The sequence below is a fragment of the Lolium rigidum genome, chromosome 4, assembly GCF_022539505.1.
Source record: "Lolium rigidum isolate FL_2022 chromosome 4, APGP_CSIRO_Lrig_0.1, whole genome shotgun sequence".
In the NCBI taxonomy this organism is placed as follows: domain Eukaryota; kingdom Viridiplantae; phylum Streptophyta; class Magnoliopsida; order Poales; family Poaceae; genus Lolium; species Lolium rigidum.
The window spans coordinates 172,904,860-172,976,102 of record NC_061511.1 but is presented as its reverse complement, the minus strand read 5'-3'; the positions used below and the strand labels follow the sequence as shown (position 1 = coordinate 172,976,102).

General features: G+C 42.6%; 3 protein-coding genes across 3 annotated transcripts; 2 read left to right on the top strand and 1 right to left on the bottom strand.

The window, feature by feature from the left end:
- The first annotated feature begins 27,310 nt into the window (after positions 1 to 27,310).
- On the top strand, positions 27,311 to 27,974 carry LOC124647809 (LOB domain-containing protein 12-like). Its single transcript, XM_047187679.1, has 2 exons — positions 27,311 to 27,469; positions 27,567 to 27,974. Exons 1-2 carry the CDS (start codon positions 27,314 to 27,316, stop codon positions 27,972 to 27,974), a joined length of 564 nt encoding a protein of 187 aa, XP_047043635.1. The 5' UTR covers positions 27,311 to 27,313.
- A 22,411-nt stretch (positions 27,975 to 50,385) lies between these two features.
- On the top strand, positions 50,386 to 54,941 carry LOC124708990 (cytosolic endo-beta-N-acetylglucosaminidase 1-like). Its single transcript, XM_047240622.1, has 11 exons — positions 50,386 to 50,805; positions 50,902 to 51,039; positions 51,320 to 51,429; positions 51,522 to 51,633; positions 51,712 to 51,819; positions 52,214 to 52,326; positions 52,396 to 52,477; positions 52,786 to 52,866; positions 53,219 to 53,274; positions 53,636 to 53,771; positions 54,067 to 54,941. The coding sequence occupies exons 1-11, from the start codon at positions 50,386 to 50,388 to the stop codon at positions 54,808 to 54,810; spliced, it is 2,100 nt and encodes a 699-aa protein (XP_047096578.1). The 3' UTR covers positions 54,811 to 54,941.
- A 313-nt stretch (positions 54,942 to 55,254) lies between these two features.
- LOC124706344 (uncharacterized protein At5g01610-like) lies at positions 55,255 to 59,548 on the bottom strand. The gene is made up of 3 exons (XM_047238004.1): positions 59,316 to 59,548; positions 57,230 to 57,284; positions 55,255 to 55,875 (listed from the first exon to the last, which is right to left on the bottom strand). Exons 1-3 carry the CDS (start codon positions 59,400 to 59,402, stop codon positions 55,505 to 55,507), a joined length of 513 nt encoding a protein of 170 aa, XP_047093960.1. The 5' UTR covers positions 59,403 to 59,548; the 3' UTR covers positions 55,255 to 55,504.
- Between the last annotated feature and the right edge of the window lie 11,695 nt (positions 59,549 to 71,243).

Below are 71,243 nucleotides of genomic sequence, written 5' to 3'. Positions count from 1 at the left end.
GTTCATGTAATCCTACACAATTAGTGGTGTTCATCATCCAACAAGAGGGTGTAGAGTAGTCCTATTATGTGATCATTGTTGAGAGTGTCCACTAGTGAAAGCGGGATCCCTAGGCCTTGCTTCCAAGCATCGAATCTCCGTTTGTTTACTGTTTTGTTGCATGTTTACTCGCTGTCATATTTTATTCAGATTGCTATTACCACTCATACTCATCCATATTACTTGCATCTCACTATCTCTTCGCCGAACTAGTGCACCTATACATCTGACAAGTGTATTAGGTGTGTTGGGGACACAAGAGACTTCTTGCTTTGTGGTTGCAGGGTTGCATGAGAGGGATATCTTTGACCTCTTCCTCCCTGAGTTCGATAAACCTTGGGTGATCCACTTAAGGGAAACTTGTTGCTGTTCTACAAACCTCTGCTCTTGGAGGCCCAACACTGTCTACAAGAATAGAAGCACCCGTAGACATCAATAGTCTTGCCTCTGATGTCGATCTTTTAAAATTGAAAGTTATGCCTAATAGGGATATTGATAATAATATTGTTACTACAACAAATGCCATCCAAGTTCGAATTAATGAGAATATTAGATTGATGGCTGAATTGCATGCTAGGTGGGAAAGAGAAGAAAATGAAAAACTTGCTAAAGAGAATAATGTAGCTAAAGTTTGGACTATTACCACCACTAGTAATGTTAATGATTCACATGTTGCTACACCTCCTTCTATCAATGGTAAAATAATTGGTGTTGGCAATGTTACTAGTCCTAGTGCAAAGCGTGCAAAATTGCCTGAAACTGCTAAAACTGCTGAAATTGATAAAACTCATTGAAATTTTTCAAAATATTGGGGACAATGATCCCATTGCTGTAGATCATAATGGTTTAGACTTTGATGATTGTCGCATCTCTGAAGTTATAAAGTTCTTACAAAAGCTTGCTAAAAGTCCCAACGCTAGTGTTATAAATTTTGCCTTTACAAAACATATTACAAATGATCTCATAAAAGCTAGAGAGGAGAAACTAAAACTTGAAACTTCTATTCCTAGAAAGTTAGAAGATGGTTGGGAGCCCGTCATTAACATTAGGGTCAATGATTTTGATTGTAATGCTTTATGTGATCTTGGTGCAAGTATTTATGTTATGCCTAAGAAAATTTATGATATGCTTGACTTGCCACCATTGAAAAATTGTTATTTGGATGTTAATCTTGTTGATAATGCTATAAAGAAACCTTTGGGGAGGATTGATAATGTTCGTATTATGGTTAACAATAACCTTGTCCCCGTTGATTTTGTTGTCTTGGATATTTAATGCAATGCATCTTGTCCCATTATATTGGGAAGACCTTTTCTTCGAACTGTTGGTGCTACCATTGATATGAAGGAAGGTAATATTAAATATCAATTTCCTCTCAAGAAAGGTATGGAACACTTCCCTAGAAAGAGAATGAAGTTACCTTATGATTCTATTATTAGAACAAATTATGATGTTGATGCTTCGTCTCTTGATGTTACTTGATACACTCTTTCGCGCCTAGCTGAAAGGCGTTAAAGAAAAGCGCTTATGGGAGACAACCCATTATTTTACTTCTGCACTTTCTTTTATATTTGAGTCTTGGAAGTTGTTTACTACTGTAGCAACCTCTCCTTATCTTTATTTTATTGCATTGTTGTGCCAAGTAAAGTCTTTGATAGTAAAGCCAATACTAGATTTGGATTGCTTGTGCGAAACAGATTTCTTGCTGTCACGAATTTCGACCTGCCTCTCGTAGGTAGCTCACAAAAATCTGCCAATTTACGTGCGTGATCCTCGGATATGTACGCAACTTTCATTCAATTTGGGAATTTTTCATCCGAGCAAGTCCGGTGCCACTTTAAAATTCGTCTTTACGAACCGTTCCGTTTTGACAGATTCTCGCCTTTTATTTCGCATTGCCTCGTTTTGCTATGTTAGATGGATTTCTTTGTTCCATTAACTTTCAGTAGCTTTGTGCAATGTCCGGAAGTGTTAAGAATGATTATGTCACCTCTGAATATATGAATTATGCACTGACCCTCTAATGAGTTTGTTTCGAGTTTGGTGTGGAGGAAGTTTTCAAGGGTCAAGAGAGGAGGATGATACAATATGATCAAGAAGAGTGAAAAGTCAAAGCTTGGGGATGCCCCCGTGGTTCATTCCTGCATATTTTAAGAAGACTCAAGCATCTAAGTTTGGGGATGCCCAAGGCATCCCTTCTTCATTGACAACTTATCAGGTTCCTCTAGTGAAACTATATTTTTATTCCGTCACATCTTATGTGCTTTATTTGGAGCGTCTGTTTGTTTTTGTTTTTGTTTTTGTTTGAATAAAATCGGATCCTAGAATTCTATGTTTGGGAGAGAGACACGCTCCGCTGTTTCGTATGAACACATGTGTTCTTAGCTTCATCTTTAATGTTCATTGCGAAAGTTGGACTATTTCATTCATTGTTATATGGTTGGAAACGGAAAATGCCGCATGTGGTAAATGGTTTAATTTCTTGAATAATGTTATACTTGGCAATTGTTGTGCTCATATAGATCTTGTTTAAGCTCTTGCATCATGTACCTTGTACTCATTAATGAATAACTACATAGGGCTTGTTAAAATTTGGTTTGCATGATTGATCTCTAGAGTCTAGATATTTTCTGGTTGAGGTGTTTGAACAACAAGGAGACGATGTAAAGTCTTATAATAGTTACAATATGTTCATATGTGAGCTTTGCTGCACCTTTAATACTTGAGTTTGCTTCAAACAACCTTGCTATCCTAGCCTTGTATTGAGAGGAATTCTTCTCGTGCATCCAAATCCTTGAGCCAATAACCATGCCATTTGTGTCCACCATACCTACCTACTACATGGTATTTCTCCGCCATTCCAAAGTAAATTACTTGAGTGCTACCTTTAAAATTTCTATTCTTTACCTTTGCAATATATAGCTCATGGGACAAAATAGCTTAAAAACTATCGTGGTGAAGAATATGTACTTATGTGTCTTATTTCTTAGTAAGTTGCTTGTTGAGCGGTAACCATGTTTTCTCGGGGACGCCATCAACTCTTTTACCTTTGTTGAATATCATGTGAGTTGCTATGCATGTTCGTCTTGTCTGAAGTAAGGGCGGTTTTCACAATCAAATGGTTTGAGTATGCATACTCGTTAGAGAAGAACATTGGGCCGCTAACTAAAGCCATGATTCATGGTGGAAGTTTCGAGTGTGGACAGCTAATCCTCAATCTCTTATGAGAATAATAACCGTTGTTGAATGCTTATGCATTAAAGAGGATTCCATTATCTGTTGTCTATGTTGTCCCGATATGGATGTCTAAGTTGAGAATAATCAAAAGCGAGAAATCCAATGCGAGCTTTCTCCTTAGACCTTTGTACAGGCGGCATAGAGGTACCCAAGCTAATTAGGACAAGGTCCGAGCACTATTAGTATACTATGCATGAGGCTTGCAACTTATAAGATGTCTTATACATAACTCATATGCTTTATTACTACCGTTGACAAAATTGTTTCTTGTTTTCAAAATGAAAAGCTCTAGCACAAATATAGTAATCAATGCTTCCTCTGCGAAGGGCCTATCTTCTACTTTATTGTTGAGTCGGCTTGCCTATTCTTTCTATCTTAGAAGCAAACACTTGTATCAATCGTGTGCATTGATTCTTACATGTTTACTTATTGCACCTGTTATATTGCTTTGTGTTGACAATTATCCATGAGATATACATGTTGAAGTTGAAAGCAACCGCTGAAACTTTATCTTCCTTTGTGTTGCTTCAATGCTTTTACTTTGAATCTATTGCTTTATGAGTAACTCTTATGCAAGTCTTATTGATGCTTGTCTTGAAAGTATTATTCATGAAAAGTCTTTGCTATATGATTCATTAGTTTACTCATTATCTTCATCATTGCTTCGAATCGCTGCATTCATCTCATATGCTTTACAATAGTATGATCAAGATTATGATAGCATGTCACTTCAGAAATTATCTTTGTTATCGTTTACCTACTCGAGGGCGAGTAGGAACTAAGCTTGGGGATGCTTGATACGTCCCAAACGTATCTATAATTTCTTATGTTCCATGCTACTTTTATGATGATACTCACATATTTTATACACATTATATGTCATTATTATGCATTTTCCGGCACTAACCTATTGACGAGATGCCGAAGAGCCAGTTTGTTGTTTTCTGCTGTTTTTGGTTTCGTAAATCCTAGTAAGGAAATATTCTCGGAATTGGACGAAATCAACGCCCGTGGGCCTATTTTTCCACGAAGCTTCCCGAAGACCGGAGGACTTACGAAGTGGGGCCACGAGGCGCCGCCACAACAGGGCGGCGCGGCCCAGGTGCTGGCCGCGCGGCCCTAGCGTGTGGGGCCCTCGTGTGGCCTCCTGACCTGCCCTTCCGCCTACATATAGTCTTCGTCGCGAAACCCCCAGTACCGAGAGCCACGATACGGAAAACCTTACAGAGACGCCGCCGCCGCCAATCCCATCTCGGGGGATTCAGGAGATCGCCTCCGGCACCCCGCCGGAGAGGGGAATCATCTCCCGGAGGTCTCTTCATCGCCATGATCGCCTCCGGATCGATGTGTGAGTAGTTCACCCCTGGACTATGGGTCCATAGCAGTAGCTAGATGGTCGTCTTCTCCCCATTGTGCTATCATGTTAGATCTTGTGATCTGCCTATCATGATCAAGATCATCTATTTGTAATCCTTCATGTTGTGTTTGTTGGGATCCGATGAATATTGAATACTATGTCAAGTTGATTATCAATCTATCATATATGTTATTTATGTTCTTGCATGCTCTCCGTTGCTAGTAGAGGCTCGGCCAAGTTGATACTTGTGACTCCAAGAGGGAGTATTTATGCTCGATAGTGGGTTCATGCCTCCATTAAATCTGGGACAGTGACAGAAAGTTCTAAGGTTGTGGATGTGCTGTTGCCACTAGGGATAAAACATCGATGCTTTGTCTAAGGATACTAGATGATTCCCCGCGCCTTGCTGCGGGATGTTTGGTGAATGAATTTCAAAGAAATGGGATGTTTGGTGAATGAATTTCAAAGAAAAATGTCAACTTTTTTATGGTTTGCATCACCTAGTACTCCGTATATTCCAAGAATCCATAGATGGCTTCTATATTTTTTTAATCCTAAAGATAAATCAAGGAACACAATGGAACGATTCCCTCAAATTATTACATAATAAATATATCGGTTTTAAGGAAAATGACCAAATGCTTTGATATCATTTGTTTTTGGTGAGAAAAGAATGCTTGTTAAGTTGTTATCTAGAAATATGACCAAATGCTCTGATACCATAGTGTTAGATAGAAATATGCATCTTTTTCCCCTTAAAACATGTTAAGAGGCAATATGTGTGACACGGAACTTTTGGTAATATTAAAATATTAGAGGTGGATACTAAAATATTAGAAATGATTAAAAAAATATACTTTATAATATGTTATTAATTCTATAATTGTAGCCGTTAGGTTTTCCACCTTAAGTTAATATTCTTAGGACCCATATATGAAGTGCTAGCAAAAAAAAACTTGGTGAACCCTCTGATCTTCAAGGTTAAAATGGGTTCATTCTGCTCAACTGTAAGCATTTGTATTACATATTTATGTGCTGGAAGACAGGTATAATGCATGAAGAAACTCGGTAGACCATTCTGGTAGTATAGTTCACTTTTAGCTAGTACCTGCAATACAGAACAACAAAATGAGAATTGAAAGCAATCTTCGGTATGGAGATGAAATAAACAACCGGTAGCAGAAGTACTCTGTAACCACCAACAAAAAAAATGCTTCAACAGCTACTTACCCACTTCTTGTGAAATTATAATTTGGTTACTACCTGATAGGATCTGAACTTTCTCTGAACACTGTACTATCCAAGTATCCCGCACGTGGAAAAGGACATGAACATACCTGTCCATGTCTGACAGTCAAAGGCTGCTTTATTGCATCTGACTGCTTAACACACATATCAACAAACATATCATAGTTCCAGGAACCCTGTAATTTGAGAGCAAACATGTATCCTTTAGACGGCAAGATTGCGAGGAGGAAGTAAATCGAGAGGGGTTGGAGGTGGACTGGAGGACGGAAACGGAGAAGTTAACGATATAACAATGAAAAGATAAAGAAATCTGGTGGGATATATAGAGGAGAGAATGCAAAAGGTCCAACTGGGCAGCAGACTGCCATTGACTCACCGTCTGGCATGTCCGTGAGCCACTGAAATCATTCATTCAATGAAAGTGGAGGCTGACGTTTCTAGAATTTGAGCCACACGAATCATTGTTTAGCGGAAGTGGACTCAGAAAATAATACAAAGTAGGATGATGTGGAAATGCATGACATGGAACTTTTAGGATGTCTTGCATGTTAAGAGGCCCACCTGATGACTTGGATAGCTTGCATGTTGAGAGAATTTCTTTAGTGGGTTGCTCCAATTTAGATATTATAGATTTGTGTTGATTACATTACGCACCATACTTAATGCAATTGTCTGTTGTTTGCAACTTAATACTGGAGGGGGTTCGGATGATAACCTGAAGGTGGACTTTTTAGGCATAGATGCATGCTGGATAGCGGTCTATGTACTTTGTCGTAATGCCCCGATTAAATCTCATAGTACTCATCATGATATATGTATGTGCATTGTTATGCCTTCTTTATTTGTCAATTGCCCAACCGTAATTTGTTCACCCAACATCTCGCTATCTTATGGGAGAGACACCGCTAGTGATCTCGTGGACCCCGGTCCTATTCTTTACATCTGAAATACAATCTGCTGCAATTGTTCTTTATCGTTCTTCGCAAACAACCATCATCATCCACACTATACATCTAATCCTTTGTTTACGAGCAAGCCGGTGAGATTGACAACCTCGCCGTTACGTTGGGACAAAGTTCCGTGATTGTGTTGTGCGGGTTCCACGTTGGCGCCGGAATCCCTGGTGTTGCGCCGCACTACACTCCTCCGCCATCAACCTTCAACGTGCTTCTTGGCTCCTACTGGTTCGATAACCTTGGTTTCTTACCGAGGGAAAACTTGCTGCTGTGCGCATCATACCTTCCTCTTGGGGTTCCCAATGGACGTGTTAATTACGCGCAATCACCGCTCTCAAGAGCGCGTAGAAGATCTTGACGGTGCCGCAATCGGGCAGCACCTCCGCACTCGGCCACACGTACGGTTTCGATGAAGACGTATTTATCCTTGTTCTAGTGGGCAGCGGAAGTAGTAGATCCTCCTCGGAATCCCGGCAGCACAACGGTGTGGTGACGGTGGTGGTGAAGAACTCCGGCAGGGCTTTGCTGTAGCCGTGCGGGAGATAGGTGGAGGAGGGTGTCGCTCGGATTTGGAGAGAGGGGCTGGGGCACCGGCTTGGAGCCCTTGATGTGGTGCGTCCAAGGTGCCGGCCCCTCCCCTCCTCTCCCCATTAAATAGGTGGAAAACCCTAGGGTTCAATCAAAATCCTCATAGGAGTCCAATTGCAAAACCTACCATAATGGGAAACCTAGTCAAGGTGGGATTCCTCCCTTTCCTTGTGGTGTGGACGGCCATGGAGGTGGAGTCCACCATGGACTCCACCTTCCCACTTGGTGGATCGGCTAGGGCTGGTGGAGTCCCCTGCCATAGTGAAATATTCCAGATGATTCTACAACCTTCTAGAACCTTCCATAAATTCACCGGACCATTCCCAAACATGGAATTTGGCTTCCCATATATGAATCTTATTCTTTGGACTATTCCGGAACTCCTCGTGATATCCTAGATCCCATCCGAGATTTCGAACAATATTCGAACTCCATTCCATATTCCATATCTACTTCAAACAACATCGAACCTTAAGTGTGTCACCCTACGGTTCGTCAAATATGCAGACATGATCGAGACACTTCTCCGATCAATAACCAATAGCGTGACTTTGAGATCCATAATGGCTCCTACATATTCAATGACTTCGTGATCGAAAGAACCATTAACATATGAACCGATTCCCTTTGTCGCGCGATATTTTACTTATCCGAGGTTTGATCGTCGGTATCTCCATACCTAGTTCAACCTCGTTACCGATAAGTACTCTTTACTCGTACCGTGATATGGCATCCCTTCTAAGCCAGTCACATTCTTGCAAGCTAACTGAATGACATTCCACCAAGAGGGCCTAGAGTATATCTATCCATCATTTGGATGGACAAATTCCACTATTGATCCACGTGCTTCGACCTATACTTTTCGAACACTTAATACCACCTAAGTACCCATTTACGAAGTAGTGTTTGATGTCATCAAAGCATCCATCCGGCGCAGGTGATTAACATGATCTCATGGTTGAAGGATTAGGTTACTATGTATCTTAAAGCTTGTAGCAAAATGAACTTAATGATTGATCATATGCTACGCTTACTATGGGTGTGTGTCCATCACATCATTCACCTAATGATATGATCTTGATATTAATAACATCCAATGTTCATGATCAGAAAACCATGATCATCTATTAATCAACAAGCTAGTTTAACAAGAGGCTTACTAGGGACACTTTTATGGTTACAAAGCACACAAGCATTAATGTTTCCGATTAATACAATTATAGAATGGGATGCAAATATTTATCATGAACACTAAGATATAACAATAAACACTTATATTATTACCTCTTGGGCATATCTCCAACAGTAGTATCTGATAGTGTACCAGGATACCTAAATATCTAATAGGAAATTATCCTTGCTCGTAACACAACATCTCATCATACAAACTTGTCTTGGGCCTCGTCAAAATAAAACTATCATTCTTATAGAACTTTATTTTGAGTCCCGAAAGTTGCTCAAAGGGTGGTGAAATTAATTTCAGATTTCTTGCCTTTTCGAGATCACGTTTCGTGAAGAGGATTGTTTTGTCTGCGTATTGAACGATAGAGAGACCAACATCTACTCTATGTGCAATCACCCCCTTAATTTGGCCATCATTTTTGGTGTGTTTAATCATGGTAGCTAATATATTTACCACTATATTAAACAACATTGGCAATAATGGGTTACCTTGTTTAACTCTTTTTTCGTTTGCAACTATTTGCCAGGAGGTGGTAGCCATTCTTATTGAGAAAGATAAAGAAAGCCGCGTCGTTCCCTTGTTTACTGAACTTTTTTCGGGAGATAGGCGAAACCCTGCATCATATTCCGGTTTTTCCAACACTTGATCAGGAACCGGGCGCCGAAAATAAAGTACGAAAAAAGGCTAAAGTGCATAAAATGAGCTAAATCCAACGTCATCAGTGACTTGGACGGCCGCACTACCTCTAATCACGAACTTATGGATTAAAGTATGCCACTCTTTAGAAATAACTTTCATTCTGAGAGTCAGTTCAAAGAAATACCACTTGAATTTATCATCATCTTCTTAGAAGTCAATTTTTAATTATATCCACATTTCATTTTTTCTGATGTAGTCTATGAACCGTTTCAGGTAGGATTGCTACCCGTTTAGGATGTTTCTTCCTTGTTTTAATACAGTTTTGTGGTCAGCTGGCGTATTCTACCTAATTATTGCGATTTTAAAGATTTTAAAAGCTAACATTAAGAAGAAAAAGAGGCATGTTTTGTTGCATCCTTTCTGCTTTATTAACTTTAGGCAATAAAAATATCTCGATAACAAAAGAACATGCCCCCCGACCCTCTACGAAGATACATAATTTGTGGCATGACCAGGTGAGACCCCACCAAAAACATGCTTAAATGTAGCGTTTGAGGTCGACATGTCATGCGTAGATAAAACCAGTGGCACCCCAAAATATATTGCCGCTATTAAATTGGATTATCCATTCAAATAAGATAAGGAAACAAAAAATACAACAATTTTTTTAAATAAATTTAAACCATTGATTTTATTCAAATATATGATATATTACATACATGTGAACAAAATTTTGGGATATGTACAAATTTGAACTAAACTAAAACAAATTGGAAGGTGCGCCTCTGCCATGCCTTCACGGTCGTCATTGATGAGGTCAAGAACTAACGCCTTTCCCTTCTAATAGCTCTACCTCGCCTCATCCTCTCATCTCTTACTCGATGCCTCTATTGCTCCGTGTTCCCAACATGTTCCCTTCACACTGGCAAGGCAAGCAGTATCTCTCGATGCGGCATCTACAACCCTCTTTGCTTACAGCTCTGCCCAGGCCTGTCACTCGGAGGCCATGAGCCTTCTTGTTGGGTGCATCTCTTTCTGCGAATATGCGAGAGATCTCACCGATTCGATGGCCTCGTTCATCTCCTAGAGGGTGATGGTGTGCATCCTCTCATTACGCACCATTTAGAAGGGAGGGGAGGGTGGTCTGCACTGGATCCCACTAAGCCACCTCCTCCTCCTCCTTTTCATCGATGTCCTCCTCCATGTCCTCCAGCTCCGCACTGTTTGACATGGGTACACCATATCGGGTCCTAGGCTTTGCTATACCTGGTACAAAGCCCAGGAAGGAATAGAGGAAAGCCCACGAAGAATTCCGGAGGAATCCGAAGATATATCATTAGGAAAGCTAAGCTCATATCGGGTGAACCGACATGTATTGTAACTTGACATCGAGGTGGACTCTGAGACCTAGCCCGCTATATAAGGGCTGGGAGGAGCCACCGAGGGGGGCAGATTCAGTCAAAGAAAACACACTTGTAACCCTAGTTCCACATATTGTAATCTCAACGATTCGCCCTTGATAGTAATACTCGTTGGCTGCCTAAGTTTGGCTGACCGGTTTGTTGATTCGCCAGTATTCTCCTTCCTCAAACCCAAGTCCATCATTATTGGCATTGACGAAGTTAACCCTTTGTCATTGGTGCCGTCTATGGGAAGCTTGGATGCTGGAAACATGAACTCGACGACCTCTTCTTCAAGCAAAAACTTGACTAGATCGAGGAATCAGGTGTGCTTCGAATTGACAATTTTTCGTCCGCACCGACCCACCCTTCTCCCGGATTCTAGCGACTTTAGCTTAGGGAGGGATCTGACGACCTGAAGCTACATCGGAACGCAATGAAATTTTGGCCGGTCAAAACCGATTTGTTCGGAGTCGATGGTAGAAGCATCAGCATCAAGATCTTCATCAACATCATCCATCGGATCCACGGGCGGCAAACGCTCGGACGAGATGGCAAGGAGCAATGTAGGATCTGCGGCAAGCTTGGGAGATATCATCGAGTTACTGAAAGGTGCATTTTGCAGCATCATTATTGCTCCATATAGGGTTAGTTTTCATTGTTATTTTCCTTCATACATTGTTATTTCTGCATTTTTAGATGATTTTCGGGACTTTCCTACAAAGTACCCTTCTTTGGTATTTAATTCTTGGGAGGCAGAAAACCTCCTTTTTCGTATTTATTTGTTTCGGGACTTTCTGGATCGCAAAAATTCAAGGGAAAATATCTGATCAGTTTTTCACCTGAAGAAAGGCCGTGAATGAAAGAACCACGCGAGAGGGGCTACAAGATGTGAACGGCACCAGGTGCTGCCGCCAAACAGGGAGGTCGCGCCACCCACGCCCGTTCGCTCCTCGAGCGTTGCCTCGGGCCCCTTTTTATTTTAGAAGCTCCGTTTTGCCCAAAGACCTAAGTCATATTTTTCCCGAGATTTATTGAGGTGGCGCTGGAGGCGAAAGTCCTCTCCTACTTCGGGAGAGGGCAGATCCTGCTGCACCGGTCCCTCCGATGAAGGGAAAATCAACGCCATCGATATCCCCACTCCTCCTTGGCTTGGGACGAGGCATCGCCATCAACATCTGCACCAGCACCATCATCACCACCATCTCCATCTACGAGATCGACGTCATCCCCCTCATAGTTTGTGTTGAATTGAACCCCGGATATTATTTTTAGTGCTGTTGCATGTTCGTGATTGGTACTTTATCATTATTTGGTGAGGGATTATATATTCATATTGTGTTGTACTTTGTCATCTACGAGGTCCATATCATGTTTAACACTTGTGAGTAGTTCCCCACGTTCCTGGGGGCATATAATGATATGGCTATGATTCTATATGATGTGCAATGAGTATTTGGTCAAGTTTTCTATCTTTTATGTTGTTCTATGATGGCTTTATGTGAACGTCGACTACATATTACTTCACATATATAAGCTCATATGGCTACACTTTGATGTAATGCATTAGTGTTGGAGGGGTCGGAATGACAGAAACCGTCTTCCAACACTATGGGTTGCATTAGAGGGGTTTATGTCGGGGACCCTAAATATTATGGCTATGATGGGATATTTATGTCTTAATGATTCCTATACTTGCACATGAAAATGGCTCTAGGACCCATCATAAGGGGTGTATTTGCACATGCTTATGACTACACCTAACTAAGGCTCCGCCCCTAATTGAATAAAGCTTGACAAGATACTTACCATGTTGTTTAGAACTCAGATACTAGTAAATCCATGCCGCCCTCGGGAAGTTTAATCTCATATAAGCGCACACACTTGAGCTTGTCCTATTGTTGCATAGAGGATTGGGATTTTCTCTCCTCGAGAGTATTTTCTTATTTGCTATTTACTTTCTGCACTTTATTTTTATTGCAAACTATATACCCAAAAACACCAAAACCGTTACTTCATTATTAGTGCTTTCTTGTCGTTTCTACTAACCAATACCTTCAGCTGCTCGTGGGTTCGACAAACTTTCTATTTGAAAATTGATCTCCTGCACTTGGGCGCCATCAGTTACTCGACGGGGTATCCTTCAGATCGGTATCGACAACCAGCAGCAATGTGTCAGCTCGGGTGTCTCACCACCCGATGACCGAGAGCATCAACAACGCGGGCAACAACACCGGAGACAGCACAGACTCCGGAATCAGGAAAGCTTCTTCATATCCGAATTTTTGCGCTAACAAAGACTACTTAGCACATTATCAGGTCTGCATGGTGGAGTTAAGGTGGATCGACGGCGAACTGGAGGACATATCTGATGAAGAAGAGTGGGATGAGTACGGAAACCCGAAGTTTGATCCTACTTGCCTTAATCAGGAAAGGCATGCCACACGTCAAGCGAGCAGCGGACACCACCCGATCATGCCAACAGAACCAACACTGATGGCAGAGCCAACATTGGCAACGGAGCCAATGGAGGTGCAACCGCCACTCTAGATGTTGATGCGGCACACAGGCGTGCGAGCCTCTAGTAGAACTTTCACTGAAAGCATGGGACAAGGCAAAAGCTGCTATTGCACGTGGAGGTTTAATGGATGAAGATGCAACTCGAGAAGAATTGTTGGTATACAGATACCTGCTTTACAAGGAGAAAAGGGAGCTAAGGAGATTGATACTAGAACTCGATGTGAGGAAGGAAAGAGCCGATGCATCTAGCCATCGATGTGGAGAGTTAAGTTCCACAAGGAACGAAAGTGTGGGAGGATCCGCAAGGGCCGCAAGAGCAGCAGCGGGAAATAAGAACCTACGAACCTCCTCCCGGTTAAACATGATAACAGAAGACGAACAACGTCGGTTGACCAGAGAATTTGACGCATCGTTTATGACCTACGACTCACAAGGAAATCTACACATGACAACGCCGGAAGTAGCGATCGTGGCAGCTAAAACGTTCTTCATGACAACCCAGCCACAAGGTGGTCCGCAAGCACAGGTGCATAGAACCTTGATCGCATGACTAAACATTGTCGGGCAGCACCTGGATAATACCCCACGCCGTCACGAAAGTCCTCGGCGGGAAGGACCGTTAGGTCGAAGTAATGTTGCAGGGCATCACGCCAACTGGTCCTGCGCATCAAGTGACACCAACATGAGGTCGTAACAGTTCTCGGCAAGATATAGAACTTGGCGATCAAGCTCTCCATGACAGCATCGAGCAACTGCCAAAAATCATGGCGAAATGCCAGGAACGATGTCACACAGAGTCGAGTCGAGAAGGCTCGTGCCGAGAGGAGAAGTAGACGAAGACGTGAGGAATATGAATACGATGATGATTTAGAGGACGAAGACGACAATGAACTTAGCGGAGCAATATGCTTTTCCCGTCGTATTCCCAAAATTGACACTCCAAAGGGATTCAAGCTCCCTACCCACAAGATAAAGTACGAAGGGGACCACGAACCCGAGGCATGGCTTGATGACTACCTGGAAACCATCAAAGTGCATGGAGGCACTAAGGCAACTGCAATGCGAAGTTCTTTGCTTTTTTTAGCGGACCCGCAAGATCTTGGCTTCGGAAGTTACCATGAGGGTCCATAGAGAGTTGGGATGAATTGTGCAATCAGTTTATCCGAAATTTGAGGTCCACTTTCAAAAAACCAGCTTCAATCGAAGAGTTGAGGAAGTGTGTGTGCAGAAAGCAATAGAATCAATGCGCTCTTATCTTCATAGATTGAGCACGATCCAAAATTCAGCCAAAAACATCTTCGATGAACGGGCAATCGACGCGTTTAACAAATGGTTGCATCACACAGAACTGTGAAAGAGTTGGGAAGAGCACGGCCAAGGACAGTAGGAGAACTAATGGATTCGGCAAACAAGTGGGAAAACGGAGAGGACGCAGCCAGTAATAAAAGGGCAAGGTAACCCGAAGAAGATCGAGCAAGGCGGAGAAACGATCGCAGGTGATGGGTACGAAACTACAGCGACTACGATCAACCTACGCAAATAGCGTCCGACTTCACAAGCAAAGTGACAGAAGAATTGATTACCGCAATAGCGGGTATCAAGGAGGCAATCGGGAAGAGCCAAGTTCTAGTAGGCAGGCATATAAACCAAGGTCCAGGTTCGAGCCGCGGCTTGAGATGACATAAGAGCAAATGCTTAACGCACCATGCACTATGCACTACTATATCGACAACGAAGGACGCAGGCAGTCGAATCATATGTTGAAGGATTGCAGGACTTTCCAGAAGATGCTCCCAGTCAATGGAAGATCAAATCAGAATGCTCCAGGGCGAGGTCTTGATGGGGCGCCTGGGTCTGTGGCTTTCAATGAACCCCCTCCGCCACCACTACCTCCACAAAATCCGTTGCTAGCGATACAATCCGCACCAACAAATAATAACAACCCACCCAATGAGCACACCGGTTCCAGAGGAGCAGTCAACATGATCCAGAAAAGCAGGCCAAACAATAGACAACAGAAGCTAATCACTCAACAAGTCAACCTTGCAATCCAAGCGCCACCATCCGCGCCGGAGTATCTTGCTTGGTCTGACTAGTACACCGGGTTCAGTAGGGACGATCACCCTTACAAGATACCTCAACCAGGTCATTCACCATTGGTACTTGATGCTCAGATTGGCGGGTATGACTGTAGTAGAATATTCCTCGATGCATGGAGCGACCTTAATTTGATATACGCCAAGACATTGTGAGCAATGAACATCCCTCTCACCAGTTTGAAACCCTCAGATACTGGGTTCCATGGCATAATTCTGGGAAAACCAGAGATTCCCTTGGGAAAGACTCGGGAAAGATTTGGCTGACATAGTATTCGGGACCAGGGAAAAATTTCGAAGAGAAAAGCTGGAGTTTAAAGTAGTGCATTTTCTGTCACAATATCACGTGATACTAGGCAGGCCCGCATATGTTCGGTTCATGGCGGTCTCTCATCACACATATCTCCTCTTGAAGATGCCAGAAACCAACAGAGTTATCACGGTCAAAGGAATCTTCGCTCGTTCTGACGCGTGCAACAGGGAGTTCCATAAAATATCACAAACATTTGGGATGCGCGTAGAATTCTTACAAATTCAGAGCACAGTCAATCATGAGGTATCCCCAGGCGTACATCGGGCTTTACCATATCAAACGTTCGACACAGACAAAGACAAGAAGAAAGTTCAAATCCACCCTTCTGATTCGATGAAGACAACGTTCGTGGCCACAAGCCTCGATGCCGCAGGGCACTCGTCGAGTTCCTCCGTGAGCACTGGAAAACGTTCGCTTGGCGTCCGGCAGACATGACATGCATCCCCAAGGAGCTTTCTGAGCATGCACTAAACATTTATCCTGGAGCAAGGCTAGTCACGCAGTCACTTCGGCGTTTCTCAGAGCAAAAACGCAAGTCAATACTGAAAGAACTTCATCGCCTGCAGCATGCCAAGTTCATCCGTGAGATTGTGGATACAACTTGGGTAGCTAACCTAGTGCTGGTGCTGAAGAAAAATACTGATGAAGAGCTCATGTGCGTCGATTTCACATATCGCAATAAACAATTCCCAAAGGATCACTTTCCCACCCCGCAAATCGACCAGATAATCGATGCAACAGCCGGGTGCGATTCTCTTTCCTTTTTGGATGCATACTCCGGGTATCATGAGATTAGACTAAAGGAAGAAGATCAGGACAAAACATCGTTCATCACACCTTATGGTCTATACTGCTACTAGACAATGCCCTTTGGGTTGAAAAATGTGGGTGCTAGCTACCTACCAGCGGATGATGCAGAAGTGTCTGGGAGAGCAGATCGAGAAAACATACAAGTATACATCGACGACGTGGTCATCAGCAGACGACAACGAGCTTCACTAGTCGATGATCTACGCGAAACATTCGACAACCTCGACAGGTTCCGCCTTAAACTCAACCCAAACAAGTGTTCCTTTGGTGTCCCAGCAGGGCAACTCCTCGAATTCTTGGTATCGGCTCGAGGAATTGAAGAAAATCCTCAACAGAGTCAAACTATACTCACAATGAAGAAGCCAACAAATTTAAGGAACATCCAGCAGTTGGCTGGAAGATTCGCGGCCTTGAGTCGATTCATAGCTCGGTTGGGTGAGAAGGCGTTGCCGTTTTATACTCTGATGAAGAAGTCTTAAAATTCAAGTGGATCGACGAGGCAGACCAAGCTTTTGAAGATCTAAAGCAAGTACTCTCTACGCCACCATTCCTGGTTGCACCCAAGGATGAAGAGACACTATATCTTTACATCGCGGCCACACACGAGGTGGTGAGTACAACCCTGGTAGTCGAACGACCAGAGGAAGGAAAACTTAATGGGGTCCAACGACCGGTATACTTCCTGAGCGAGGTTATGTCGCCCTCATTGCAGCAGTACTCACCAGTACCAGAAGATAGTGTACGGAGTATTCATGACAGCAAGGAAGTTGGGCCACTACTTTTCGGAGCATCCAATCGTCGTGGTCAACGATGCATCTTTGTCAAACATACTGAATAATCTAGAAGCGATAGGACGTGTCTCCCTTTGGGGAATCGAACTTTCCCCTCGGGACATCACATACGAGAAGCGCAAGGCCATCAAATCACAAGTACTACCGGACTTCACGGAAGAATGGATGGAACTCCAAAGCACAGGACCACCAGATTTATCGAGTGCTTGGATAATGTACTTCGACGGATCGAAAGGTTTGGAAGGCGCATGAGCTAGTGTGGTGTTGATATCACTGCAAGGGGACAAGATGCGATACGCTTTACGGATGAGCTTTGCAAACGCATCTAACAATGAAGCAGAATACGAGGCCTTGTTGCATGACATGCGTATGGCAAAAGCGTGCAGTGCGACTCGTCACAAAATTTTCGGCAACTCCAGTATCGCAGTCAAACAAGTTATGAATCAATGTGATGCCATAAATGATAATATGATAGCATACCCAAATATGTACAACAATCTCGAAGGATCGTTTGATGGCTGTGAAGCCTCACACATCAGTAGATCAAGCAACGAGGAAGCTGATATGCTTGCAAACATAAGATCACACTGTTTACAAGTTCCACACGGAGTATTTTGGGAAGAAATTAAGGAGTGCTCTATCAAGGAAAAGAAACCATCAGAGGCAGAGAAGTCTATAGTTGAAAAGGTGAAAGGGAAAAAGAACTCGTGGGCTACGGCTGCACCCGACGATAAGGAAGTTGATACAACCGCAACAGAAGCGACAAAGGACGTCATGATGGTGGAAGTTACATGGATGCAGCCATACTTAGCATATCTGCTAAATAAGGAGTTGCCAGACAACCAAGTGGAAGCACGACGGATTGCCCGACGCTCTAAAGATTTTCAGCTTGTGAAAGGTGAATTATATAAAAGGAGCATCACGAGCGTCCTTAAGTGGTGCGCCACACCCATGGAAGGGCAAGCTATCCTCAAGGACATAAAATAAGTGATTTGTGGTCATCATGCGAGTTATCGAGCAATAACAACCAAGGCTTTTAGAGCAGGGTTCTATTGGTTAACTTATGTGGAAGAGGCCAATGAGATTGTCAAAACCTGCGAGGGATGCTAGATGTTTGCCAAGAAACCTCAAGCACCGGCGGAAGAGATGATGTCGATACCTCTAGCATGGCATTTCGCTGAGTGGGGTTTAGATATGGTTGGAAAATTACACAAGTCTTCGCCTGGAGGACATGTTTATATGCTCGTTGCAGTCGACAAGTTTACAAAGTGGATAGAGGCAAAACCAATTACAACAGCCGAGGCAACGACAGCAGTGAAATTTGTGGAGTCAATTTTTTTTTCGCTTTGGCGTGCCCCATGGTATCATCATGAACAATGGCTCTAACTTTACTTCAGGAGAGTTCAAGGAGTTTTGTGGTACACCCGCAAACAAATGGACAAGTTGAAAAAGCTAATGGGGTCATATGCAGTGGCATTAAGAAGCGATTACTGACACCATTGAAGAGGGCTAAGGGCGCTTGGGTCAAAGAACTCCCCTCCGTCCTGTGGATTTTACGAACAACTCCAAACACATCCACGCAAGAAACTCCGTTCTTCATGGTCCATGGCACCGAAGCTGTGCTTACAGTCGAGATTACACACGATGCTCCACGAGTCACAAAATATGAAGAGGTTGCATCGACCAAAGCACTTGAAGATGAAATGGACATACTGGATGAATCTCGCAATGTGGCACTGGCCCGGGTGACATCATATCAGTAGAATCTGAGAAATTACCATAGTCGACGACTAAGACCTCGATCGTTTGAGGTCGGTGACTTAGTCCTTCGACTAAAGCAAGAAAAGCATCGAAAGCTTGAGTCTCCCGGGATCGGGCCCTTATCGTCACAGAAGTCATCCCCGGAGGAGCATACCGGATTAAGGATAAGAAAATGGGTTAGATGGAACCAAACCCGTGGAACGTCTAGCATTTATGTCACTTCTACGCTTAAGTACTTAGCTTTCGTATTGAAGAATAAGGCCCATGGCCAGGCTTCTTAGCCAAGCAGTTTACATTACTTACAAATAAGGCTTCTTAGCCATAACATGGAGTCCGTCGCCCTAAGGGCCTTCGGTTGAGTCCAATAGATCATAATGTATCTTTGCATTTCATCATTAATAAAAATAAGTTCTTCTATCATGTTGTTATTTATATTGCTTTACACCCGATACTCGGGGGGCTTCGATTCAATGCTTCACTAATAAAACACACTCAAACAACTGGGGGCTGGAAATACTTTTTCAAGAGCGTCTTGGCCTGAGTAGTAAACATCGATTTAAGCGAAAAGACATCGATATAAAAGATGAAAAGGCCTCACGCATCGACAAAAAAATTGCAAATAACAAATTTTCATTCATAAAATTATGTTGTACATTACAAAATACGCAATCACGGAACTATATCACTTACAAAGTTATGGCGCGGTTGTTTTGCATCATTCTCATCGAAAACGCAAAGCACGAGCTTATCGACGAAATTTCTCGAACAAGTCTTTTTGAGCCTATGTTCGAGTATTGATACTCGACCATAGCCTCGGTGGCTACTCCCATCGGGAGCGCTGAACGTGCACTCGATGAAATTGCGAGCATCCAGGAGGAACAAGTAAGTCTTTCATATGTATCATAGTTACCTTTGTGTGCAGGACTTCGAGCCTATGCTCGACTACAAGTACTCGACCATAGCCTCAGGGGATACTCTCATCGGGAGCGCTGGCCGCGCACCCGATGAAAACTTCTAGCTATATGAATATGAACATACTTCGAGCCTATACTCGACTACAAGTACTCGAGTATAGCCTCGGGGGTTACTCCCATCGGGAACGCGCACCCGATAGAAAACAAGAAGAGTTAAAATCAAGCAGCAGTCACGCGTAAAACCTCAAATACATGTTCAAGTGGTAAACACTTAATGAACATTCAAGTCGAGCAGAAGTCGGGCATAAAGCTTCAAATACATGTTCAAGTGGTAAACACTTAACGAACATTCAAGTCAAGCAGAAGTCAGGCGTAGCTTCGATTACATGTTCAAGTGGTAAACACTTAACGAACATTACTTCGTCATTTACTCCCATCGGGAGTGCATGCATCTAGAATAAGTTCAACTCGACAATTTCGGCTAATCTAATAGCCAAACTTGTCAACTGATAAATAAATAAATACAAAAGCCTGGGTCGCATCATCGTGATCCTCCAGATGCCATGCTAGAGCATGAAGGTAAGACCATCGCGATCATGTCTTGTGAGGCCTAGCATCATCACAGACTACGCTCTGCTAGAAATATCCGCATTGTCAACAATGTGATGAAAAATCCTGACGGAACTCTTATGCTGGAAATCGGAACTAGATAAGTCCTCCGCGGACCGAGCTGAGATACGCCAAGTTTCCGAATTCATGTCCGGGGACATGAGTTTGAAGTAGGTTCCCCGCATTTGCTCATGCGATTAACTGATTTCCGATCCGTTTGGATGCATCAGGCTGGTTTGCCAATATCCCTATGATTATAATATGTATTCATATAGGAAATAATGAAATATTGTTTTACGATCAATGAAGGAATCAAAGGTTTTGAGATTCCACCCGAGTCTGTGACTCGAGTATAATCTCGGGGGCTACTGATATGGGTATGCCATATCGGATCCTAGGCATTACTATCCCTGGTACAAAGCCCAGGAAGGAATAGAGGAAAGCCCACGAAGAAGTTCAGAGGAATCTGAAGATATCTCATTAGGAAAGCTAAGCTCATATCGGGTGAACCGACATGTACTGTAACTCGACCTCGAGGTGGACTCAGACCTAGCCCGCTATATAAGGGCTGGGAGGAGCCACCAAGGGGGCAAACACCCCGGTAACCCTAGTTTCACATATTGTAATCTCATCGATTCGCCCTTGATAGCTCATCGGCTGCCTAAGTTTAGCTAATCGGTTGTTGATTCCTGGGAGGATCCACCGAGGGTGGACAGATTCAATCAGAGCAAACACCCCGGTAACCCTAGTTTCACATATTGTAATCTCATCGATTCGCCCTTGATAGCTCATCGGCTGCCTAAGTTTAGCTAACCGGTTGTTGATTCGCCAGTGTCCTCCTTCCCGAAACCCAAGTCCATCATCATGGGCATTGATGAATTTAGCCCTTTGTCATTGTTGCCATCATTAAACGGTGGAGGTTTTGGCTTCTAGCGACGGTGTCGCGGCGGCTTGTTTATATAGTGGCACCAACGAGAGGGCACATCTTGTAATTAGTCGCTAGCATCAGGAGACAAGTCACCAGTTGTGTTGGGGAAGCAACATAGTCAACAACGAGGGGAGTCGTCTTAGTCAGATGTGTCATCGCATGGAGGTGGTGGCAGCGCTAGCCTCGGTTCCCATGCTTTTCCGGATCGCTTCGAGACCCTGGCAGGACAAGCACCGCAGGAGCGTTGGTCAGCATTTTTAAATATCTATCGGTTCCCAGGTGGTCACCAGGCTTTCCCACGGGTGACGCGACCAATCATGCGATACACAATAGTGGAGCCGCTGGTGGCCACGTGCTCGCCACTAGTTATGTCAGAATTAATGGCATGTATGCGTGCCACACCACCACTAGTTGTGTACACGTGGTGTGCACTACTGTACAACGCCGCTGTGAAAGTCTGATCGGATGTGGGACCCACGTAATAGTGGTGTGACAGAGGAAGCTGAACGCCACTAGTGGTTCCTTAGTGGTGGCGTTCCACTTTCTGCGACGCCCCTGATATTACGAGCGGCATGATTCAAAGTTGGTGCGTCACCAATATGACGTCCCATACAAGCATATCTCTACTGATGATGAACCTTTAACCACACGATATGTCTGCACCATGGGTACCTCGGGCAAGATCGCTGCGATTACCAAGATATTGCTGTTTGATATTATGGTGGTTGTGTTTAAAGAGGAAAAAAAGCAACCCAGTGGACAGAGAGAAGATGGTGTTTCATGCTTGTTATGCAAAATTTGGTTTCGCTTGTGTGGCGATATCCTCGTCAAAACCATGAGTGTGGCGAAGGTGTGTCGGGTGATCGTCCTTGCTTTGCAGCAGTATCTTTGCAAGCCGGGGCGACAACATATGTTGCCTTCGTTTTAGGTGGTGTTCTTCGAGCATTGTGTCTTGATCTCTGGGGTGAAAATTTTATGTTTAGCCTTTATTTGTTTTATCTTGCCTCAACTTCTGGCCGTGTTACTTGTTGAAAGCATTCGTTTGGAACTTATTTCAGGATAAAAACCTATGATCTGCATTCCGTTTTAATTGATTGACTCCAACAACTGACGTGTGTAATGCGTTAGACCCTTCCAAGTTGTAACTAATGGCACCGGGGACGGCAAAGAAAATGAAGTACTCCGTAAGTACTACGTCAACAACATTAGCTCCGCTGATTAGGTCCCGGCAAATTGATGTTTTATTTCTATATCTATATGGATGTTTTATCTTGTGCAGTGCTAAATTTTGATGTTAACACACAAGCGATATTCCCGGCAAATTAGCAACACCGTTCTACCTGTTGGGGGCATTGTTTTTGGAGCAGACAACGGATGGTGGTGGTGCTGAGGTGGAGCGGTGTGCTTTTGGTGTGTCGGTGTCGTCGAGTCGCCGCGGCATGGTGCAGTGGTGGCTAGGAGACGGATGCAGTGTGATGGACGTGCGCAGGATGGTGGAGGTGTCTGACGCCGTGGCGGCATCGATGGCAGGCTTAGCATGGTCAATGCGATGATCTCTCTTGAAGATGGAGTTGAGGAAGACGGCGGTAGCAACTTCTATGGCGTGTGCGTTGACCTGCGCTGAGAGTTTTCTTGACTGGATGTGCTTCTCATCTTCTATTGAACGGTCTGGGAAGGCATTTGGTTTTTTTGGATGATGTGAGTTGGTGAATCCCTCTATAGGTTTAACGAGGTGGCTTCGAGTTTAATCTTTTATATTGCTCTTATAAGGTGTTGTGAATAATCTAATAAAAAGAACCGTGTGCATCCATTAGATGCAGATGCTGAGTGACGGTTCTATAAAGGCCTGTAAACTAGCTAGCTTGCTGCGTTGTTTGCAACAACTTGCAGCTTGTATGTTTTTTTTTTTTTTTACCGTGCACTAGCTCTGCTGAAATCATTTAATTGCATTGGCTTAACTTGATGCCCTCCTGCAACTTGTACTTAGTCCCTCTTAACGGGCTTACTATTGGCAAAAGGCATCGTGGGAAATATGTACAACTACTAAGTTAAATAAAGGGATTTTTGTCCATGCCAGCTTTGCTAGATCGAAATGCTTATCTTCAGTTAAATTTCAACCAGTAAGGAAAAGAGTTTCATTCATTTCCAATTGGTTTTTCAGCAAATGAACGCTGGATTGCCCAAATAAAGAGGACAATTCTTGCCAAACAAAAATCTTTGACAAAGTGCACTTTGTCAATGCACCGCTGTAAATAAGAAGTACTCTAATATCCACAATAACACGATCTCAAGAGCCTGATAAGACATCAAGAATGCACACACAACAAAAAATATTTACCGCCAAGAGGAGAAAAACATGACAAACTATTCTCATGTGGCTTCATAGAACATCAACACATATCATCGAACTTCAACTTTTGCATGTCTTTTTGGAAAAAACATGGAAATTGAGAACGGTCCATGCCAGCTTTGCTAGGTTTTCATCAAAGGGACGATCCACATACATGACCATTTCAGGTCCAACACCTTGTCAATACCGTGGACCTTTCTTTTTTAGAGGTAAGGCTCAAAGAGCCCGGTTTTGAATTAACAAAGCCATCAACCGGCTAGGATTACAGTGGAACGACTGAAGGAAAAAACAGGAAAGCTGTGGATGCCAACTTGAGATACAAGCACATGGTGTGGGCATCTAAAGGCATAAAAAAAACAAGCAGAGCAAGGCTAGGCTCCTGTCTACCCGTCACAAGCAAAAGCTCTAGACTTCAACTCCGCACTGGCAACTCCACCTGAACTTCAAGCAAAGAGACGCCACACCGAGGAACTACACCAAATGAGACTAGCATATATGAAGTGCTTGGATAGCAAAGGACCACCAACACCTAGGACACCGCCTGACTACACCATTGACAAGACGAAACTCCAGGTTCAAAGGGGGGAGCTTCATGGCAACGCCTCCAAGAAGGGTAACGACGCTCATCAGTGTCGTCATTGTCAGCACAGACAGAGCTGTGCAGGGCTTTCGCCGAAGCTCCAGCGCCCACCCCAAGCGCCACCTATGGCTGGCACGTCCACCAAGCTAGCCACTAGCTAGTGAAAAACATCAATATCTCCCCGTGGCAAGGCACCAACTCCGACTATCCCCTAGGCTAAAGAGCAACCACACAAACCAGAAAGCACATCGGATAGAAGAAGCCGAACCAACTTGATATCATGCAAAGACATAGAGAGGTCCAGGGAGGAACTCGGAGACAGCGCCCGTCAATGGGCAGCCAACCGCGCGTAGGAAGCAGGAAATCAGCATGAGATGGGCATCATGGCCACGCCTCCAAGGAGGAGAACGGCATCCATGGATGTCATCATCGCTGGCAATGGGCAGAGCCTTGCGTTGCTTTCGCAGACACGCCATCCTACTGATGTCCCAGCTAGCCGCGGCACAACAGAGGAAGCTAAACCAAATTTTGCTACTAGCGCCCCCGCAGAGCATTGACAGCCGACCGTTCCCAGGCAGAGCGAGATCTGGACGAACTTCCCCAACAATCTTCAGATCTGGCTAAAGAGGAACGAAACCCAATCTCCTCTCAGCCATGGACCCCTGGCTAGCACCAGATTGAGGCACGCTGCCGGATCTAGAATCGCACCTCCTGCTCTCCCTTGGGGACGGAGAGAGAAGAAAGGGGACCGCCTACACGTCATCAACATCAATCCACCACCGCACCCAGGAGCACCCGACTCCCTGAGGCCGCGCCGACCCTAGCTGCCCGCGTTGGCCGGCCCCAACAAGCGACACAGAAATGATGAGATGACCGAGGGAAGCCTCTGCCATACCTGGAGCGTGGAGGAGAACCATTGGCGCACATACCCGACAACGAAGGGCCACAGCGTGAAACGCCCCGCCGCCACCGTCGGCCGCACGGGCTTTGCCCAGCGGGGTCCTCCGACGGCGACGAGGAGGGAAGAGGGGGTGGCGACAGCTAGGGTTCAGGTCGCCGCCCAAGTCATTCTCGCGAGAGCGACGTGGGGGTGTTCCCTGTAGTCAATGGCATAAGACTGCATGTTGTGGACCCTTCTAGGCATGACCGAGCGATACAATGTTTATGTTATTGAAGGAGCGAGGGTGCGTTGACTAGAGACACGATTTAGAAGCTATTGTAGCTCTAACGAGCTCGCTCTACTTATTGTCGTGCCTCATCGGGTGAGAGTGGAGCAAATGGGAGGAAGTAGGCTTTGTTCAATTTTGTTGGACTTGAATTGGATTGAAAGAGGTTAAGGGGAACTAAAAATATATATGTTTAACCTCTCTAGTGTCCTGTCTTCGTAATAACTTGTAATATTGTAATTATCTTTAGGTGGCTTATCCATATTAAAACTTTAAGTGACCCATAATTTGCAATACTATTTTGCTTAATAGTTTAATAAAGAGTCGTATGTCTCGATTGATGCAGAGACTGGAACGCCCGGTTTCGATAAAAGTGTCCCGTCTTCATCTTCATGTATACAAGACACTGGAGAGGTTAAACATTTTACTTTTGTGCGACTAGTGTACTCCCTCCGTCCTCAAATAAGTGGACATCTAGCCTCTAAACTTTGTCCACAAAAGAGTGTACTCCTATCTTCCCAATGCAATTTAATTGCTTCTCTCTCATCGCACGGAAATCAAACCCAATAATATTGAGCACATATTCTTCTTGCTTTTTACATGCAATTAGCTTATTGAATGTGAAAGAATTAAAGAGGAGAGATGCATGTTCCCAATGTACTTTTCACTCCACCTCATAATTTATCTTGAAAACCCCGCAGGTACACTTATTTGTGGACGGAGGGAGTAGTAGAGAATTGGAGGCTTGGAGCCACAATAGATAAGGAAAAACATGTCCTCGAGACAAGGGAATTCTGGATGGAGGATTCTTGCCACAGCAGCTAGCTAGCTAGGTGCGCCGTCGGTTTTACGCGATGGAAGGAGTAAACTCTACACTGCTGGATGGATTCTTTGCTTCAGGTCCACGATCTCTCATCTGCACGCCCACATCGCATCTATCCCTAACATTTTCTTATATCGACTGTTTGGCGATAGCTTACCACACACATGACATGTAATTTTTTTTTATCCCGTGTAGTCAACAGGTAACTATATACTACTTCCATACATAGTGTAAGCTGCATCATTTGGTTTCTTTTTTTTTAACAGGGAAATTAAGGTCCCGAAGGACCCAGATTTTGCAATAACTATTTCGTACACGTACACATACTTCCTCCGCCCATAAAAGATGTCACAACTTTATCTAAATTTGGAGTTATCTACACACTAAAACACTTCTAGATACCACATTTTTATGAAGTTGAGACATCTTTTTTATAAATAGATGTGGTATATGCAATAGCACGAGTAGATCCGACCATCACATGCATGCACGTCTATATGGCAGCGACCCAATCGATCTGACATTCTGACAGAATTAATTGCATGGTTGAGTTGTCCTAACTAAGATTCCTTATTGCTAAATAACGGTGACTTTGATACCCTCGTGTCCAATGGAAGCATAACCTCTGTCAACTCACCTCCATGAGAAATTATGTCCTGTGTCGATTACTACCCTTTCTTTCTTCTCAAGTGGTCTACTAGCTCAGGGGCAGGGCATCTCTTGAGAAACTAGCCTACAGAGCAGTACTAGTAATTACCCTTGTCTCTCTCGGGATGTGTAGTCTCTACAGCACACACATGCGTCGTCGTCTTTCGTCGCCCGATATAAATATCTGCACACTCCGGTCGCCATCTTTCGTCTTGCTTATACCTTGCTTCCGTAGCTCTAACAGCTCTCAAGCTGGCAGGCTCAAGTGATCTAGCTCCTAACAGATACTACGGTAGAGATCTCCGGCCGGCCTCCGGCGGCGAAGGTACGCTGCAGGCACACACGACGCTCGCGCACATGGGTAGCGGGACGCCGTGCGCGTCGTGCAAGCTGCTCCGGCGGCGGTGCACCAAGGACTGCATCTTCGCGCCCTTCTTCCCCGCCGACGACCCCCACAAGTTTGCCATCGTCCACAAGGTCTTCGGCGCCAGTAACGTCAGCAAGATGCTCCTGGTACGTAATATGGACGTAGATAAATAATACTCGTGCAACAGTCATGCAATGAATGAAGCAGATACTGATGTACGCCATGCCATGCCATCAATTTCAGGAGCTACCGGTGCAGCAGCGCGGGGACGCGGTGAGCAGCCTGGTGTACGAGGCGAACGCGCGGGTGCGGGACCCGGTGTACGGCTGCGTGGGGGCCATCTCCTTCCTGCAGAACCAGGTGTCGCAGCTGCAGATGCAGCTCGCCGTCGCACAGGCCGAGATCCTCTGCATCCAGATGCAGCAGCGAGACGCCTCCCAGTCCCAGCTGAACGACGACGCAGACCACAGCATGGGGGCGATGCAGCAGATGGTCGTCGACGACGCGGCAGCGGCGGAGGCATTCCTGATGCAGAACGGCGGGGGCGGCTTCCCGCAGCAGCTGATGAGCAGCTACGGCGGCGGCGCGCCGGCCTCCAACGTGCATCTCTACGCTCAGGACCACCTCAAGAGGGAGTCGCTCTGGACGTAGCTATTAGTCAAAGTCAATTTGTGTAGGACTTAGCTCGTCGCTAGCTATGCACGTTTGTAGGGTTTTAGGTTCATTGTGTTAGCATGACTCTCTCTCTCTCTCCCCCTCTCTCCCTCACTTTCTCTCTCTAGATCTTTCCTGTTGTTGTACCTGATCCAGAATTAGTAGTTGTGATCATTGTCATGTTCTTGCTCATTAGTTTCCTATTTTCCCTCCTGCCTAACATCTGAGTATCTTTCGGCAGCACTTCTAAGGAGCATGAACGGGATTGGTAAACTTCTCTTCTTTTTTTACTTCTAAGAACTACGGTAGCACTCTAGCCCTTCACTTGACATCGAGATCATCTTGCCGATGTCAATGGCGCTCTTAGAAGATTCAAATTCTATATGTATGAACCTCAGACCTTGCATCGCAAGAGTTTTAGATTTTTTTCTCATGTGTCCTCACGACATTTGCATCGGCTGCTACGTTTCCGACAATGGTGATTTATACTTTCGGTTCCTAGCAACGTTGATCAGGTTTTTCGGTTACTCTTCACTGAAATACTGGTGTCGGTACTCTTGCATTTTTTTAAGTTGCGGCTCAAACTAAAATTATGGGAGAACTCTCGTCGGTATTTACAGGCATGTGGTTTGGTATCTATGTTGTTTTCCTACGGTTGCTTTTAGAAAATACAAGATTTGTGTCATGGAATAAGAAAGAGTTTAAAAATCTCACAATTTACTTATTTTTTTAAAAAAATTATTTTATAGTCGGTGGACACGGCTGACGTATCTCTACCATGTACTATTTCATTACCATAAATATATCATGGTATTGGTTACCAAAGGAAAAAAAAGGAATTGTGGTTTTGAAGTAGGTAAATGCGCAAGTGTCTAAAAAAAACTGCAACTCAACCCTACCTGACTAGCTGAAAGTTCTCATTTGAACCTAAGATCGTATGTTCATGCTCCAATATTTAAAAAAAAATAGCAAACAAACCCAAAAAAAGAGCTGATTTTTTTTATAACGAACATGAAAATGTGTTCTAGCCGCGTGCAAATTTTTGCAGAGACATAACATATGGTGGTATGTGCAAAGAAAATAAAGAATTTGATCATAAGTATTAAGTAGTATGCTTTTGAAGTCACTGTGTGGGCTAATTATGTACAAACAATTCTGTAATTAAACTCTAGTTGCCTTGCCGAATATTCACACTTGAACTCGAGCATGTATGCTCCTACTCCAATAAAAATATAAATACATAGTAGCCAACAAGCAAAATAGATCTCTTTTTTTCCACACAAATAGCATGTGTGGTCCGTCTTTGCAAAAAAAATGGTGCCTTTTAGGTCATTAAGATTGGTTATTTACAACACTCAAATTTTCTCTCTGCATAGCTGACTACCACTACTACAGATCGGGTCTTTTACGGCCCCAATAGCACATAGAAGGTCTTTTTCGTATGTGGTGTGGAATAACAGTGACTCTCAATAATTTTGAACGGTCAGAACATATGTTTATGTTCATTGAATCATTGTACAGAAGTTTCATATTTTAATTTTTTTTGCTATTTTTTTATTTTACTATCCCGCCAGGAGCAAATGAGCTTTTTGACACACATGCAGTAGGAATTCCCTTTCATTTTCTATTATATAGGTGACGGAATATATACATATATACATAGGAGCAAATGAGTTGGGGAGCAGAAAGAAACACTGCGACCTTGCCTCACACCCATTTTAAGGATCTGCAGTGGGAAACACTATTATGATTTATTTTCTCAAAGTATCTCTGATATATTAATTATCATCCACAGCTATATATAAAACATTAAAAGTAATATATAAATATATAAATAAGTTTTTGGATGAGCCAGTCAAAGGCGTGTCGCCGTCCTAACCCCTTTATCACTGAAAAAGAACCCTATTATGCTTATGGTGAAAAATCTCTAGGAAGGATGAAAACTAAAATCTTTTAGATCATCACGTTCAAGTTTAGTACATGCAGAAACTCAGAAAATTAAAAGTACAAAAAGTAAACCAGGGCACAACACAGGTACCCTAAGTCCCTAAGTGCCTAGCTATGACATGAGATTTTCCGTTTGCTCGTCTCTCCTAGATGTCTTTCAGGGGCGCAGCTGGGCCTTGGGAAACCAGGGCCGTGGCCCAGCGTCTGGAAAATGTTCTTTCGCGTATACATAACTAAGAACAGCATGGTGCACCCGGGTGCAAGTGCACCTAATTATGAAAAACTCTAAGAAATGCTATTTTAAAGTTTCAGAAAAAATTAAAAAGTTGCACGCATGTATATATTATATTGATACTTACTTGGGCAGGTTTTGGCATGAAAAACAACCATGTGTGACCTACGCGAAATGTGAAAATAGGAAATCCTATTTCTGTGAACAGCACAAAACCATCATTATAGTGTCATTTAGACATTTTGACATTTTGTCATTTTTATGTAGGCCACGTACAATTGTATTTTTTGTGAAAATTTACACCAGTAAGTATCAACATAATATATACATGAAAAAATTTATTTCCATTTTTCTCAAAATTTTCAAATAGCATTTTTCAGTATTAAAGTAAATGGGTGCACCCGCACCTAGGATTATCTTGGTATTTCCCAGCATACAAGAGCATATCCAGCCGGGTTTTCCAAATGATGATTTGCAAACACATTAGGTCGAATAGGAGGCGCCACCATATGTTGCTGCATTTGGATTTTGGAGGATGTCTCTGTCCGGTTGCACCCCTAATAGAAATTAAATATAAAATAAAAATTGATTAAAATTTTGTTATATATTGCAAAGTTGAATGAAATTGGAATAAATTTTTTAATAAACTAAACCAGGAAACTACACACCGTTGGTCGAGGTGCGAGATGGCCCTCTCTGCAGACGCATGCGCCCTCCTCTCCAGCTCTAGGTGGGCGGCGCGGTCTAGCTCCACCATGGTGTGCCAGTCCGCTCTACCTTTGACCCTTTGTCGGTGTGTCAGCGCCGCTGGTTGATACGTCTCCAACGTATCGATAATTTCTTGTGTTCCATGCCACATTATTGATGTTATCTACATGTTTTATGCACACTTTATATCATATTCGTGCATTTTCTGGAACTAACCTATTAACAAGATGCCGAAGTGCCGATTCTGTTTTCTGTCGTTTTTGGTTTCGAAATCCTAGTAAAGAAATATTCTCGGAATTGGACGAAATAAAAGCCCGAGAGGCCTATTTTCTCACGAAGCTTCCGGAAGTCCGAAGACGAGACGAAGAGGGGCCACGGGGTGGCCAAACCCTAGGGCGGCGCGGCCCCCTTGGCCGCGCGGCCTCGTGGTGTGGGCCCCCGTGCCGCCTCTTGACTTGCCCTTCCGCCTACAAATAGCCTCCGTGACGAAACCCCCGGTACCGAGAGCCACGATACGGAAAACATTACCGAGACGCCGTCGCCGCCGATCCCATCTCGGGGGATCCCGGAGATCGCCTCCGGCACCCCGCCGGAGAGGGGATTCATCTCCCGGGAGGACTCTACGCCGCCATGGTCGCCTCCGGTGTGATGTGTGAGTAGTCTACCCCTGGACTATGGGTCCATAGCGGTAGCTAGATGGTTGTCTTCTCCCCATTGTGCTATCATTGTCGGATCTTGTGAGCTGCCTATCATGATCAAGATCATCTATATGTAATTCTATATGTTGCGTTTGTTGGGATCCGATGAATAGAGAATACTTGTTATGTTGATTATCAAAGTTATGCTTATGTGTTATTTATGATCTTGCATGCTCTCCGTTATTAGTAGATGCTCCGGCCAAGTAGATGCTTTTAACTCCAAGAGGGAGTACTTATGCTCGATAGTGGGTTCATGCTCGCATTGACACCGGGACAAGTGACGAAAAGTTCTAAGGTTGTGTTGTGCTCGTTGCCACTAGGGATAAAACATTGATGCTATGTCTAAGGATGTAGTTGTTGATTACATTACGCACCATACTTAATGCAATTGTCTGTTGTTTGCAACTTAATACTGGAGGGGTTCGGATGATAACCCGAAGGTGGACTTTTTAGGCATAGATGCGATTGGATGGCGGTCTATGTACTTTGTCGTAATGCCCAATTAAATCTCACTATACTCATCATGATATGTATGTGCATTGTCATGCTCTCTTTATTTGTCAATTGCCCAACTGTAATTTGTTCACCCAACATGCTGTTCGTCTTATGGGAGAGACACCTCTAGTGAACTGTGGACCCCGGTCCAATTCTCTTTACTCGAAATACAATCTATCGCAATACTTGTTTCTACTGTTTTCTCTGCAAACAATCATCTTCCACACAATACGGTTAATCCTTTGTTACAGCAAGCCGGTGAGATTGACAACCTCACTCGTTTCGTTGGGGCAAAGTACTTTGGTTGTGTTGTGCGGGTTCCACGTTGGCGCCGGAATCTCCGGTGTTGCGCCGCACTACATCCCGCTGCCATCAACCTTCAACGTGCTTCTTGGCTCCTCCTGGTTCGATAAACCTTGGTTTCTTTCCGAGGGAAAACTTGCTGCTGTGCTCATCATACCTTCCTCTTGGGGTTGCCCAACGAACGTGTGAAATACACGCCATCAAGCATATTTTCACGGCGCCGTTGCGGGGAGATCAAGACACGCTGCAAGGGGAGTCTCCACTTCTCAATCTCTTTACTTTGTTTTTGTCTTGTTTAGTTTTATTTACTACTTTGTTTGCTGCACTTATATCAAAATACAAAAAAATTAGTTGCTAGTTTTGCTTTATTTACTGTCTTGCACTCTATATCAAAAACACAAAAAAATTAGTTTACTTGCATTTACTTTATCTAGTTTACTTTTAGTTACTTTTGTTACCATGTCTAGCTCGAACCTGTTACTTCTTCGCCTCGAAGAATTAGTCTTTACTTTTAAACAAGGGGATGAGGAGAGTTTTAAGGATGCCTGGTCTAGAATTTTTACTTCTTATCGTAAATCGAACCTCAAATGACTCTAAGTTTGCTCCTTAGCAATTTTTATTTTGGTCTTATGGTTCGCTATAGATATGCTTTGGATACTTTAGTGGGAGGAGATTTCCTTAATTGCAATGGGGATCAAGCTTTTAATGCCATAAAGAAGTTGGTTGCATCATATGATTCAGCTAATAACTTTGATTCAGTCCTCGCTAGCATATATAGTAGATTAAATACTCTGGAGATAAGTACATCTAGCTTGAATGATAACTATTGCCACGTTCGTAATCGTCTTGAACAAGTCTTAGTGAACTCTAAACTCTCATTGTGGGATCCTTCTGTTAAAATTGTTATCGGTGATTGAACCCTCCATGCCTATTGTGATATTATGTATGAATTTTGCCTTATGCCTGAAAGTATTTATAAATCTTTGAAACTTTGGGGAGTTGAGGAAGGAGGAGAAAAGATAACTCTCATTGATAACTCTACTATAATCCCTAAAGGAATAGCTGCAGGTGTGCATACAACTATTTGTGGAAGAACAATATCTATTGATTATCTTGTTGTTGAAACAGGAAAACTCACACTCGGAAGATCCCTGCTGAAACTATTGGGAGCGAGTCATTGATGTTGGAGAAGGCACTTTGAAATTCACCTCTATACCGGGAGAAACTCGTATATTTCCTAAACCAAAGGGTAAGAAAAACAATAAGAAAGGTAAGGGTAAAGCCCAAGGTAATGTAGAAGTACCACCCTTCGATAATACTTGATATACACTTTCTGCGCCTAGCTGAAAGGCGTTAAAGAAAAGCGCTTATGGGAGACAACCCATGTTTTTACCTACAGTACTTTGTTTTTATTTTGTGTCTTGGAAGTTGTTTACTACTGTAGCAACCTCTCCTTATCTTAGTTTTGAGTTTTGTTGTGCCAAGTTAAGCCGTTGATAGAAAAGTAAGTACTAGATTTGGATTACTACGCAGTTCCAGATTTCTTTGCTGTCACGAATCTGAGCCCACTGCCCTGCAGGAAGCTCAGAAAATTATGCCAATTTACGTGCATGATCCTCAGATATGTACGCAACTTTCATTCAATTTGAGCATTTTCATTTGAGCAAGTCTGGTGCCATTTTAAAATTCGTCAATACGAACTGTTCTGTTTTGACAGATTCTGCCTTTTATTTCGCATTGCCTCTTTCGCTATGTTGGATGAATTTCTTTGATCCACTATTGTCCAGTAGCATTATGCAATGTCCAGAAGTGTTAAGAATGATTGTGTCACCTCTGAATATGTCAATTTATATTGTGCACTAACCCTCTAATGAGTTGTTTCGAGTTTGGTGTGGAGGAAGTTTTCAAGGATCAAGAGAGGAGTATGATGCAACATGATCAAGGAGAGTGAAAGCTCTAAGCTTGGGGATGCACCCGGTGGTTCACCCCTGCATATATCAAGAAGACTCAAGCGTCTAAGCTTGGGGATGCCCAAGGCATCCCCTTCTTCATCAACAAATTATCGGGTTCCTCCCCTGAAACTATATTTTTATTCGGCCACATCTTATGTGCTTTTTCTTGGAGCGTCGGTTTGTTTTTGTTTTTGTTTTGTTTGAATAAAATGGATCCTAGCATTCACTTTATGGGAGAGATACACACTCCGCTGTAGCATATGGACAAATATGTCCTTGGTTTCTACTCATAGTATTCATGACGAAGTTTCTCCTTCGTTAAATTGTTATATGGTTGGAATTGGAAAATGATACATGTAGTAATTGCTATAATGTCTTGGGTAATGTGATACTTGGCAATTGTTGTGCTCATGTTTAAGCTCTTGCATCATATGCTTTGCACCCATTAATGAAGAAATACATAGAGCATGCTAAAATTTGGTTTGCATATTTGGTTTCTCTAAGGTCTAGATAATTTCTAGTATTGAGTTTGAACAACAAGGAAGACGGTGTAGAGTCTTATAATGTTTACAATATGTCTTTTATGTGAGTTTTGCTGCACCGGTTCATCCTTGTGTTTGTTTCAAATAAGCCTTGCTAGCCTAAACCTTGTATCGAGAGGGAATACTTCTCATGCATCCAAAATACTTGAGCCAACCACTATGCCATTTGTGTCCACCATACCTACCTACTACATGGTATTTTCCAGCCATTCCAAAGTAAATTGCTTGAGTGCTACCTTTAAAATTCCATCATTCACCTTTGCAATATATAGCTCATGGGACAAATAGCTTAAAAACTATTGTGGTATTGAATATGTAATTATGCACTTTATCTCTTATTAAGTTGCTTGTTGTGCGATAACCATGTTTACCGGGGAACGCCATCAACTCGTTGTTGAATTTCATGTGAGTTGCTATGCATGTTCGTCTTGTCCGAAGTAAGGGCGATCTACACCGAGTTGAATGGTTTGAGCATGCATATTGTGAGAGAAGAACATTGGGCCGCTAACTAAAGCCATGTTCCATGGTGGAAGTTTCAGTTTTGGACAAACATCCTCAAATCTCTAATGAGAAAAGAATTAATTGTTGTTGAATGCTTAAAGCATTAAAAGAGGAGTCCATTATCTGTTGTCTATGTTGTCCCGGTATGGATGTCTAAGTTGAGAATAATCAAAAGCGAGAAATCCAAATGCGAGCTTTCTCCTTAGACCTTTGTACAGAGCGGCATAGAGGTACCCCTTTGTGAAACTTGGTTAAAGCATATGTATTGCGGTGATAATCCAGGTAGTCCAAGCTAATTAGGACAAGGTGCGAGCACTATTAGTACACTATGCATGAGGCTTGCAACTTATAAGATATAATTTACATGATGCATATGCTTTATTACTACCGTTGACAAAATTGTTTCATGTTTTCAAAATCAAAGCTCTAGCACAAATATAGCAATCGATGCTTTTCCTCTATGAGGACCATTCTTTTACTTTCAATGTTGAGTCAGTTCACCTATTTCTATCCACCTCAAGAAGCAAACACTTGTGTGAACTGTGCATTGATTCCTACATACTTGCTTATTGCACTTATTATATTACTCTATGTTGACAATATCCATGAGATATACATGTTACAAGTTGAAAGCAACTCGCTGAAACTTAATCTTCTTTTGTGTTGCTTCAATACCTTTACTTTGAATTATTGCTTTATGAGTTAACTCTTATGCAAGACTTATTGATGCTTGTCTTGAAGTGCTATTCATGAAAAGTCTTTGCTTTATGATTCACTTGTTTACTCATGTCGTACCATTGTTTTGATCGCTGCATTCACTACATATGCTCTACAAATAGTATGATCAAGATTATGATGGCATGTCACTCCAGAAATTATCTTTGTTATCGTTTTACCTGCTCGGGACGAGCAGAACTAAGCTTGGGGATGCTGATACGTCTCCAACGTATCGATAATTTCTTGTGTTCCATGCCACATTATTGATGTTATCTACATGTTTTATGCACACTTTATATCATATTCGTGCATTTTCTCGGAACTAACCTATTAACAAGATGCCGAAGTGCCGATTCTTGTTTTCGCTCGTTTTTGGTTTCAGAAATCCTAGTAAAGAAATATTCTCGGAATTGGACGAAATAAAAGCCCGGAGGCCTATTTTCTCACGAAGCTTCCGGAAGTCCGAAGACGAGACGAAGAGGGGCCACGGGGTGGCCAAACCCTAGGGCGGCGCGGCCCCCTTGGCCGCGCGGCCCCGTGGTGTGGGCCCCCGTGCCGCCTCTTGACTTGCCCTTCCGCCTACAAATAGCCTCCGTGACGAAACCCCCGGTACCGAGAGCCACGATACGGAAAACATTACCGAGACGCCGTCGCCGCCGATCCCATCTCGGGGGATCCCGGAGATCGCCTCCGGCACCCTGCCGGAGAGGGGATTCATCTCCCGGAGGACTCTACGCCGCCATGGTCGCCTCCGGTGTGATGTGTGAGTAGTCTACCCCCGGACTATGGGTCCATAGCAGTAGCTAGATGGTTGTCTTCTCCCCATTGTGCTATCATTGTCGGATCTTGTGAGCTGCCTATCATGATCAAGATCATCTATATGTAATTCTATATGTTGCGTTTGTTGGGATCCGATGAATAGAGAATACTTGTTATGTTGATTATCAAAGTTATGCTTATGTGTTATTTATGATCTTGCATGCTCTCCGTTATTAGTAGATGCTCTGGCCAAGTAGATGCTTTTAACTCCAAGAGGGAGTACTTATGCTCGATAGTGGGTTCATGCCCGCATTGACACTCGGGACAGTGACGTAAAGTTCTAAGGTTGTGTTGTGCTCGTTGCCACTAGGGATAAAACATTGATGCTATGTCTAAGGATGTAGTTGTTGATTACATTACGCACCATACTTAATGCAATTGTCTCGTTGTTTGCAACTTAATACCGGAGGGGGTTCGGATGATAACTCGAAGGTGGACTTTTTAGGCATAGATGCAGTTGGATGGCGGTCTATGTACTTTGTCGTAATGCCCAATTAAATCTCACTATACTCATCATGATATGTATGTGCATTGTCATGCTCTCTTTATTTGTCAATTGCCCAACTGTAATTTGTTCACCCAACATGCTGTTCGTCTTATGGGAGAGACACCTCTAGTGAACTGTGGACCCCGGTCCAATTCTCTTTACTCGAAATACAATCTACTCGCAATACTTGTTTCTACTGTTTTCTCCGCAAACAATCATCTTCCACACAATACGGTTAATCCTTTGTTACGAGCAAGCCGGTGAGATTGACAACCTCACTGTTTCGTTGGGGCAAAGTAGTTTGGTTGTGTTGTGCGAGGTTCCACGTTGGCGCCGGAATCTCCGGTGTTGCGCCGCACTACATCCCGCCGCCATCAACCTTCAACGTGCTTCTTGGCTCCTCCTGGTTCGATAAACCTTGGTTTCTTTCTGAGGGAAAACTTGCTGCTGTGCTCATCATACCTTCCTCTTGGGGTTGCCCAACGAACGTGTGAAATACACGCCATCACTGGTGTGGGCAGCGCCTCCATGCGCCTTCAGTGTAGCACACCGCTGGCAGTATTCCTCATCATGGGCGACCTGTTGAGGCTCGCGGGCGGTGCCTCGGCGAGGCACTAGGCGTTGATATCAATGATTCTATACCCACCCGTCAGGGACTCCTCTGTCGACACGAGGGCCATGTCAGCATCCTCGACCTTGAGGGATCGGGTGGCATTCCTCTCTTGGAGTGTTGTCTCATAGTAGGCAAACATCGATGCCTTCTCCAGGTCCGTCGGCTCCGGCCCATCTTCCCACTGCTCCTTCTTGTCCACCGCCTCCCGTAGAGCCTCCTCGTTGTCCTCCTCATCGAAGTCGTCGTGTAGTGTCGAACGAGCCATCACCATCCAAAGGAGGGGGCCAGGGTTTGGCTTTGGCAGTGCTGGTCTTGGGTTCGGCTCCAGCAACGGGACATCTCGTCTACCTTCGCCTTGGAAACCGTTGCTACCATTAATAAAGTTGACCGGTTGTTCATTTTCATCTATGATGAGGTCTGGCCCGCAAGTTGGCATGTAGTTCGTGGCTTGTGTCTGGCGCGTGTCCGCTACGCACTTTGTGGATCGGGGATGGTTTGGATGCACCTGACATGCTATTGATCGAACCGCGTCATACAGAAAGTTGCTTTGGGACACGCGGATGGACGTGATTTTCTGTCGGTGTGCCTAATAACCCATGTGTGTGTCGTTTGGGAGACACAGTTGGGATGCTATAAGAAGCTTTGATCCTGGAAACTACAAATGTAGGTCGGGCTATATGTAAACTCTTTTATTGAAAATGACATTTGAAGTTCAAAGAAATTCAAAAAAAAAATCTATACAATGACAATGATGTATTGTACCAACGCGTAAAATCTCATCTCAAAACACATTGTTCTTTATGCCACACAAAAATGACAAATTCTACCAGTTTTTAGAGCTTTCAAAGTTTGTACTGTTCCCTATTTTAGATTTCCACATTTTTTATTTTTGCACTGTCTAAAATATGAGGTATTATAGAATACATACGACTTTTTTAGATTTTTAAAACTTTAAAATGCCATGTTTTGACAGTAAATGCCATTTTTTTTTATTTCAAAGAAAATGCTACATGCAGCCCGGTCGCACTAGCTTTGAACCCTACAAAAGGCTTTGTCGGGCATGTATGTTTTTGGCCCCGTAAAATATATTTGATGGGATGTCAACCTCCCTCGATCCCAACTTATCTAGGTATTGAGAGATGCTTGGTAAAAACATCAGCCACTTAATCCCCTGATGAAGGCACAAACCAAATATTTAGCAGCTTAAGTGGAGGTGGTTTGCCATACAGATTTCAGGAGAAGATAGTATACATACAGGGGAGGACCAACATGTGGACATGTGGTTGGATAGTTACGAGGACAGTGACACCTCGAACCCACCAAAGTTTAAATCTTAGGTTTGACATTTTTGTGTCTCGTAAAGGTAGAATATTTTTTTAGTGGAAGATATTGTTTCCGTTAATAGGCGAGACGTGAGCCCTTGGAGAAGTGCTCATAGAGGTAGGGTATGCGTACGATTTTAGAAGTGAGTGTATGTATGTATGTATGTATGTATGTATGTATGTATGTATGTATGTATGTATGTATGTATGTATGTATGTATGTATGTATGTATGTATGTATGTATGTATGTATGTATGTATGTATGTATGTACGTATGTATGTATGTATGTACGTATGTATGTACGTATGTACGTATGTATGTATGTATGTATCGCAAAAAAAAACATACAAGGGAACACAAACCTGTACCATGCATACGAACCATTAGCCACTTAATCCCCTGATGAAGGCACAAACCATTATTGCAGCTAATAGTTTGGATCATCAGAAGCTGACATTAACTAGATCACTAGAGGTTACCACTTATGCAAATTATAACACCCACTTGTCAACAGGCCCGGGCTGACGGGAGTGTGGCCCGTGCGGCCGCACAGGGTCCCGAAATTTTGGGGGCCCAAAATTTCGAAATGGGCCTTTGATATAGAGTATTAAAGTTTACTTCAGATATTGCTCATGAGACTAGCACAATCTAGTTGGTTTGCGGATAAAGCGCTCTATATTATCAACTAGGTGGTTGCGAGTTCAAATCCTGGTAGCGGAGCTTCTAGGTACTTTGTTTTCTTTTAATTATTTTTTGTTCTAATTGATGCCTAAGATATAAATATTTGATTATTCATTTTATTGGCGTTGAGTATTAAAAATGTTGCACTTATAAATCATACTATACCTACTTTTGAAATAAATTTATAGTACAAGTCTTAAACATGTCAGAAATTTTGTACTACAATATCTTGACTTCTCATATTCAAACTAAATAATTACTTGCCTCGGAAAAAATATGACGGTTTTAATTTATAAATACTGAGATAAATTTAACATAGTGATATTGTATGCCTCTTGCGGGGATAGTTCTTATCATAGGTTTATCTATATACATATTGCTCATGAGACTAGCACAACCTAGTTGGTTTGCGGATAAAGCGCTCTATATTGTCAACTAGGTGGTTGCGAGTTCAAATCCTGGTAGCGGAGCTTCTAGGTACTTTGTTTTCTTTTAATTATTTTTTGTTCTAATTGATGCCTAAGATATAAATATTTGATTATTCATTTTATTGGCGTTGAGTATTAAAAATGTTGCACTTATAAATCATACTATACCTACTTTTGAAATAAATTTATAGTACAAGTCTTAAACATGTCAGAAATTTTGTACTACAATATCTTGACTTCTCATATTCAAACTAAATAATTACTTGCCTCGGAAAAAATATGACGGTTTTAATTTATAAATACTGAGATAAATTTAACATAGTGATATTGTATGCCTCTTGCGGGGATAGTTCTTATCATAGGTTTATCTATATACATATACTTGTAACTTGTAAGGATAGCTTTACGTGCATCAAAACCACATGACCGAGGTAAAATTGATAGGATCCCATTTTTAAGATAATCTTTTCATAAAATTTTGATGTAAGTCTTTTTTAAGACCATCAGCTAGGTCGGTTTTTTAAAACATACGTTTGCTTTTAAAACTATTTTAAAGATAATCTTATCACGAGTTCAAAATCTACGGGCGTTGAGAGTAGGTTTTCAGCTTGAACATCCATTTAAGACTATATATATGTTATAATTGTTCATTAGTTATATTTTTCTAGTTAGATAGAGCCCATTTTAACGTTTCGCACAGGCCGGGCCCCGAATTTCACCCGCCCGGCCCTGCTTGTCAAGTATTACAGCGAAACGTCAGTGGCCATTGTTCTTGCTTAATTATGAACTGGTGCACCCAAGTCTCGAAAGTCTTGTCACTGGCAGCGGCGAGGAAACCACGCATACCTTCGTTCTCAGCATGCCCCAAGTATGCAGCAACGCATACCTTATCTTCAGTAGCGATGGTCAGCGCATCTAGCCTCTGCCACAGCACACCATGAGCGTCGCCGTGTCCATGCGCTCGCGGCGGCGGAGGTGTGCTTGCGAGGGCCGGATCCTTCTCAAACTTCCCCTTCGCCATTTCTGGTCCAGCTGAAAGCTGCTAATGTAAGAGGGTGAAGTGATGTCATTAGTAGAACGAACTAGCATGATAGGAGCATATTTTCCCGCGGGTGATTAGCATGGAACCTTGTTGGAATCGGTAACAATCAGAAGAGGAATGATTGTATGGATTCGAATTCGAGGCGTACCTTACCGGACGGGCAGGCTACAGAAGCTCACGCTTGTTTTTGAAGGGGGGAGATTTTGGAAGGCTAATTTGGTACAGATGACAGGCATCACTTGGCTGGGTGGGTTGACCATCACTTGTACAAATGGAGTAATAGCACATGACGGCATGTGGCCTTTGCCCTTTGGTGCTTAAATCGAGGCCCGTTCTAGCGGGGTTTTTTCAATCAATACCACATATATTTATAATAGTACATGGTAATAACTAATGAGATATCAGCTGGTTTCAACTATTATTAAATAAATTATGAAAGAAACCAACAAACTTTCGAGGTCTTCAAACTCTTTATTCTTCCATGACACAACCTTATACTTTTCTTGAGGCAGCCGAAGATAAAAACCAAACCACAAACCTGAAAATACCAACGAATGTTTTTTGACCTGAAAATACCAACGAATGTTCTTCCATAATTTTAATTTGAGCCGCAATGTCAAGGTTACATGCACGCACACAGCTATTCAAGTAGTCAATCACCATCGCCAAGAGTACTAACACGAGTATGCTAGGGAAAAACAATCGTAAAACTTTATCGGCGTCGCTGGGAATCCGAGATTATGAATCACCATTGTTGAGAACGTAACAGTCGGGACAAAAATTGCGAGGACAAACATCATCGCCACAACCATGAGAAAGATCCTAGATCGATCCGGCGATGCAAGATCCGAAGATTCATACATAGAAAACTTTAATCTTCCAACATCAACATTTGATGTCAGGAGGAAGATCTCGTCGTCGAAGAGTACAAAGAAGATCAATTATTGTTTTTTTTGAGTGTTCACCGGGAGAGGCACAATGGCCTCCACCTGCATTTTTTCATTTACGTCGAAGGACAGGGGTGAAATCCCCAGGGTTTTACATCAGCATGGTACATAAGTTTGAGGGAGACAGCGCCCAACGCAAAGGGGGCGAGCTCAAGGGAAGAAGGATGATGCTAGAGCCGAATAGGAAGGAGGTAAGTGAGCCAAAGGTCTACATCGGGACGCTGGTCCATGGGCAGACGATCCCGCAAGAGCACGGCGTCGTCTCTACAGTTCTTGCGCACCAAGGAGAGTGAGGGGGCGAGCCCATTGAAAACAACCCCGTTGCGGTGTTTCCAGAGGTGCCAGAGGCACAAGAGACGCAACATCGTTGCAGAGCTTGCCGGTGCCGAGTCCGGGAGGGGGTAGGTCGACGACTCCGCCACCGTGTGAGTAGCGTCAACACTGGAGCCCAACATGGTCCAAAAACGGCGAGCGAACTTGCACCCAAACATGATGTGGTCGGGGCTTTCCAGAGGGTCGTCGCAGATGGGGCAGCGGCAGATGTGCTCGTCGAGGATGCCTTTGCGCAGCAGATTGGAGCGGCACTGAATCCGTCCCCGAACCAGCAGCTAGGCAAAGAATCGGACACGCGTCGGGGCGGAGTTGCACCAGACGAAGGGGTGGTGTCCGTCGCGAATGCTGCCGTCGGTGTAGAGCCTGTAGAGCGAGGAAGTGCTCAGGCGCTCACCACGAGCGTAGGGCAGAAGGGAGCGCGCGTCGACGCTGTCAGTGAGCACCAAGCGCGACAGGTGGGGAAGGAGCATTGCCCTCCGACTAGCGGCCGTCGCCGAGAGACGTGCCACCAACGTCGAGTCGAGGCCAGCATCCAGGACGTGGCGCACCGACGCGGAAGGACACAAACAGTGGGAGAACAGCTCCGGCATGGCGGACGCTAGGGTGCCTAGAGGCAGCCAGTGATCGTGCCAAAAGGAAGTCCTCTTGCTGTCCCCGATCCGCACGCGAGAGACAGCGTGGTAGAGAGGTAGCAGGCGGAGCAAGGTCGCCCAGTGGGTGCCCGAGAGCGACGTGGAGCGAGCAGCATCATCAAGTGGCAGGCCGTAGAGGTTGCCCCAAACCTAGCGGGGCCAAGACTCGTTCGGAGCGTAGTGGAGGCGGTGGATCAATTATTGTAGACGATGACATCTTCATTGATTTGAGACCAAAAGAAAACGACTACCTAAAACCCTAACCTAATCTTTTAGAAAAGCACTATACTGAAACCTCCACTCATAGATTGGGTTTCCCACCCCTCCTGACACCGACGAGGCCAACCGAAGGAGGAGGAACCGATCTATGGTGGAGTAGGAGGTGGAGGCGACGATCCAGAGGTTGATTGACCCGTAATGTGCGTATTTACTGGTACTAGATAGAGAAACTAAGGCTATCCCAATGTTTGATTGACCCATAATTTTCATATTTATATACGGGTACTAAATAGGGAAACTAAGGACATCCCAATGTTTTTCTTTTAACACAGTATTATTATAGATAAATTGATGAGGCAAGAAGAAAACAGATATTATATCTTAGCTAAGATATAGCTCTCCCATGGGAAGACAATACACATTGGCCAAAAGAAGAGAGAATTTCACCTACGAAAATCTTGATGGAGTTCTTGCTAGTGTATATCAGAAACAGAAGTATCCTTTAGTTAGTGTGCGAGCCTTAACAAAATCTAGGTCTGATCACACACCTTTGCTTTTAGACTCAGGTGAACAAGCTCACCTGGGTAATAAGGTAGTGTTTTATTTTGAGTTGTCTTGGCTGCGTCGGGAAAGGTTTTATGATATGGTGGCTTAAGAGTGGGCTCCAATGTCTCATGGAGATACCCTATGGAATTATGGCAAATAAGATATGCCACCTTTATACCTTTCTTAGGGGACGGGCTAAGAATCAAAGTTGTGTTTGTAAGAAAGAAAAAAAAAAACTTACTAGATCTCATCGACAAACTAGACATTACAACGGAAATATCTCCGCTCACAGCCTATGAGAGAGAGGAGATGGAAAAGGAAAACGAGAAAGTGGCAAATTTCCATTGTGACGAAGAGTAAATGGGTGCAAAGAGAAAAAATTAACCATATTCAGGAGGGGGTAGCAAAATATTCTCAACTTGTGGCTAATGGTGACGTAGTAGGAAAAGGATCTTTTAACTGGAGCAAGACGAGGAAACGATCCCAGGACAAGATAACATTAAAAATTATTTGATATTCTACAAGAAGCTGTTTGGGGAGCTAGTTCACAACTACTTCTCCTTAGTGGAATCAGAGATCAATGATATTCCGTGAATCTCTCAAGAGGAAAATAACAATCTCATAGCCGACTTCTCAGAAAAGGAGGTGTATGATGCAATTATGCAAATGGAAAAGAAAAATTAAAGGGTCGGGACCAGATGGGCTTCCCGTGAAGTTTTACCAAACGTTTTGGTAGGTTATTAAGTCCGATCAAATGTTTTTGTTCGAGTGTTTTCAGCATGGGGAATTACCACTCTTCCAGCTTAACTACAATACTATTATCCTTCTCCCTAAGAAGGAGAATGCGGTTCAACAATATAGACCAATACATCTATTGAGTGTTAGCTTCAAAATTTTCAGAAAGGTTAGCACTAATCGAGTCACCAAGGTGATGCATATTGTGATTAGACTAACACAAACCGTGTTTATGCCAGGGGTACACATTTTAGAAGGGGTGTTAATTCTTCGTGATACTATTCATGAACTTCATAGAGAAAAAATGATGTAGTTTTATTAAAATTAGATTTTGAAAAGACACATGACAAGGTCACGTGGTCTTTCTTGCAGAAGGTGATGCGTATGAAGGGGTTTGATCCTAAATGGTGCCAATGGATTGAACACTTTATTAGTCGCAGGTGTAGTATTAAGATTAATGATGACATATGCCATTACTTTCAGACTAAGAAGGGTTCAAGACAAGAATATCCTCTGTAACCTATTTTATTCAATATTTTTACGGATATGTTAGCAATTCACCTGGGTTTACCCGATTGTCACTTTTTTAAGATTCTCAAAATTTCAAATGAAAATATGAAAGAAAGATTTAAGTTTTTGCCAGAAATTTAAGATTTTATATATTATTATTTTTAAAATAATAATAATTGCATCATGCATAAAGATTATTATTACTTAACCATTGATGTTTATTTAAATAATTGTTTAAAATTCAAAATAATAAAGAGTTGTGATATCACGGTTTAAGGGTTAATATGATTGATATGGTAGTGTTATCAGCAATATTTCGTTTCTTTCATGAAAACTCAATCGGAAGGAACGGAGATGTTAAGGTTGGAGTAGTGTGAGGATGGGTGACCAAATTTGGAAGTTTGATCATGAGTATGATTTGACCTAAGATTAAATGTACTTATAGTTAAAATGATCAATGTGGAAGACTAAAAAAAAAAAATTGAAGTTAACGAACGACATGGCCTGCGCCGAGGGTCTAGACGCCGATGGCCACCATCGGCGTATACGGGCTACGCCGAGGACTGGGTCTACGCTATCGGCCCACGTGGCTGTGTCGAAGAGGACATTTGCCCTCAGCGTAGCCTACACCGACAGTCCAATGTGGCTAAGCCGAGAGTTTCCGGCCGTCGACAGTGCGAGCCTGGTTACAAAATTAAATAACAAAGGGAACGATCGCTTGAAATTTCTAGCCTGATAGCTAATATTCAAGGTCTCCGAAGCCTCTTTGAAGATATCAATTCAAGAAAATCAGCTGAGAGGACAAAGCGGCTCATGAAATTGCAAAACTTAGTCGAGTTGGAAACTGTAATGGGGACCTGATCCAAAAAGATTGTAATCCAAACTCTGTTCTTAACTAATATATCAACCCATTTAAGTAAACATGCTTGAAGCCAATACCACTGGGGGTGATCTAAGCAAAACAGAAATCTGCTAGGCAACAATAACCACCCACGAAGAACAAGCTGTTTTTTTCTCGAAAAAAAAAACAACGAAGAACAATTAGTAGCCGGCGGAGCGGACACTGCTTGAGTATGAAGAAAATAGAAATCATCGGCGCCCATGCCGAGAGATAAATAAGGATTAAGGAGTACACGGTCTAGCGTGCATGCATGTGACTAAGAGATCTCGTCACATGGAGCGATTAATTGGATCAGCAACCAAATGTTCCCTCTCAGACAAACAATTGCTTCCCCTCATATCCGTCAGAAAAGAAAAACAAAACTGGCTCCCATCCTCCAGATCTCCAAATGGGTCGGCATTTCTCACGCGGATCAAATTGATAATTAGAAATCCTGCCAAATCGATTGATTTATTTATTGGTCAGTCTTCTCCTTCGATCCATGCGTGCACCAGCTACAACCGTTGCTAAAGGCTCTGTCGCTCCAAAGTATCAGCGACTACATTCGAAATAGCAACACGGGAAAAACCTTCATTATATGCATTTCGTGGAGAAATCGTCCAAAAAAACAGACGCGCAAATACAGATGGAACCAGTCTATATCCAACTTCTTCTGAACTTTTGCGCGAGTACGGATTACAACATGGTAGCTTTAAATTGTTAGAGAACTCGTGCTGACATTGTCGGGTCATGGGAACTCCCTCCTTCTCTCTCTCCCTCGTGCCGCCCCTCCAGACGACGGGGGAAACCCTAAATCGCGCGCCGCCGCCACCTCCCCCAACCCCCCTCCCCTTCTTGTCGCCCCTGGAGGCGGCCGCCGTCAAGGCTGTGCAACCCCGGTGATTGGGGCGGCGGGGAGCTGCTCTCAGGCCCCCACGCGCAGCCAGGTGGGGGGTGGGGGGATGGTCTCCATCCGGGGACGCGGTGCTGACCCTCCTCCCGTCTCTCCCCTCTCAGGCCCGGCCTCTCCGACGCCTGGGAGTGGTGGCTGGTGGTCGGGCGTTGCGCGCCGCCGACCGTGTAGGAACCATGGATGCAGGGCGGCGGCCTTGGGCGCGGGGTGGGGCATCGTCGACCTGGTGGCGGGTGGCGGTGCCGGTGCTACGGTCTGCGCTCTTTGGCCGTGTGGACGGCGAAGGGGCAGCGGGTGCATGCGTAGTGCGGAGGTCGTCCCGTCGGGCCTCCGGCATCAGATCTAGACAGGTGACGTTCCTCCCTACGGTGCTCCTCCCACCTCCCTGGCCCCAGACTCCCTCCGGTGGTTTGGTGAGGTTGGTCGGCGGTGGGCTCTGAACCAGGGGAAACCCTTGGCTGACGGTGGAGGCCACGAGAAGTTGGCTACGGCGCTGTGCTCCTTCTTGAAGGCGACATCAAGGTTGTATCCCCTCCCTCCCTGATCTTCCTATCTCGGGTGATAACCCAAACTTCGGTTTGGACGGCGGCGGCGCTCTGGTGTCGTTCCCTCATTGGAGGCGGCGTTCGGAGATAGCGGATATGGGTGGACGAGCTCGGCGGCGGTTGGTAGGCGGTGTTTGTCCCTGCTCCTGGCAGCTTGGTCTGGTGTGTTGTGGTGTGGGTTGCGGGTGGCGGTTATGTTCGTGGGTGGTGGCGTGGTGAGGCGAGTGCTTGGAGTCCTTCTCCCCGTCAGTGACTTCCGATATCCATGCGTGCTCAGGGATAGCGGTCTACCTGTGACAGGTCCGACGCCTTTCGATTCGGGGCGAGAAAGCAGGGAGCTTTCTGCGGAGGTAGAAGCGGATGATGCTTGGGTTTGTGCGTGGCCTCTGGAGGTTGACTAGGGCGCGAGTTCTCAATGGCGGTCCTCTTCACCAGCTTCGGTGCCTCTTCAGACGGATCGCAAGGTTGGACAATGGACACGAAGCTTAAGCTGTGTTTCTTTTCATTTCTTGTATGCTTGTTGTTTTTCGTCTCCTGTTAGTTGTTTTTCAGCTCCCCGTAACAACTTGCCGGCAACAACTTTATTAATTTATGGTAGGGCTATGCCTTCTGTTTAAAACATTGTCGGGTCATCACTGCCAACTTCATAAGGATGTCTTTATAGAAGTGTCAGTTTAGTGATTGTGTCAATTTCATTAGGATATCTTTATGAAAACATCAGATCTGGTCTTTAGAAGGAGCTTGAGGAGCACGATGGTTTATCTATTTAGTTTAGAGTTTCTTCAAATCTTAAAGCGGTTGTTTTATCTCTATATGTTATCTTCTAGTTTAATATATCAATGTGGCCATGGATGAATCTGCAATGATTGGAGGATGGAGGCTAACTCTTCGATCTGCATCAAGAACAGATGGTAGTGATGACTATGGCGAGTCAACTTGGGGGATGGCAGCGTGTTCGCACCCTTACCTCATTAAAGGCATCGGTACTGCAGACTTCGTTCACTCACTCATGTTGCTCTCAGGGGAAACCCTAGAACTAGGTAGCCCAAATCGAACTCTGGTTGTCAGTGTCGCTCTCCCTCATGAGGGCATTGTTTTTGGGAGCATTTGTTGGATGGTGGAGGTAGGAGGTGGAATGGTGTGCTTCTACTGAGTCGACAATGGCGAGTCTCAGCAATGTGGTGCATTGGGGCCTCGGTGAAGGTCGCTCGTTGAGAGGTGCTCGTTGAGGGCCTGCTAGATCGGATGTGTGCTCCTGTTTTGTCATAGGGTGACTCAGTGATGCACCTGATATGTAGCTAGTGGGAATTGTTTGTGTTTTTAGGATATGAGGCCATGATGACATGTTTGTTCACCCGTTATCAGGTTTGTAGCTGTTGAGTGGTAGCCTCGGCTTTGTGATATATGCTCTTGATATATTATTATTAAATAAAATTTAAATAAAAATTGTATACATCGATTGATGTAGAGGCTGAGTTTCCCTTTTCAAAAAAGCCAAATGTTATAGCATCTCTAGCACAACACTACCCATAAACGAACACCAACTGAACCTATAGTGAAGCTCCTACTTTAGCTATGCCACTAAAAAGAGTTAATGCACCCGAGATCATAAATGTATTGGGACGACAAGTTAGTTTTAATTGTATGAAAATGCATATTTAAATCTTAAATGGCGTCAAGTTAGTTTTAATTGTATGAAAATGCATATTTAAATCTTAAATGTTCGTAAGTCTGTCACCTCAAGTCCTACCCGGGTATGATCCACCCTCGTGGCATGTTGACTTGTGTCACATATGCAGTTTTTTTTACCATAAAGCTTTTCAAAAATCGACAACCGCTTGTCTTTGTCGTTGTCATCACACTCCTATGATTTTGAGAACTCGTCAAAATCCTAGTTAGCTTAGTGGTGAGCCCCACCATCTTTCCTCTCTTCCTAGCACGTGAGTCCAACGCGTCGGTTCAACCTGGACGCTGCCCGTTGGTGTGGTCGTCATCATCGACTACTCTGGTCACCCTTGGTCCCCACGCTACCTACATTATGTCAGGTGTGACCTAGGGCACCAGTGCCCTAAAAATTCATTGGATATATCCTCCGACCCATCCAATTCGGTAATGTGGTTATCGTCGTTGGAGGCGCAACCTCCAAAGCTTGGGGAAGTGGCGGCCCGAGGAGAGGAGGGGAACAAAATGGAGCATGCTACGGGCACCCCAAGGAGGTGGGGAATGGGGCTGGTGGCAGGGCCGGATGCGCTCATCCCCATGCAGACATAGGGAGGGAGGAGGCGGAAACTTGGAAGATAGAAAATTTTACGGATTTTTCAAGTGTTGCCTACGTGGCATGAATCAACATCGCCACGCGGACATATCTAGGTAAGACTTGAGGTGACACACTTTACAAACTTTTGGAAACTAAATAAATATTTTCATACAGTTATGACTAGCTTGGCTTAGGGATTAAGGAGGCTGTTATGAGAGTTGATGACATTTATAAGGCTAAAAAGGCAGGCCGGTCCCTTGTTGATGTTTTAGGACTAAATTGATCATTTCGTGATAATTGACTAGTTGAAGGCACCCCACCAGTCCACCTCCACCTCGCCGCCGGTTCACGGCAGAGCAAATGTTTTTTTCTCTCCGGCGCTTCCTCCGCCGCCTCCGCGCCATGACCCTCTCCTCCGCCGATGACACTGCCGCCGTCTCCGAAGACGACCGGCGCCCATGGGAGCCGCCCTTCGACGCGTCCAAGCCGGCGCCGCCCATCTCCTACCCCATCACCGACCTCGCCGCGCTCGCCTCCCGCTCCTACCTCTCCGAGGCCTCCAACTTCCACCTCCCCTTCAACCGCGCCTCCACGCCGCTCCCCTGCCCCGGGGCGCCGCTCCCGGCGCGCCGGCGCCTCCTCGTGTGCCACGACATGCAGGGCGGGTACCGCGACGACGCGGCGCCGCAGGGCGGCGCCAACCCCGACGCATACGCGCTCTGGCATTGGCATCTCATGGACGTCTTCGTCTACTTCTCACACTACCTCGTCACCCTCCCGCCGCCCTGCTGGACCAACGCCGCGCACCTACACGGCGTCAAGGTTTCATTTTCTCACCTCCCTCCTCCAAGGTCTTGCCTGCTGCTTGACTTCGCCTAAGTGGACATGTATTTCTACTTTTCCCTTTTTTGATCCAAGGTTTTAGGAACGTTCATCACAGAGTGGGTTGAAGGCGCAGAAATCTGTAGGGAGATGCTTGCAACCAAGGATTCTGCCCACCTGTATGCAGAGAGGCTCGCGGAGCTGGCTGCTGCCTTAGGCTTCGATGGCTGGCTGGTAATGCTTACTTCCCATTGGTATCTTTTGAGTTCGGGGTCTCAAGTGATGTGATACACTACTTAATGAAAACGCAAATGCACCTTAATTTTGAAAACATGTTCCTCTTGCAGATGGGATCTGAGGTTCTGAGTAGTAGGTTGATATGCACGAGATCGTGAACTGTTCCCCATTTTCTGTCTAACTTTTATTCATCCCAACGTTTCTATTCCATCTGTGATGATGCTGTTCTTGGACACATACATATGCCTGCTGCTGATACCAAATTATTATCTCTCAGATCAATATTGAGGTTGAACTCGACATTCAGTTCATCGATAACCTCAAAGAGTTCGTCAATCATCTAACCAAGACAATGCATGCTGCTGTGCCAGGATCTTTAGTCATATGGTACTTTTATACTCTGTGATGATAAGCAGGGCTGATCTCAGTTGTGGAGCTTGTCTGATGAACAAATTGGTGTTCCTTTCTTGGCTCTACAGGTATGATGCAGTTACTGTGAATGGAAAGCTCGGCTGGCAGGATAAGCTCAATAAATACAACAAGCCATTCTTTGATTTGTGTGACGGCTTATTTGTCAACTATACTTGGAAGGTAACCTTCGTTTCTTTCTATGGTCCCCCGCAATCTCGCTTAGATGATGACCTGAAAATATTGGGATGCTTTTTGTAGGAAAAATATCCACAAGATTCAGCTGCAGCTGCTGGAGACCGCAAGTACGATGTGTACATGGGTATTGATGTTTTTGGCCGAAATACTTATGGTGGTGGGCAGTGGGATGTATGTGAACGCTTCTCTCTGTTTGGTTCAGGTCATGGTGGTCAAGTATTTCCAATAAGAATTATACTCTCAGAGTTAATACAAAAAAAAATGCATACCTCTCTATTTGTTCTCTGCTTTGAAACTGACAACCAAACTACTATAGTAAAATATTTTCAGTATACCTCAACAAATTTCCTGCAGATATTAAGTGTATAATCGATGCATACGCTTATGTTTAAATATCTCACTGGGCCTAGTCCTTTACATTATCATATTTTAGTTTAAAACATCCTGACTGCATAACTCTACTGGACTCCTACTGTAGATCATCCCTCTAATTTCAGTTTATTAGATTGTGAATGCATTCTATTCTTCATCACCTTGTTTTAAGCATTAATGTCTATTTTGCTAGACAAATGTTGCCCTTGATCTACTGAAGAAAGATGATATCTCTACCGCCATATTTGCTCCTGGATGGATATATGAAACTAACCAACCACCTGACTTTCAGAGTGCACAAAATCGGTAATGTACTGTTGTCATGCCTCTAAGTTCTAACATACTATCCAAAGTATTCACCTAGAAATGCTGCAGTTGGTGGGGCCTTGTTGAAAATTCATGGGGTGTTCTTCAGAGCTATCCCAAAGAATTACCTTTCTACTCAGATTTTAATCAGGTAGATTCCCAGTGATTATTAGTATTTGCACCAATTATCTGAACATCATTCTTTATTATATTGGGTGCAGATGTAAATAAATACATGTACTGAGAATCTCTGTCATGATAGTACCTGCAGCGTAAGCATGTCATATTATGTTGAAGCTGTTTACAAAACCTCTAACCCCAGGAATGCTGATCCTCAATGCTAACTTGTGAATAGATATTCGTGCCATGTTTGACATACGTAACTTGATACTTACTGAGTATCGTTAGTAAATAGTATCAAAGTTGCCTAAAGTTCTTTCTTTTGCATGTTCTGTCCAGGGTCATGGTTGTCAGGTATGTTATGAAGGTCTACAAGTCTCTAGTGATCCATGGAACAATATTTCTTGCCAAAGCTTTCAGGTACTATGCTGCCAGATCCTGTTGGCCATGTCTTCTGCATAGCATTGTTCACACTCTATACACCCTGACACATAATGATAGTAATACCTAAAAACAGATATATGCTGCGCTGCATAATTTCAAAAAAAAAACTACTTGACATATATGTTGATGATAAGCAAAAAAATGTTTCTTGCACTTCGATAAATAAGTTTTTTACCAGGTAAAGGTTTAAATTGCAGGTTGAAACTCCATTTCAAAATGCTACTACCATTTCTGTCTGTAAAAATTGCTGGTGTTTTTCTTATGGATTTAAGGGTGATATTTGTTAACCCGACCTTAACTAACCTATCATCATGCCCCCTTTTGTCAGCCTATGCTTAAATACACTGGAGATGAAGTTCAGACACCGGTGCAAACTTCTATCAAGTAAGCTCACCACAAGTGAGGCGTAATTATGTGTGCCTTGAATTCCTGTGTATGATTTCCACTTCTTATGCTAAGGTTTTAAACATGTGTACTTTTCAAACAAGTGGAATGTCTGTTGATTATTTCTTGTGGTCACATTTGCATTCATTGTGCATTTTGTTAAAAAAAAAGGACTAAATGGGGAGGAACCCCTTGCCCTTGGGTTTTCTCAATGAAGTGAGGAACTCTGTTGCAATGTTCATCCCCGTCTTATGCACTTGATCAGAGAGCAAGTCATTTCTATTTGCCCTTTACATTTCATACTATTGCTTGTACAGGTCTTTTCCAATTTATAACAATTTTTTCGCTGATTAATATACAGTTTCAAGGACGAGCAGTTCAGTGGTGGGGGCTCTGTGACAGTGAACGGAAGTCTCGAGCAGAATGTTATTTTCTCAGAGCAGCTTTTTAACGGTGGACTATACATGGAAGATGGATCTGTACTTCTGTTTTATTCGGTGAGAAGATCTGTTTCATCTGTCATGTCATTTTAACTCTTCCAGTTGATCAGTGAGCGAATGGAGACTTCGTGAAAACTAAATCTCTTGTTCTATTAAATGCAAAAGCGAATGGAGACTTTGTGAAAACTAAATTTCTTTCACAATCACACTATAGAAATGTTTCTTGTTACGAACATTGACATTAGGCCCCTGAATCCATGATAACACTTGACGTCAACCCTTAACTTAGTGTTCTCTGAGCCATATTCTGTTCAGAAAAATGATATAGTTCCTTCTTGGTTGATTGATTCAGGTCAATGCTGATGCAAACTGTGTCGTAGGCTTGTCTCTGGACTTGTCATCTAGAAACAAGGAGAATACTTCCATTCTCATTGCAGACGACATAGCAACATTCGATAGGAAGAAACAAAATCGCACGTATAGCTCGTATGTTCAATCTGATAAGGTAGCGCCACACGCTTCAGATAACCAAAACTGGGTCCTCTACCAAGCAACTGTCCAGTCCAGTGCCAGCTACACATTAACTGGAATCAACATTGTCTGCACGCTGAAAACTACTGGCGAAGTCAATACAGAATCAGAGGAAGATGGAAGCTCGGAAGCAAATGGAAGCAGAACATTACCTTACCATGCATTGCTAGGCCACGTAAGTATTCGGAACAGCAATGATGACAAGCTGTTCCCACCAGCAAAATCATGGATGACCGAAGGTGGGTACATATCATGGTCGAAAAATTCCAACACATCTAAGCTTCTGAGTTTGAAAGTTAGCTGGAAGCTGAATACCAGCCGTCAGGCATCATTCATGAAGTATAATGTATATGTGGAGAAGTTAACTGCGGATTCAAATGCTAAGGCTTCCAGAAGTTTTCTTGGAGTTGCAAGTGTTGAAGCCTTCTATGTATCAAATCTCCAGGTTCCCGACGAAGTTACTTCTCTGAAATTTATCATTCAAGCATGTGGGCATGATGGCAGTTGCCAAGAACTAGAGGAATGTCCAAAGTTATTTTTGGTACCAGTTGATCACTCTGTGTAACATTAATATGGTGAATATGTAGCATACCATCTCCTTTCACAACATAAAGAATAATTCAAATTAGAACAGATCAATCAAGCTTGCTGATGAGAACCTGCTGTGATCTATTTATTTAAAAGTTTTTCTTGTTATCTAAATATACTGCTTGCTTGTACTGGTATTACTTATCTTAATTTTGATACTTGGTAACCAAAAGGGCAAAAGCTACAACCTTCGACGATTAGAAAATGTGAAAGCTCTTTAAGATGCATTTTGACTCTGAAAACCTCCTGCTCTTACTTGCAGAATCCTCTTCATTCAGGAATCAGTACCACATTTTCTGAAAGAAACAGAATTCTCGTTCAGAACCTCTTTGTATCACAAACTCACAATGCAAGTCTTCTGGCAAGTTGAAACGGTTTCAGAATCCAACCGCACAACTAAGTTTGGTGTTAACAGTCAGAATGAAAAACCGGCTCATATATTGTGGCCTGACGACCCCTTTCGGTTTGATAGAAGAATCAGAATCACAGAGAATAATCGCCAATATTTTAAGATACAGGAACAGTCACGAGATAAAAGTTTATCCCACCACAATTGATTATAGGCCGATAGCACACTAGATTTTGACATAAGCTAGGAGGGAAAGCATCATCTAAGTAATTACATTGCATCTGTCAGGCCAGGTATGCTCATCCGTCAGGCCAGGTGTGCTCTAGAACTTGTCTATGATGATACCATCTCTGACGACCTCATATGCATCGCGGCTGCGGGTCTTCTTCATGCCAGCAGTGAAATGGACCTTTGAGCCCTCGGTCTTGATGGAGGTCACCTTGGTCCATACAAGCACCTTGGTCTTCATGCCCTCGATATCAGAAAGCTTTCCCTTCTCAAGGTAGCCAGTCACACAAGTGAAGAACCGCACCACTGATGAGTCCTTGTACCCGACGTCGCAAGCTGAAGGGATGTACACTGTCAGCTTCTTTGTCTCTTCATTGAACTCATAATTAGTTGTATCCCTTGGGAAGAGGCCTGCTGGCATGTCATATTCTTTGAGAAGATCTGGTAATGCTTTCTGCAGCTTCCCTACGACCAAGACATGTTGCACACAGGTCAGTATAAGAAAAAATCAGTTAACATTAGAAATTCGGCCTTATCTAGAGAACATCCAAAAGTTTTGCACGTGCATGAGAAGCATTTTTTGTTACAAGATGAACAGATAGAGACAAAGGAACAAAACAACTAGTTTTTGCCTATAAATAGGTGGGGAGCCAGAGTAAGACCATCAACTCAATCCACATGACAATATGACATGGTACTTTCTAGTGTAACATCTTCCTCACAAGTCATGATGCAGATGGATCCTTACTAAGAATTACTTTACATGGATCTGAGTCGTTTTGAGCAACCAAAATATGTCACCTGAAATTGATGCCCATTTGAACAAACAAAACAGCGCAAACAACTGGGAACAGTACTATCATCGATTTAGTTTCAAGATGATATTGACACGCCCTTTTATCTTCAAATCATGATAGTACCTTTCGTTTCTAGTCAATAAAATTAAATCGATGCCCCACATTTCAGGTTATCACAAAAAGGGAACAGGCATTAACTGAAGTACTAGAATACTACAGGATTAGGAAATAAGAGTGGATATTTTCCATCAATGCATCACTAGTTCGCTCGTCAAAACCTTGCACAGCTCCAAAAACTAGCAAATGTGGCCCCTTACAGAATAATGAATAATCTGGTATTATTATTAGGGGTGGGAAAAAATGGTTTCATGGTTTAGCTGATTTGAGCTTAGTGCAATTTTTTGTACAGTACTAAAATGGAAGTGGAGATTAGATTTGTGAAAGGAAATGAACTACCTTCACTGGCCGGTTTGAAACTGTTTCCACCGGTGTCAATTTTGCACACCCCTAATTATTATTACTCATGTTTTATTACTGGCAAGTGATATATTTTCATGGTACTTAATAAGACAATGGTCATTTGAGTATAAGCTGTTTTTTTGTCTTATTAGAACCTGAAATGATAGATAGTAATAGGTCAACATTTTACAATAGCTTTCAGAAATACTTGAAATTTAAAGATCAGCTTCCTCCTTTGCAATTTAATAAACCCAAACCATCAGTATGTGACGGTTTGAAGTACATAATTTAACTTATTTCATGTAAATCACACATTCAAGAAGCTACATTTGATATAACGTGGAAACAGAACTTGTTATTTTTCATCCGCGTACCACATACCAATGTGTATTAATTAATGAGCTTCATCAGAAGTACGCAATATATTGTGTCATACTTATAATGGTGAAGTTCTAAATACTGCTGACATATTGTACCAGCAGTACATGTACAGTTTATCAGGTGGTGCAGGTATTTGCTACAGCAATGTTTGCCATTAAAAATACAGAATAGAAATGTCATACCTTTGATTTTGTTCACCATCCATTTAGCTCCCCCACCGATGCTGGAAGAGACCGACTGGATTCATTACGTAAATAATAGCATGTTAGAAGCTAGAACTGCATATAGATCTTTGGTTTACATCATGAAAGGTGGCAAACGTTTTACTAGTATATTTATCTTGATACTACAACAATATTAAAGAACCCTTAAAACACATTATTGGAAAAATAAGATCTTTCGATGCTGAAAACCTGACGGCAGAGTATAACAGAGATAAACTAGTATTATCAACCTTGCGCTTTTTGCTGCAGAGTTTTCTGAATACAGTACTCCAAAAGTATTTGTAGGTTGTCATAGATATGTGTTTTTAGATCTCTGTTCGTCAAATAATAAGCAGAGTTTTAATAGACTTATGAATTTTCAACTAAAAGTATTTAATTAAAGCATACTCCCTCCGTCCTCAAATAAGTGGACATCTAGCCCTAAATTTTGTCCACAAAAGAGTGTACTCCTATCTTCCCAATGCACTTTAATTGCATCTCTCTCATTGCACGGAAATCAAACCCAATAATATTAACCACATATTCTTGTTATCTACATGCACTTAGCTTATTGGAGGTCAAAGAATTAAAGAGGAGAGATGCATGTTCCCAATGTATTTTTTACTCCACTTCATAATATGTCTTGAAAAACCCGCGTGTACACTTATTTGTGGACGGAGGGAGTATTTAAAGTATCAAAAATCTAATTGGTATAAATTTCAGTGCTAACATCACAAAATTAGAATTATCTATTAGGAGTGAAGTTAGGAGTAAAAGAGGAATACATCACAGGAGTCGTGCTTGTGTGTTAGGCTAAATCAACAGAAGAGAAAATTTAAGAAGCTCCAGTCACAGAACTCAGCAGAGCGCAATCAGTGTCAGTAATAGACCAACATATGCACACAGTCTCCTGGTAATGGATATAAATAGCTACGGTATGTTTCTACATCTTCCTCTATCTTCCTACCACCACCACAGGCCATGAGCAATCAGTTTCTACCACAGCTACTACATTTTTCTGTCCAGTAGATATAAGTATAACCAGAGACCATCATATCCATTTTACAGCCCTACCGTGGATGTACAAGCATGTCTCTCATCACTACAGCCCCTCCTTTTTACAGCAAATACCATGCAGTACTGAATAGTTGTGGAGGGTTATGAGTAGGATATACTACCATAGTTTCAAAGATTTTACCCGGTCAACTAGGAATTATGAAGTTACTAGCCATACATTGTTACTACTACTACTAGACATGCTTGCCAAAAAAACAGCAGATGATGCAACCACTATTTCTAGTATCTTTAAGCTGGCCCATCAGAATGGCGCAAGTAGATTCGTAACTAAAAAATGTCTGAATTTTCTAGCCTATTCAGTATATTTACGAATCAGCTAGCATTTGAGATCAGCAAGTAAAGAACATTAGAAGTCGCCTACTGCCGGCTGGGGGTGTATTTGGTAAACAATCTTGCACACCTTCATAGGTAATGTTTTGTACAGAGAGATAAATTCATTGCTAGCAGAGAGGGCAAGTGTGTAGTCATGGAGTTGCACAAACTATCTTGTCTGTAATTGTGTTGGAACTTGGAATCCTGTAGGCCGAAACTTAAATCGCATGAGCATATTGTAGAACCTAACTTAAATCGACCACCCATGCAGGACTGCAGGTAGAATTACATGGTTCCTGCTAAATTACATCTTTCCTTGTAAACCCGGTCTATATGGAGTCATTTACCAAGGAAATTGAAAGCTCGCTGGTGAACTCTGACAATTAATACAGTACTTGGGATTTGGGACAAAGCAATCTACCAGCTGAAAATCCTCAAACAATTCGAATGGAATCCTACTTCCGCAGCAGAACAGAGTGCTCGCAAGAAAAAGAACTACTGTAACACGGTGCACAAATCACATCTTAAATCACATGGCAAACCGAAGGGAATAATCCTCAATCTAGTTTAGCTTATCCCCGCTTTTCAGGCTAAGCGCCGACGCAAACAGCAGGAAACTTTTCCTAATAGAAACGCAATGTAGGCCAACGATTCGAAAAGGATTTGGAGTGCGTACGTTGAGGTCGTCGCCGATGGAGTCGATCTCCTTGCTGGCCCTCTTGCTGAACCAGTAGCTCCCCACCTTGTTCAGCACCTGGTCCATCTCCCCTCCTGGCCTCCTCTGCTCCTCCCCGTCCCCAAAATCCGCCTCGAGCTGCCTCGAATCGAACGGATTCGGCTTGGATCGCCGGAATCGGGGGAGATGGAGGTGAGGTGAGAGAGGAGCCTGCCCGCGACCTACCGGACTCTGCTCTATCTACGCTTTCCAGTGACGAGTCGTGCGGCGGTGCTGCGGATATCTAGGCCGTGCACGCGGTGTATGGACTCTGGGATATCTAGGCCGGTATGCCGCGCGTTAAGATTCGTGACCATGTGGGTGGGTTCCTGGACCGGGTGTTTCTGGTAGAGGGCTTAAGCTTTTTCCTTGCGAAGCTGACGGCGTCAGGTGAGCAAATCATTGCGGCCGTAGCACGTCAAAGGGATAGAGGTGGCCTCGAAACCTAATTTTGTTTAATTACTTTTTTTCAAGCACAGATCATAGGGATGTACTACTTCTTCCCTCCCTCTGTGAATAAGTATCTAGAAGTCAAATATTTTAAAATTTAATTAAATCTTTACACAAAATAGCAACGTATGGAACATCAAATTATAATACTATTGAACTACTCCCTCTAATCATCTTTGATCGATGCTGGCATATGCATGTACATAAGCTAGTCCTGGGCACCACTCACGTCAATCTTTCCCGATCGGAGTGACTACATACCGCAAGTTGAAGGTGTGCCGTTGTCTTTGTCTCTCTATCACCGAAGTCGAGCAATGCTTGTCATAGCAAAGCTTGTTGTAGTAGATAGATGAAAAAGAAAATCGTCGTGCTAAGGTCCTAAAGAACAAGCGTACTGTGGTGACCCGGCATACCACTGCATGGTGTAGTATGCAAGTCTGATATAACACCAATGAAACACCGTCCCACTAGTATTATATCGCTCAGAATGGTACAACAGAAACATATGCGGGTCCAAGGCATGTCTATAGAATTACAACATTGACTCTGTTACATAAGATCATCATGACCTCCTACTTTACAATGAGGTAAAACTGCAAATAAACTCCAGAAGAACGACTCGTAGTCTAGTCTTATCACGGACTCTATTTGTAGAGTATTTAACTAGCTATAGAGGCTATGGATAGATTCTAGCTAAATAGGAGCTAGGTTTAGGAAACTAGTTCCTTTCTACTGCTAAGCTAAGTTTATACTTGTTGGATGTGGTGTTTGACTCTTCTGACAGATTCCTGTCCCTTGAAATAGTTGTTGACTCCTCGGTCTTTGAGTTGCACCGTAGATCCTCCTTCGTGGCCTCCATATCTAAGAAGGGGATTTAAGAGTGGTATGAGTACGAGCGTACTCAACAAGTTCATTATAGGAAAGAGGTGTTTAATGCACTAGCTACAGCATTAGACCAGAAAGTCTAATACCAATGCAGGTTTTCATAACCATTTCTTCAAAAGGTTGCTTTTATTCGGAAGAACTATGTCCGTCGGCCTTCACCGGTTTACTAGAACTTCATGGAGTTCCTTTCCGGCAGCGTTCGCGAGTTCCATATCCCGGAACGGGGAGTGACAGAGTCACGATTCATTACACTCTGCAGAGGTGTGTTGCTTTACCCATAAGAGATCTTAACCTTGGTGCCAACCGAGCCGCGAGCTCGTCCACACTTCCTTTGGTGTGAGGCCCGGTATAAGGTCATAGCCAATCATATTCCTCCGCTACCTCGCACACCCACCCTTTGCTGCATCCCCGACCCTGGATCCTCGCCGGTCCTCTTACACCAATTAAGGATGGACCCCGACCACGACGACAGTCTGGGATCGAACCAAACTCCTTCGCCGGCAGATGCAACCCCTCATAGACCGCAATACCGTGGGGAACTTTTGGCTTCCCCAGCCTACCGCTTGCACTTCGGCGACAAGTGTGCTACGGACAAAGTCGTGGGGAACTTTTGGCTTCCCTAGCCTACCGCTTGCCCCGACAGATGACAAGTGTGCTACGGTAAAGCGCGTCCGTTGATGTACAAGAGGTGGAAATACGATTGACTATTCCGTCCCACTCCAGATCTTATGGTTAACACGTGTATTACGGCACAAGAATCATCTGGACGACATTTGTTGTTTAATCCTAGATGGATATAAACCCTTGCAATGGAACCTCCACCATATCAACACAATCCATGGTTCCATTGCCCACCACTTAGTCATATTCATAGTTATGAAAATAGTGGTTTTGCCTTTTTATGCAATAGTGATAAACATAGTACTTTGCAAGTGATTTGATAAAAATACTCGAATGACATGAGCAAGTGATGAACTTGCCTTTCTTGACTGCAAGATTATGCAGGCAAGTTCTTCGATACGCAATAACTCCAAATTCTGAAATAGCATCATCGTCCGGTAAGGACGATGTTTAAAAGATTGGCAAGGATGCAATAATGCATAAGTATGAGATGCAATCGCTCTAAGCGTGACTTAACCCCGATGATTTAGGATCAGTGAGTTGTAATGATTGGTTCAGGGTGTGTTGCACTTTTAGAGTGATTCACAAACAAGGTTCTTATTAAGAATTGGTTGCTTGTTATCATAAACAGGTGATGTAATGTATCATAATAATAACACTGGTAGCACACAACAATAACATTTGGTATAATCCTAACATGTAATGAATAGTGGTTGGTTTTAGCATTATATGGCATAGTTAATGATTAATTATCATATATTTCAAAAAAATAACTTTTGAAGAACATGTTCTTTAATAAAGAACAAGTATGATAATTAGGGTTGTGGAGTTTTATGGTTTACTATGATTCTAATTGGTTTCTGGAGTAAGGTTAGATGGATCCTAACAAAGTTGGATTCATTAGCAACTAGGCTTGAATGGTTTTACTTAAGCATAAGCAACTTAAGCAATTGGTTCTACATGGTTGCTACCATGGTGGGTTCATCTTGCTGGTGATAGCTAGGTAGGGTTTATAGGCCCTATAAGATAGGGTTGAGGATACTCTCTATTTTCTTCAAAAGAATAACTTTTGAAGAACATACTTCTTAAATAATAAGAATTATATCAATTAGGGTTGAGGTGGTCTAGGTTTTACTGTTGGTTTTACTAAGTATGGAATAATTGGTTTCTAAATAGGATGATTGATAAGTATCCAACACTAGTAGGGTTAAGTGGAATATGGTTAGGTAATGCTCAAGATTTGGCATAGTTGCTCCTGAGGTTCATCACATTAGTGTGATGCTAAGCATGGATGGTTAAGGATGGTGGTCTTGGGAATAGGAACTAGGGTTTTACACTTGGTTGATCCTACTAGATCAACCAGTTTTATTTAGATGAGAACAAAGCATAGCAATTAACTAGTGATAGGGTTCTTACATTTTATGTGGTCATGGCAATTATTTAATGGCTACTATGGAGCTATGAATGAATTCAAAGTATCATGATCACATGTTCTAACCTAGGGTTTAGGTTTAGAAGCAATTTAGGGTTCACATGAAGTAATGGAGCTAGGTTCTAAATGAATTTAGGGTTTAGGGTTTCCCATGAAATGATAGGGTTATAATATCATTCCATATGGAATTAGGGTTTGCTATTTATCGGATAGTTCTATGATTAATAACTTCATTTTAAATTTGAAGTTATTAGTAACTTGGAGATAAAAATAATATGGGAGTTGGCATTTTATTATTTTTAAACAATTAATAATTAAGGTAATTATTATTTAGGGTTTTAAATCCTCCTAATAAGGATTTAATAATTTAATAGTAAAGGAAAATTAATTTTAATGTTTTCCTTATTTACTTACTGGTTTTTATTTATTTTATGAAGTTTTCCTAATTTTTGAATTTTAATTGAATTTAGAATTAAAATTAAAGGCTTAAATAACAAGTATTAAATCATTAAATTTTTATTAAAAATAAAAATTTCATTTTACATTTTTATTGGATAGGGTTTATCTTTATAAGAATTTTGATATCTTATATTTATTTTTCTGAGCTATATTGGATTCTACAATTTGTCAAAGTTGCAGCAATTTTCTGGAATTGGATTTAAACAGAAATGACTAAACCTACCCGGCTAATGTACCCACAGAGGCACTGACCAGTGGGTCCTGGGCCACGTCAGCAGCCTCGGTGGCGGTGATGTGGCCACCATGTGTGTCACCGGCGGCCAGGAACGGTGATCGCCGGTGATACAACGCTTGCGCGGCCAGACTACCTATGCTACGGGACTCAGCGCGTCGAGACGAACACCATTGTCGCCCCGAATTGGTCGCCGGAGCAAGTTTGACAGCGAGACCGGGCGGCGGAGCTCGCAGGTGATGGCACGACGGAGCTACGGGATGCAATCGGGCAGGCTAGGCATGCTACGAGATTCGGGGGCTCACCAGGAGCACGCCGGGCTTGACGGCGAGGTCGGAGCTGGCCTGGTTCGCCGGAATCGATGGCTCCGGCCGTCGGAGAAGATGATCTCGCCGGCGTCGATTTCGGGTGCCTCAGCTCAATTCCTCCCGTGGACTGGGCTTGTCGATGACGGCGGTCACGGTGGTATGCTTCGCTTGACTCGGGGAGACCTCTATCGCCGGCGGTAATGGAGACTGGCGGAGCCAGGGTTTCGGCATGGATGAAATTGGAGAGGAAAGAGGGGAAACGGAGCTAATTCGTCGACTAGGGGTACTTATAGGGCTCTGTGGCATGCCTCGTCACGCGTTGGAGCTCTGGGAAGTCGACAGCGAGAGAGAGGAGGAAGAGCACGGCGTCGCGCTGGCCGGCATGCGGGAGGAGAGGATGAGGACGATCTCGTCCTCGATATTTTGAGACGAAGGGGTATCGGGCTGGGCCAGGCCGTGGTGTTGGGCTTCTAGTGGGCTAGGTTGCTGGGCTGCTGCGTCTGGTAAGTCCAGGTAAGCTTCTTCTCCATTTCTTTTCTCTGTTTTCTTTTTCTTCTTATTTTCTGTTTTTGAATTCTGTTTTTAATTCAATTTTTAATGCTTTTATATTTTGCAGGTATTTCTTATTTGAATTAATACAAGGATTAGTGCAATGGTTATTACACCACTTGCTTATTGGAAGAAGGTATTTTATATTTGATTATATTTCATACATGTGAGCTTATTCAAAATATCAATTAAGCATGATTATAGGTGTTCTTTAAATTCCCTTTTTTATTTGGATTGCAACTCCCTTTTTACTTATTAGAGTTGATAATTCCAACTGCAAATACTTTAGAAGTTATCATTAGAACTAGACCTCTTATTTGAGATGTGGGTTACTTACATATGATTTCCTGTGAGCATTTATTTAATAGGGTCATGTAGATTGTTATCATAGCCCTATTTTAAGGTTAGCTCTAGCATTATATTTAATAACACATGAATTACTTGGAGTAGATATTACTCTCATCATGGTTTGGTCTTGGTTATAATGATAAGTGGTTGATCAATACCTATGGGTCTTAATAATATAATTTAACACTAGGTTAATCTTAGGTTCATAATTGAAACATAAGATGTAGTTTGTGAGCAATTCTAGGGTTCTAATGAGATTCACCTAATGGCAATTGGTTTGACTCTCAACTATGGCCTGGTTTGTATTATGATCACCATAGTGATACATAAACTAGGGTTGAGGTTTAATTCTAGGTTGTGAGATGAGATGACACTATATTGCATGTGCTAGGGTTAATCTCCCCTAACCATGATAAGGTGGTGGCTTAATTAACATTTTATGTTCTCCTTTAGTTACTAAGATATTGAGAATTGGTTTTATCTTCTACCAATTAACTTCTATTACTATCCTCAATTTATCATTAAAGTAACTAAAGTTGTTATAGTTCTTTTTATAGTTAACTTTGGTCACATGGATGGATGGTTTCTCACCATATTAAGTATGGGGTTTTACTCTAAGGTTTTCTTGTGGTTCTGAAGTGAAGAATAGGGGGAATGTAAAGGTGGTAGGATTCTACTTATGATCTCCAAGTGGTTCACAAGTTAAGGTTAGGATATAAGCCTATGGTTGCTTACTAATTACCTCCCTATAATTTCATGTGGTGAATTATATCTACTTATCCTATTAGGGTTTATCCTCAATACCTCAGGAGCATGATCATGGTTTAAGCATGATCAACTTGTTCTTAATAACTTCCACCCCAAATTCTTAGGGTTTAGGATCATTACTCAATTTATAATGAGCAAGGTTTGGCTTCCTATAGTATATCTCTCCTGAGTTAGGTTTCTCACTTCTAAGATCAAGTATTGTCTTGATCATTTAAAGTATAACACTTTTATTTTACATTTTAGGATAAGCATACTATGGTTGTCTCAATATTTTATATCCCAGGAGGATGCATGAGATAATAACTTATAGTTCTACTTAAGGAATGATGATTTAATCATCAAGATGTATGGGTAGTTCTCTCCCTAAATTTCAAGTGTTGCCTCTACTACTTGAGTGTAGCTCCATAGCTTGATCTCTCTCATATAGGTGTAGTTATTCTAGGGTTTATGGTGTACTCACAAGATCTCATTATGTATGAAAGGTTAAGTCTTTACCTAGATGACTTAGTTGAGTTAGTCTCTACTTTACTTCACCAATTCATGGATATAACCTTGTTCCATTTCTAATACTCTAGTTCAATGGTTGTCCTTTATTCTTAAATAGATAAAGCTATGATTTGTATGATTGGTCTCTCTCATTTTGGAAAGGACTTTAATACTAACTTAAGGTTAGGCTCCATAGGGATTGATGTGATCATCAATATCTATGTTTAACATAAATGGTTTCTCTCTCTAGGAATGTCTTGAATAATATCCTAGGGTTCCTCTTAAAGATGATGATTTGAATACTTGGATGTATATCCAAGGTTTAGCTCAAGGTTTGTTATTGCTTCTCTAATAATTGTTATAGAACTCTCACCTCTCTAGGGTTGTATAAAAATATGGAATAGAGAAGGATATATATTTGTTGAGTGGATCTCCTTGTTATTATTCCAATGTTGAAATGGAATTAATACCATGAGGTTCATGGTAGGATCAAGGATTAGTTTAAGACATGGAGAAGATGAGTGAAGAATAGTTTCTCCAATTATTGTTACTTGATTTCCAAATGGATTGATGTTCATAGGTTATGGCAAGGAATTCAATGTTATGATCTTTAATAAGATCCAGTAATTGTTCCTTGATTCATATGTTCTTGTGTTGGTTTTAATTCCATTTGATCTAACCCCTTAGATCAAATCATCTCTACCCAAAACAAGGTTTTAGTAAAGTCACATTGAGGTTTATAGCGCTTGACTTGATGAGCTACTTCAATTCCACCAAGGTCAAGTGAAACTTCGCCATTCGTGACTGTTTTACTTTAAAGCGCGAAAATTCCCCAGATTTTCTATGCATGAATGCAATGCACACATCTGTTTACTCTATTTTTGCAACCCCAATACCTGGGATATTACAGTCTCTACCCCTTAAACTAAATTTCGTCCTCGAAGTTTGATTTCTCTCACGTTTCCGAAGTGTGGATCTGACTTGTGCATACTACGACTTCTCTCGAACTCCGTGGTGATCACACTAGATATAATTGAATATATCTCTTGTCCAGATTCTTCCTGGAATCCATTAGGTTTTGTCTCTGAACATTAGTTTCTTACTCCAGTTCTATAATTTTTCTCTGGAATCTAATAATACTTGTCTCTGAACCATGGCTTCTAACTTTAATTATTTGATTTCTTTCAACTCTATAGGCTTGTTTCCTTTCTCATTGAAGGTTCAATGATGGAACTTCTTCTGGTGCTGCTAGTCTTAACTGAAGACTAATTTGATAATATATTCCTAATTGGTAAAATAAGTCTTTGTTTTCCCTTACTACCAAAACTACAATAATGGTACTTGGTAAGGTACTTAGCATGGAATGGTCTTGATGGTTTGTTTCCTTAAGAATAGATTAGACTCATTTAGTCTATCCAATCATGGTTTATAGTTGATACTTATATCTATTTTGGGTTATTTAGGTTCCATAAAAGGAATCATTCTATTAGTCTGTGGTTCTGGTATGGTCAATTTCCTTCGGTCTTTGGCATTCTTGAGCTGTATTTGATCTATGGTACTTTCTTCGTCCAACTTCTTTATGCTTAACTTACTTGAACTTTCGTACTTCTGAGTAAATACTACTCACTTTCTCAAGTGATAGTCCACTTCTTACTTCCTCGAGGTATAAACCTCGGCTTCTGGTCTGACATCCTTCTGAAAGTAGTGTTTAATAATCTTATGAAAATAAGATCGAACTACCTCTCAGTTCAGACCTTCTTCAACTATCTTGCTCAAAATATTGAGTTATTGTACATCCAACTTAATGTTTACTCTACCCCTTAGAGTTTTCTTATGGTCTTCAACTCCTTTTCTTCCAACTATTGGACTTATGGTTGGAATATTGGTCTCGGTTCTAACTTATGGGTTTTACTTCTTCTAAGATCTTGCGAAGAATGTTTGTGGTGTATCCACTCGATTGTGGACATCCAATGTGAATCCTTCGACTAAATAATTATATATCTAGCTATTTGGTCGACAAGATTTTTATTTGTTCACAAACTTTTGTTACAAATAATTAAATCGTGGACTATTTGTAATACCAACCGATACCAACTGTGGTTATTATACCAACTGTGGCTATTTGATATCTAAAAATGGATTCTATTATAGGTTCCGATCAACTCGGACGAGACATCTTCTACTTTATCTCGCAGTATTGATACTATACCAATTGTGGTCTTCTGATATCAACTATGGTCTTCTTATATCTGCTATAGTTTCATAAATCATCTTCCTTCATTCAGGGTTTATTTTGCAAGAAAACCACTAGCTGGTACTATGAATATAGTATCCTAAGTGATTTCCCATGCATTCCCTCTTCCATAATGACTATGGTTCTACTTCTACTACTCCACAGTCATCATATTTCTCACCTTCATGCTTCCTATGTACTAAAGTACTCCTCTGTTGAGGTAAAGCATGAGTTTAAGTTGGTACTTCCTTCTGAGTATTGTGGTTGCTTCCCACAACTTTGTTTCCTTTAACTAACTATCCTTCATCTTGTCTTCAGAATCTTCAGAATTCGTCGCTTCCTCACACGAATACTCTTACCCTCTAGATCTATAGCATCAAGTAATAACTTGATATTGCAACATGAATTTGCGTATCAAAGTCAAACTTCATGTATGGATCTAGTCAAACAATGAAAATCCAATAAAATCCAAGAAGATTCAGCTTTGTGCTTATAATACACATCATCATAAGCCTGAATAAAATAGTTGAGTAAGACATCTCTAAACATCAGGCTCTGATGTGTAGTATATAACACCACATAATATAGGTTTATATCGTGATACTTAGCACGAATAAGTGGATTTCTACTATTTGTCTCAACATTTATCTTAATTGCACATTTCCAATGAGATAAACTTGAAACAAAGTGGTCTAGGATAGTTAAGGTTAACCTAGTTTTCTTTGGAAGTACTAACTTAACTTCTCTTTTGTTGAGGACTACCTCACATGATGTCTTTTGGTTCTAACATTGCTACTCAAAGCACATAGCTATTGGAATATAGCTACTATACTTCCAAGTGTTTCTATCATAAGACTATGCTCATGATGTGTTTGGCACACTTCCCATGTTTTTGGAACACAATTCTTGCACTATTGTGGAACAATTGGCTTCTTATTGTTTTCCTCCTAAATGTTTATGATGTTCTATTCCATCACATAATGATTCTCAGGTGAATCATATATGATTAACAACTCTACCATGTAAGTAAGCATATTTTATTCATATCACTCTTCCTTACCTCCCATGATTGACTCATCATGGTTTATACTACCTCACATAACTCAGAGTTATCACTTACTATCAATTGTTTCACACGTCTAGATAATTTTACTTACTCATTACTTATCTGGGTCTACATCTTCTATTAGGATATCTTAATTATCTTCATCACTTGATATTACTTCTAGTACAGGTCTGAGTAATTCTTATTTAACTATAACATGTGTTGGTACACATCTTCCAATAGGATATCTTCCTTATGATTGTATCCTCTCTTTGGACTACCATATATTGTATACCAACTGTGGTCTACTCATAATTATTTTAGAGTCTTAAGAGTATCCTACATAATTTGAGATTAGCTAGCTAACATTACTTAGGAAATATAGGTAAGAAATGTTGACTCAAGTGTGTCAGGATTATTCTCAAGTGAATATCCATCTCAAGACATAAAAATATTTGGTTTACCTAGGACAACTTCCTATAGACACTACCAATCCTATAGGTCTCCTTTAAAGGGTTTTAATCCTAAGGTCAAAGCATTTGCTCGATACCAACTGTGGTGACCCGGCATACCACCGCATGGTGTAGTATGCAAGTCCGATATAACACCAATGAAACACCGTTCCACTAGTATTATATCGCTCGAGTGGTACAACGAAACATATGCGGGTCCAAGGCATGTCTATAGAATTACATACGGACTCGTTACAGAAGATCAAGACAGACCTCCTACTTTACAATGAGGTAAAACTACAAATAAACTCCAGGAGAACGACTCGTAGACTAATCCTAACACGAACTCTATTTGTAGAGTATTTAACTAGGTACAGAGGCTATGAATAGATTCTAGCTAAATAGGAGCTAGGTTTAGGAAGCTAGTTCCTTTCTATTGCTAATCTAGGTTTCTCCTTGTTGGATGTGGTATCTGACTCCTCTGGTAGGTCCTGTTTCCTGAAATACTTGTTGACTCCTCGGCCTTCGAGTTGCACTGTAGATCCTCCATCGTGGCCTCCATATCTAAGCAGGGGATTTAAGAGTGGGATGAGTACGAGCGTACTCAACAAGTTCATTATAGGAAAGAGGTGTTTAATGCACTAGCTACAACATTAGACCAGAAAGTCTAATACCAATTCAGGTTTTCATAACCATTTCTTCAAAAGGGTTTCTTTTATTCAGAAGAACTATGTCCGTCAGCCTTCACCGGTTTACTAGAACTTCATGGAGTTCCTTTCCGGCAGCGTTCGCAGTTCCATATCCCGGAACAGGGAGTGACAGGTCACGGTTCTTTACACTCGCGAGAGGTGTGTTGCTTTACCCATAAGAGATCTTAACCTTGGTGCCAACCGAGCCGCGAGCTCGTCCACACTTCCTTTGGTGTGAGGCCCGGTATAAGGTCTAGCCAATCATGTTCCTCCGCTACCTCGAACACCCACCCTTTGTTGCATGCCCCGACCCTGGGTCCACGCCGGTCCCATTATTCCCGTAGATTTCAGGGTGGACCCCGACCACGACGTCAAGGCAGGGCTCTACCATACATTCCTACGCCGGTAGGCTGCAACCCATCCTAGACCGCAATACCGTGGGGACTTAGGACTCCCCAGCTCACCGCTTGCTCCTTCGAGCGACAAGTGTACTACGGACAATGCCGTGGGGACTTAGGACTCCTCAGCCTCACCGCTTGCCCCCTTGGATTACAAGTGTACTACGGTAAAGCGCATCCGTTGATGAACGAGAGGTGGAAACACTTTTGACTACTCCGTCCCACTCCGGATCTTATGGTTAACACGGTTATTACGGCACAAGAATCACTAGCGACATTTGTTGTTTAATCCTAGATGGATATAAACCCTTGCAATGGAAGCTCCACCATATCAACACAATCCATGGTTCCATTGCCCACCACATAGTCATATTCATAGTTATGAAAGTAGTGGTTTTGGTTTTTATGCAATAGTGATAATCATAGTACTTTGCAAGTAATTTGATAAAGATACTCAAATGACATGAGCAAGTGATGAACTTGCCTTTCTTGACCGCAAGATTATGCGGCAAGGTCTTCGATACGCAATAACTC

Excerpts from the sequence above, each read along its gene's own strand:
- LOC124647809 (XM_047187679.1), top strand. The coding sequence starts at position 27,314 with ATGGGTAGCGGGACGCCGTGCGCGTCGTGCAAGCTGCTCCGGCGGCGG. Across the intron at positions 27,470-27,566 it reads ACGTCAGCAAGATGCTCCTG|GAGCTACCGGTGCAGCAGCG; the intron begins GTACGTAATATG and ends CATCAATTTCAG.
- LOC124708990 (XM_047240622.1), top strand. The coding sequence starts at position 50,386 with ATGACCCTCTCCTCCGCCGATGACACTGCCGCCGTCTCCGAAGACGAC. Across the intron at positions 51,040-51,319 it reads TAGGCTTCGATGGCTGGCTG|ATCAATATTGAGGTTGAACT; the intron begins GTAATGCTTACT and ends ATTATCTCTCAG. Across the intron at positions 52,478-52,785 it reads TCTACTCAGATTTTAATCAG|GGTCATGGTTGTCAGGTATG; the intron begins GTAGATTCCCAG and ends TGTTCTGTCCAG.
- LOC124706344 (XM_047238004.1), bottom strand. The coding sequence starts at position 59,402 with ATGGACCAGGTGCTGAACAAGGTGGGGAGCTACTGGTTCAGCAAGAGG. Across the intron at positions 57,285-59,315 it reads CCATCGGCGACGACCTCAAC|TCGGTCTCTTCCAGCATCGG; the intron begins GTACGCACTCCA and ends TAATGAATCCAG. Across the intron at positions 55,876-57,229 it reads GATGGTGAACAAAATCAAAG|GGAAGCTGCAGAAAGCATTA; the intron begins GTATGACATTTC and ends TCTTGGTCGTAG.